This window comes from Taudactylus pleione, unplaced genomic scaffold, assembly GCF_031769625.1.
Source record: "Taudactylus pleione unplaced genomic scaffold, aTauple2 ptg000066l, whole genome shotgun sequence".
In the NCBI taxonomy this organism is placed as follows: Eukaryota; Metazoa; Chordata; class Amphibia; order Anura; family Myobatrachidae; genus Taudactylus; species Taudactylus pleione.
In genome coordinates, this window is record NW_028284468.1 from 17,662,003 (window position 1) to 17,734,091 (window position 72,089).

General features: G+C 43.8%; 1 protein-coding gene across 1 annotated transcript; it reads right to left on the bottom strand.

Moving 5' to 3' along the window:
* Nucleotides 1–45,767: 45,767 nt before the first annotated feature.
* LOC148534494 (olfactory receptor 5B12-like) lies at nt 45,768–46,679 on the bottom strand. The gene has a single exon (XM_088466887.1). The coding sequence runs from the start codon at nt 46,677–46,679 to the stop codon at nt 45,768–45,770; it is 912 nt and encodes a 303-aa protein (XP_088323013.1).
* Nucleotides 46,680–72,089: the final 25,410 nt, after the last annotated feature.

Genomic DNA, 72,089 nt, shown 5'->3' on the forward strand with positions numbered 1-72,089 from the left:
TTAACTTCTGCGCACGCTATAAGTCAGGCTGTGTCTGGTAGCTCAGTAGATAATTTATGCATGCCCCTGCAATGGCATTGAGACGCACTGACACATCTGCGTTTGCCCGACCACCCCCCATTACCACCCACAAGCGACACTTCCTGTCAATCACTCTGCTTTGGGTCTGCGTAGCCTCTGCGTACGCTTGCTCGCGTTCGTGCGCTGCAATGCATAGGCATGAGCACTGCAAATTAATTGACTGATTTTGTGCGTATACGCAACTGCGTTCCTTGCAGAATCAGGCCCTGTGTTCTTTATTAGTTAGCCGAATTTGTTAACTTACGCAAGTGTTACATATTACAATTGCAGATAGTGTTGTGTTACCCTGTCTTAATTTTCTGTTAAGTTGCAGTGTTTGTATTGGTACTGAAGAATGTGTATGGCTAAGCGTTTCTATCCCCAACAGGTGAGTTCCAGTGTTCCTGAAAAATAAAGCATTTTCTTTGTGGATGGAGAATATTAGATTTGTATACATTTGACAATATTATTCGAGTAAATGTATGCTGAGAATCTCTTCTTATAATTCTTATAAATCATTGTTTTGAATAAATTGAAACTTATATGGTAACAACGGTAACATTCTTCGTGCCTGGAACAAACCTCCTTACTTCTCTAATATGAAAAGTGATAAAGTGGAGAGTGATAGACAACCAGCCACTCAGCTCCTAACTGTCATGTTACAGGCTGTTGAAAAATGACAGTTAGGAGCTGATTAGTTGGTGGAATATCACTCTCCACTTTATCACTTTTCAGACCTTAGTACATCTGCCCCTAAGCAACTAAGAGAAAGTAAGAACTCAGGGCCTGATTCAGCAAGGATCGCAATTGCAAAGCTGCACTCAGGCAGCTTCACAATTGCAATCTTTGCAATAATGCAAATGCAGCAGGAGGTATATGACACCCCCTGCTACATTTGTGATCCCAGCAGTGCGTCAGAGGTCGCAGGCCGGGATCACCATCGTGACCATCGCGACCATCAGTGGTTGATGGTCACAATGGTGGACGACGCCGGGTGGCCGGACAGCTGAGTAAGCCATAGCTTACTCTGGCTGGCCGGCTTGCTAGCCCAGAAGACTGCATACATCCACTCAGTCTCTGGGCTGGCCACTACCAGAAAGCGGGGTGGACATGACCCATTTCCGGGAACGCGGGCAGCCCGCGTCCCCGCAGAGCCACTTAAATGCCTCTGCCTGTCAATCAGGCAGAGACACTCAAGGGCTTGTGTGCGATTGAGCAGTACCCATTCTGCACCCATGCGTGCACTGCTGAATCAAGACCTCTATCCTATCCTGGTAAGACTGGAATGTATCACACCACACTTCCACAGCACCTTTCGGAGTATCACAAATATGAAAAAGTAATGCAATAATTATATTTTTGCAGAACAAAGTAACATTATTTTATTATTACTTTTACTTTATTCATTTATTTAAAATACATAAATGCTTACTTTTTTGTTATTGGTAATCCAAGTAATTTGTCTGCAGTCTACATGCAACGCGACTTTAGCAGTGCCCCAAGGTTCCAGTGCCTTAGGCATCTGCTTAAAGCTGTCTAATGGTAGCTCTGGCCCTGAATATTCACTTCTTTCATCAGGAGTCATGAAACAGATGAGGGATGATCACGTCTGATGAAAGTGAGTCTGCACTAACATGTCAGATTTTATGGGCCCTATTTATCAACAAAAAACTGATGTTTTTACACCCTTTTCACAATATTTAAGTAACACACAAATGTACTAAAGGGCAAACAGAGGAGAAATCTGCGATTTCTCCTCCAAGCCCTTCATTTTACATTTTTTTAGTAAGCAGATCGAATTTCCAATAATAGTAATGGAAAATGTGATCTGCTGATATTTACTAAACTCAAACTGTTAAAAACTAATGGAGGGAGCCTGTGTGATAACAACAGCACCTTCACCTGGCATTATCCAGGCTCCCTCCAGTCCGCACATGCGATCAGGGTGTGTTTATTATAGGAAGAGAGCAGAGCTCTGCAGCTCCCAGCAATCCCTCCATTCCTCCATGCTCTGCCTGTGCTTACACTGTACAGCAGTGTGCTGCTGCTGCAGTATCACTGGCAGGTTAGAATGTCATGCAAGATCAAAGAGACAGCAAACGTGGACAGGAAGGATCAAAGAGACAGACATTGCTGGACTGGAGGGAGAGACCTGACCAGGGGAGTTTCTAGAGAGGAGGGGGCCCGTGTGCAGTCTCCGACACGGTCCCCCTCCTCTCTGTCCGGCGGCCGGCAGCGCACGGAGTTGTGCGCGGCCATCGGCGGAGTTATAGACTCTGGGAACTAGCGTGCGCCCAGAGTCTATAGAGTGTACGCAGGGCACCGGAAAAATGGCCGCGGTGGCCATTTTCCCTGCACTGCACATGCGCAAATGACGGGAAAATGGCTGCGGCTGCTATTTTCCAGTAGTTTTTACAGTGCCGGACACCCGGACCGACGTGGGACTCGGGAAAGGTAAGTAATACTATTGGTGCAGGGTGTGCAGTGCGGGGCCCCCCTGGACCCAGGGGTCCATGTGCCCCGCACACCCTGCACCCATTATAGATACGCCCCTGGACCTGACATAGATATGTGCATATTATTCATATCCATGCCGGGTCTCTCCCTCCTGTCCAGCGCCAAGACTGGCTCTCATATCCACAGGTCTCTCCCTCCCATACAGTGCCGCGACTTTCTCTTTGATCCTTGAAGTTGCATATGGCCGTTCCAATAACGGTGCATGCACAGTAACATGATGTCTATCGCAAATGCGATTAGACTTAACTACAAGCAGGAAGAGTGATTTATCGGGACAGGGCTTTACCGCAAGCTCTGTACCGGCATGCGAACTTTGATACATTCATGTGATAATCACATTGCGATTTCAATCACTTTAAGGGGCATATGTATCAAAGCTTGATGTGAGATAAAATTGTGAAATATATATCACCAACCAATTAGTTCCAAACTATCATTTCTTAAACACAGCCTGCAAAATGTAAGTTAGAAACTGATTGGTTGGTGATATAGTCAGGTGCATAAATATTGGGACATTGACAGAATTTTCATATTTTGGCCTCTATTCACCACCACAATGGCTTTGAATGAAACAAACAAGATGTGCTTTAACTGCAGACTTTCAGATTTAATTTGAGGGTAATTACATCCAAATCAGGTGAACGGTGTAGGAATTACATCGGTTTCTATATATGCCTCCCACTTTTTAAGGGGCCAAAAGTAATGGGACTATCAACTCAAAAGCTATTTCATGGACAGCTGTGGGCTATTCCCTCGTTATTTCATTATCAATTAAGCAGGTAAAAGGTCTGGAGTTGATTCTAGGTGTGACATTTGCATTTGGAATCAGTTGCTGTCGACTCTCAATATGAGATCCAAAGAGTTGTCACTATCAGTGAAGCAAGCCATCATTAGGCTGAAAAATCAAAACAAACCATCAGAGAGATAGCAAAAACATTAGGTGTGGCCAAATTTACTGTTTGGAACATTCTTAAAAAGAAAGAACGCACCCGAGAGCTCAGCGACACCAAAAGACTCGGAAGACCACGGAAAACAACTGTGGTGGATGACAGAAGAATTATTTCCCTGGTGAAGAAAAACCCCTTCACAACACTTGGCCAAATCAAGAACACTCTCCAGGAGGTAGGTGTATATGTGTCAAAGTCCTATGGACAGATGAGACAAAGATCAACTTGTACCAGAGTGATGGGAAGAGAAGAGTATGGAGAAGGAAAGGAACTGCTCATGATTCAAAACATACCACCTCGTCAGTGAAGCATGGTAGTGGTAGTGTCATGGCGTGGGCATGTATGGCTGCCAATGGAACTGGTTCCCTTGTATTTATTGATGATGTGACTGCTGACAAAAGCAGCAGAATGAATTCTGAAGTGTTTCGGGCAATATTATATGCTCATATTCAGTCAAATGCTTCTGAACTCATTGGACGGCGCATCACAGTACAGATGGACAATGACCGGAAGCATACTGCAAAAGCAACCAAAGAGTTTTTTAAGGCTAAAAAGTGGAATGTTATGCAATGGCCAAGTCAATCCCCCGACCTGAATCCGATTGAGCATGCATTTCACTTGATAAAGACAAAACTGAAGGGAAAATGCCCCAAGAACAAGCAGGAACTGAAGACATTTGCCTGGCAGAGCATCACCAGGGATGAAACCCAGCGTCTGGTGATGTCTATGAGTTCCAGACTTCAGACTGTAATTGCCTGCAAAGGATTTGCAACAAAGTATTAAAAAGTGAAAGTTAGATTTAGGATTGTTTAGTTTGTCCCATTACTTTTGGCCCCTTAAAAAGTGGGACGCACATATAGAAACCGGTGTAATTCCTACACCATTCACCTGATTTGGATGTAATTACCCTCAAATTAAATCTGAAAGTCTGCAGTTAAAGCACATCTTGTTTGTTTCATTTCAAAGCCATTGTGGTGGTGAATAGAGGCCAAAATATGAAAATTCTGTCAATGTCCCAATTTTTATGCACCTGACTGTATAGTGTATATCTCACAATATTATCTTACATCAAGCTTTGATACATATGCCCCTAAAAACGCAATTAAATTGAGGATTTTAATAAATAAGGCCCAAAGTTGTCTCTAATTTGATGTCTGTATAATGCTTTTACCATTTATGGAGCCTACTTTTAAAAATAAAAACAAATTACTTCACACTCATTTAGATAAGGGCACAATCTAGCCTTCCAAGTATGTCTTCATTTATGAAATACATAGAAAGCTCTAATAAACATTACCCTGATCCTCACACCCCTATCTTAGTATGCTTGTGTAACTCTCCCCTCATAATATCCCCTGGATACCTATTATTACTGCCTATTTGAAAATAATATTTTAAATTTGCCATGACTGAATTATGCAATTACCTTTTAATCTACTGGTAAAAATGTTGATTGCAGCAAATTATACTGAATGATTAAAATATATAATGCAAATAATTGGTAATATTTGGATACAGTAGCATCATTAACTGGGTGCGGGTGGTTACAGACCTCACAAGTGTCACCATCCAAGGGTGTGACACCAAAATGCCAGCTCCTCCTCAGTGACTGGAGTTAGGTGCTGCACTGTGATGTTAATTCCTGGTCACTGAGGAAGATCTGGCAGTACAGGTAGAGTCTTTGGGGGTAGCCCAGCATCTCTGGGAGTGCTGGGCCTGCCCCCCCCCCCAGTAATGAAAACTGGGGTGTACTGCAAGGCCACGCCCCTTCCCCACAAGGCCACATCCCCTTTTCGGGCACATGTGACGAAGATGTGTGCAGGGGTCTATTTGGTGCAGGTTGGTATCACCCACCCCAGTGAAACACTGTTTGGCCTTTGTATAATACGGCAATGTGTACAGCAGATCATTGAGACATTGAGATCACCAAGAATTGAATCTCCCATAAAATGTATTTAATCTTTAATTTAAATATTTAAAACATTGTAAATCAATTAAAAGAATGTCTAATAACAGTGTGTATTGTGTATATAATTACCCTATGGCAAGTTTAGAAGTGGGAATATTGAAGGTGGGGTATGGAAGTGGGAATATTCAGATGCGCCGAGAGGGGAGGGGAGTGGGTACAGATTACCCGGGCCCGGGCTACCTAAGGGGCCCAGGTCCAGTGCCGCCCCCCCCTCCCTCACAGCAGCCCAGCACACAGCGTGTGTGCTGAGCTGCAGTGGGAGACTGCTCGTGGCTGCTGAGTAGCAGCCACAGCAGTCTCGTATGCCTGTGGGGGGGACCGTTCACACTGATCGCGCCCACCCTGGCTTTGAGCAGGGCTGAGGGGGTTCAGAGTGCCCCACCCCTCCCCAACATGCCACGCTGCAAAGCTTTTTTTTCAGGAAGGGGGTGTGGCCACATCTCCCATGATTAAGCCACGCCCCCTGTTACACGGGCCTGCCGTGGCTCTTTGCGGGCCTGGGAATATTGAAGGTGGGGTATGGAAAGTTTAGAAGTGGGAATATTGAAGGTGGGGTATGGAAAGTTTAGAAGTGGGAATATTGAAGGTGGGGTATGGAAAGTTTAGAAGTGGGAATATTGAAGGTGGGGTATGGAAAGTTTAGAAGTGGGAATATTGAAGGTGGGGTATGGAAAGTTTAGAAGTGAGAATATTGAAGGTGGGGTATGGAAAGTTTAGAAGTGAGAATATTGAAGGTGGGGTATGGAAAGTTTAGAAGTGGGAATAAGGAAGGTGGGGTATGGAAAGTTTAGAAGTGGGAATATTGAAGGTGGGGTATGGAAAGTTTAGAAGTGGGAATATTGAAGGTGGGGTATGGAAAGTTTAGAAGTGGGAATATTGAAGGTGGGGTATGGAAAGTTTAGAAGTGAGAATATTGAAGGTGGGGTATGGAAAGTTTAGAAGTGAGAATATTGAAGGTGGGGTATGGAAAGTTTAGAAGTGGGAATAAGGAAGGTGGGGTATGGAAAGTTTAGAAGTGGGAATATTGAAGGTGGGGTATGGAAAGTTTAGAAGTGGGAATATTGAAGGTGGGGTATGGAAAGTTTAGAAGTGGGAATATTGAAGGTGGGGTATGGAAAGTTTAGAAGTGGGAATATTGAAGGTGGGGTATGAAAAGTTTAGAAGTGGGAATATTGAAGGTGGGGTATGGAAAGTTTAGAAGTGGGAATATTGAAGGTGGGGTATGGAAAGTTTAGAAGTGGGAATATTGAAGGTGGGGTATGGAAAGTTTAGAAGTGAGAATATTGAAGGTGGGGTATGGAAAGTTTAGAAGTGGGGGTATGAAAAATGTTATGGGAAGTTATGATCTGTACTTGTCAATTACCACAAATTTCTTTAACTAAATATATTATTACCAAAACTTTGCCATATCCATGTTATGGTTTGTTAAAAGTTACAGATATGAGTTGTATGAATAGACACTAATTTTCATAATGTATCAATCTAGAAAAGACAAAATTATCATGGATAAATGTATCCTTAAGGATATGTTCAGTATTCCGACACAGGGGATGCCGGCGCTTAGAATACCGGCGCCGGAATCCAGACACAGGGGATTGGGGGGAGGGTTAGGATTAGACACTAGGGGAAAGGTTAGAGTTAGGAACCAGGGGGAAAGGGTTGTTTAGGGTGCGGGGAGGGGTAGTTTAGGTTTAGACACTGGGGGGAGGTTAGGGTTAGGCACCGGGGGGAAGGGTTAGGTTTAGGGTACGGGGAAGGGGAGGTTAGGTTTAGGCACTAGAGGGGAGGTTAGGGTAGGCACTGGGGGGATGGGTTAGGTTTAGGGTACGGGAGGGGTAGGTTAGGTTTAGGCACTAGGGGGGAGGTTAGGGTTAGGTACCGGGGGGAAGGGTTAGGTTTAGGGTACGGGGAGGGGTAGGTTAGGTTTAGTCGCTAGGGGGGAGGTTAGGGTTAGGCACCGGGGGGAGGGTTAGGTTTAGGGTGCGGGGAAGGGGAGGTTAGATTTAGGCACCAGGGAGGGAGGGTTAGGGTAGGGAGAGGGGGAGGGTTAGGATACCTATCAACAAGTGTCGTTATCTTAACCCTGTCAGGATGCCAGTGTCGGGATTTTGACTTTCAGGATCAGGAGCGCCGGCATCCCATATCCCTCCCATATCCTTATATGGATAAAACAAACACAACAGGATATTTTAAATTTGTTTTATATTTCACTCTTATGACAGAAAAAAAATTACATTATGAATGTTTCAATAAAGAATACAAAGATGAGTATAAAAATGGTGCCCTCTAAGTAAGCTATTAATAGGAATGGCTGCTAGCCTAGGGGTCCACCAACACCCTAAAACACCAAAAGAAGTTAGAATATATTGTTGAAAGTGGCAGACACCAGTGGCGGATAGAGGAGTAACACACTCCAATCAGCAATAGAGAACCACCATTTTTTTTACTCAATGTAATGGATGTGCATTGCATAAACACAGTGTTTCAATTACAATAAAATATATAACCCATTTGGTCAAGGTAATCTGGTTGTATAAAATAAAAATAAACGTTAATAAAAATGTTATCATTTAAAAAAAGTACAAGCCTCTATTCACATTGCATGATAGCATATCTAAAAATGTTTGATAATGGTCTCTGACCTCTATATCACTGCAGTGGCTGAAAATTTCTATATGATAGAAGTTATTTTATTTTCACCTAAATTTACTAAAGGGAAATTGGAGTAGAATTCATAAAATTCTACTCCAAGCCCTAATTATCACATATTTTTTAGTAATCAGATTGCATTTCCCATAATTGTAATGGGAAATGCAATCTGCCTGGGATTTACTAAAAATACCTGGGGGAGGTAACGTTATCCAGGGTCTCCCTGGTTACTGGGCTCCTGCTCTGTTCTAAGAGGCAGAGCAGAGCCGGCCCCAGTGATCAGCTGTTTGGTCTAAACAGACCACAAGCTGATCCCTGCTAAAAAAAAGAAAAATTACCTGCATCCAGAGACTGGAGATCGGTGCTCCTGTGATGCCCTCCATGTCAACTGACCGGGTCACAGTGCAGGATGGGAGACCAGCTGACCAGAGCCACGGAGGACATCACCGGAGCACCAATCATTGGAGGTAAGTGAAACTAAGGGGGGGATTTATTAAAAATAAATTGTGAAAAAATACCGGGGGAGGCCCTGTGATAATAATGCCACCTGGAGGTGGCGTTATCCAGGGTCTCCCCCGGTTACCGGACCTCTGCTCTGCTCTAACAGGCAGAGCAGATCCGGGAGCCCGGTCCAAGAGATCAGCTGTGTGGTCTAAACAGACCACAAGCTCATCACTGCAAAAAAAATAAAATAGTAAAAAACAAACAAACTTACCTGAGTCCAGGGACCAGTGATCCGTGCTCCAGTGATGTCCTCCTTGACTCCGGTCAACTGGTTTCCCATCCTGCACAGTGACCCAGTCAGCTGCTGCATAGAACAGCTGACCGGGTCACAGTGCAGGATGGGAGACCAGCTGACCGGTGCCATGGAGGACATCACCGGAGCACCGATGACCTGACCGGAGGTAAGTGAAGTTAACGGGGGGAAGTTGCATGGGGTCCACGGGGAGGGGTGGCGGATGTGGGGGTGTAGCAGCGGCCGGTCGGTGCATGCACGGCGCCTCGTCATTGTATTTTTTCCAGTTAATACAGTGATAAGGTTGATGAGGGGATTTGCAGGGACAGAGCTTTATCGTAATTTGCCTGAATATTGCCTGAATTCGCAATGCAAATTCAGTCGGTAATATCACACTACAACCGCAACCAGATTCGAAAACCAGGCACTTTGCTCAGTTAAAACCAGTATGCACAAGTGTAATAGATCACCTCTGTAGCTCCAAGGAGAGCTTTCTAATTCAACCAGTGCATCAAAAAGGAAACCCAAGTTTAACATAAATGAGTAGACTGTGAGATGATCTTTGAGCCCTTTGTATGTTGCACGTTCTTTTGTATCTCAACTGTTGCCTTTAGAAGCTTTCTCAAAATGATTTACTAAAGCTGCATAATTTTGCCACACAGCTTGTACAGATCTTATGCTAGGAGCTACCCGATAGGTTCCAAGTATTCATCCAATAGTGTTTAATCGTAGACACAAGGCAAAGGCACATTCCTGAAGTTCAACTTGGTTTTTTGGAGAAACAAAGTATAAAGCATACAGTTTATCAAACAATGATTTCATGTCATACACTGTGTGTTTCACTCCCTTCTTCCACAGCATCTGCAACTGCTGGTTCAAGTCATGGTTACTGCAGTGCCTTGCTATGACATCTGGAAACATGCCCAACGTCAGATTTTATTTTGAGTATATTAGAGGCTGCCCCTGTAGCAAGTGAAACTAAATTCAGTAAAAAAAATCTCACGATTAAAACCATTATCATACAGTGTTTTTTAAAATCTATCAAGTATTGTATTAGCTTGGTATCAGGCAGTTGTGCTAAGTCAAAGAAGATGCTGCAAGCATCTTCACAGTTTGAAAAAAACTACTGTCATGCAGATGACTAGAGCGACTTTATTGCTTGCTGTAGTAGATTCATCAGTCATGAAACCAAGTTTAAGATCCCTGCTCAGAGCCGGCCCTAGGCATAGGCATAATAAGCAAATGCCTAGGGGTGACTGGATGCCTAGGGGCATTCCAGGGCTCTGCCACAGTTCCCCACCACCACCGGCGCTGCATGCCCCTCCTCCCTACCCTGCTGCTGGCACGATCGGAGCTCAGCTCCGATCGGGCAGCACAGAGGCCAGTTGAGTCGCCCAGGTCAGATTGAGCTTCTGTCCAGAAGCTCATTCTGGCTACAGGAGGAAACAAGATGACCACCGGAGGGCATGCTGCGCATGCCCAGCCACGTCCATTCCTCCCATGGGCCTTCGCCGAGCAGAGCCGTGACTGACACGGCTCCGCCTCCACCTCCATAGGACCAGGCGCACGGTGGTAGTGTGGACCGCACATAAGTGCAGTCCGCACTACACTGCCAAGAACAAACACACAGCATCCGGCGCCGACAGCTGTGTGTTTGTTTTAGCAGCCGTTTGAGCAGTCGGCTGCTGCGCCCACTGCCGGATCCGGGCTTCCGGCTTCCACAGTGGCTGATGGGAGAGACGTCATGACGTCTCTCCCATCATGCAGAGTGGGCCGGCACGGGAGGACGCTGGATGGAGGAGCAGACGCCAGAGAGGGGAATAAGGTAAGTGGGATTTTTTTTTTTTTCGTCTGTGTGTGTCTGTCGGGCACTGCTGGAAGGGGGGACAACTGAGGGCACTGCTGGAAGGGGGGGACCTACTACTACTAGGGACAATGCTGGAGGGGGGACTACTACTAGGGGTACTGTTAGGGGGGGACCTACTACTAGGGGCACTGCTGGAAGTGGGGGGACCAACTACTACTAGGGGCACTGCTGGAGGGGGGACTACTACTAGGGGCACTGCTGGAGGGTGGACTACTACCAGGGGCACTGCTGGATGGGGGGACTACTACTACTACTACTACTACCAGGGGCACTGCTGGAGGGGGGACTACTACTAGGGGCACTGTTAGGGAGGGACTACTACCAGGGGCACTGCTGGGGAGGGACTACTACTAGGGGCACTGCTGGGGGGGACTATATATATATATATATATATATATATACACTCATACTGTATATATACATACACACACATATATATATATATGTATATATATATATTTATAAATAATGTGTGTGTATATATGTGTGTGTATATACATATATATGTGTGTGTGTGTGTGTGTATATATATATATATATATATATATTATATCACCGGCACTCAAAAAGTCCTCTGAGCTATAATTATCCCGCTGGGGTGCTCACCCTGGGGTGAAAAACCCCTCCAATATTCTGTAGTAAATAAGCGGCACTCCCAGTCTTACAATGGAAACGAGTGTTTACTGCATCATTACATCAACGTTTCGGGGCCATCCCCCTTCATCAGGATACAGTTGTACAGTGAAAAATAAACATACTTACAAACAGTGACAGTGAATCTCCGCAGCGCGCCATCCAGGTCTCCGGTATCCGGCGTTCTACTTCCGGTTTTCGACTGTGCGTCATACCGGAAGTGAAGCTAGCCGGTTCCACGGACTGGAAACGCCCCGAAACGTTGATGTAATGATGCAGTAAACACTTGTTTCCATTGTAAGACTGGGAGTGCCGCTTATTTACTACAGAAAATATATATATATATATTTATATTAGAGATGAGCGGTTCGGATTCTGTGGAATCCGAACCGCTCCGAACATTGGGGATCCGAGTCCACCCGAACCCTGTTCGGGTGTTCACCGCCTGACTCGGATCCCCGTTCGGGGCCGAACGGCGGCCGCCTGATGTCGGATTCTCACTAGAGAATCCGACATCAGGTCTCCTCGCGTGTAGGGCAGAGCGCAGTGATAGCGCTCTGCCCTACACAGACACAGACACACAGCCGCCAGCGGCAGCTGTGTGTTTGTTACAGCAGCCAATGAGAGTCACACAGACTCTCATTGGCTGCTGCACGGAGGGAGCTGGCTGGAGCTCACACATGAGCTCCGTCTTCCGGCTCCCTCCTCAGCGTGTGACAGAGCGGACGGCGCGGGAGCGGGGATACAGGTAAGTTTTATTTTTTTTATTTTTTTACTTGTCAAAGGTCCGGGGGCGCTACTGGGGGGGGGGTCTGCACTACTGGGGGGGTCTGCTACTGGGGGGGGGCTATACTACTGGGGGGGCCATACTACAGAGGGGCCTGCTACTGGGGGGGCTATACTACTGGGGGGGGGGTCTGCACTACTGGGGGGGGGTCTGCTACTGGGGGAGGCAATACTACTGGGGGGGCCATACTACAGAGGGGCCTGCTACTGGGGGGGGCTATACTACTGGGGGGGGGTCTGCTACTGGGGGGGCCATACTACTGGGGGGGCCTACTACAGGGGGGGCCATACTACAGGGGGGGCCCATACTACAGGGGGGGCTACTGCTGGAGCAGCCTACTACTGGGGGGGCCTGCTACTGGGGCAGCCTACTACTGGGGGAGCCATACTACTGGGGGGGCATACTACTGGGTGGCATGCTAATGGGGGGCATACTACTGGGGAGCATTCAACTGGGGGCACTGCATAGTGGACCGTACTACTAAGGGGACTGCATAGGGGGCACCACTGCTGGGGGACATTGTGTAAGGGACACCGCTACTGTGGGCATTGTGTAAAAGGGTCACTACTGTGGGCATTGTGTAAAAGGGGCACTACTGTGTGTCGTAACATAAATAAGAGACACTACTTTATGGTGTAATGTGAATCAGGCCCTATGTGCGGTGTAATGCTAATAAGATTGTGCACTGTGACTCCTAGGGCCGTAGCCCACTTTGTAAACAAGTACTGTGACTCTGCTGGCCGTACCCCACTGGGTGGGTGCACTACTTTTCATTTCTGCCACTGCTGTGTGGCAATGTGTCATAGATGTGCTTTATACTGTGGTGTCTGTGTCGTTGTGCCGCTGCTTTGTCGCTTAGTAACCAGTCAGCTCACTGCAACCTTTGGCCAATAATGTTGAAAACAATATTATAAGCTGTGATATGGTCTAAATTGACTGGAAATTAATGTTATTGAGGTTAATAATACTCTAGGAAGAAAAAAAAGACCAATTTATGTGATTTTAGCTTTTTTTGTCAATTTTTGTAAAAAAATCCAAATCCAAATCCAAATCCAAATCCAAAGCCAGTCACCGCAGTTTGGCAAATCCAAATCCAAATCCAAAGCCGGACGACGAATTAGAACCAAATCCAAATCCAAATCCGGCAAAAATGGTCCGGCGCACATCCCTAATTTATATATACACACACACGTATACATACATTCAGCCCGAAATTCTGGATACATTTACTGGTAATCTCGAGGGTGCCCTCCTAGCATAATAAACAAATTCCTATACCGAGCTGAACAGCCCCTCAGGAAAAAAACATGCGGCACTCCTCAGTAGTTGTAACAAAGTGATATTTTGTCACAAATCACATAGGTTCTGTTGATGTCTCAAGACCCATTGGTTTTTTCATCAGGACAAGACAGATGGGTCTTAAAACGTTGACAGCACCTACTGAGGAGGGCCATCTGTTTTTTTCCTGAGGGGCTGTTCAGCTCGGTATAAGAAGTTGTTAGGGGGCACCAGTCAAAATTTTGCCTAGGGCACCAAATGGGCTATGGCCGGCTCTGTCCCTGCTGATACTAAATCAACTAACTTGTATCTCATACATTTTGCAATGTGGTCTGTAATATCAGCACATGAATGATCAGATTGTAAGATACATCCAACATCTAAACCATTTCGTTTTTGTAAACTTAGAACTGGCAAATCAGTGAAAGGCCTGTTCTGTTTTGCCAGCATGTAAACTGTGCAAAATACATATTTTCTTGATATACTGACTCTTGACGTGCTGTAGCTTTTTTAAATGTTTTTTTTTTTTATCTGCTGCACATACAGTATATCTAAGCACATTTTATGAACAGTGCTGGTTTTGTGGTCATATCTTTTTTCTCATGGACTGCCCCATGATGTTAAAGTGCTAATAAACCTACAGAACCTACAGTACATCCAATTCCAATTTTTATCCACTATTAACCACTCTTATTCTATTATTTTTACTATAACCACTATTGTTTCTTCCAATAAGTTGGAAAGATTTCACTGTGAATGACAGAGACACTGATATTTACAGAAACTGCCACCATTTTACTCAAATCTCCCAGCCTTGATGGGGATGGTTCTAGATCTGCTCTCCCTGTTTTTTCACTAAATTTAACATCCATGGGGGGAGCTGCAACTTTGTTGGAGTCTTGTATTAATTTTGGACGTTTAATAATAAATTGATCCATATTTTTTGTATGGGCGTCTGACTATTGGGATAAATTTATTGCAGTATGAGATGACTTTACAGGTAGCTAAAGGAAAAGAATAAATAATTAAGAATCTCTTGCTCTGCTCTACCCCTCATAAGCTATTACCACCTCATCTTCTCAAATTCCATCTCATCTTATCCATTCATACCTTTACAGAAGGGTTTCTGCAAGAGAGTGGAAAAAAGAAAAAACACTTTCTTGGGGGCATTCTTCTAAATTTTATTTTCAGATATTTAAAACCTAATTTTATTAGGAATACATTAAAAAGGTCAATAATGCAGAGTAGATATTAGGGGACGATCGACGACGATATCGTTGTTCGATCTCCCGGGTGTGCTGGACAATCGATATCGATCATCCAGCACACCACCAATGCACCAACGACTATATCGATCTGCGATAATGGGTCCCTATAATAACCTGGTCGATAACGACTATCGATATCGTTATCATTCATATCGTCCATTTTAATCGTACCGTGTGTACGCGCCTTATGAGTATGTCTCCTAATTGAACAGGGTATATCCTCTTTAGTATAAATTTAAATATGTAAACACTAATGCAGCATTTTCACATTAGACAAAATATTTATTTTGCAGAACATTTGTCCTAAATTGCTTATGGGCCTATTCAGGTTGGTTCACACGGCTGCGTTTGCACCACTATATGCAGCTAAACCCGGTGCTTCTGGGTGCTGCAACAGAATTGAATTAAATGTCAGGTGTCCATTACTTTAGACGCCACCCAGAAGAATTGAATTCCCCCCATAGGCTTTTGGATGAAGAAAAAACACACACACATAGGCATCGCATGAAAAAAAAAAAACACACACACATGGGCACCGATAGGAAAATGTGGTAGGGAACACAGAGGTGGTAGGGTACACAGGGATGGTTTGCGACAGAGGTGGGTAGACACACAGGGGTGGTGGGGTACACAGGAAAAATAACTGTGGTACCTGGTATTACTCACCAGTTGCTGCTGATACAGAGCTGAGGAGGAGGATGTCTGCTGTAAGATGGCGTTGGCCTGGCTCTGACTGAGGGTTGTAAAGGTGAAGTGGAGAGGGATTCGGAGGCGTGATGAGGAGTGGAGATGAGGAGGGGAGCAGGGAGAAGTACGGGTGCCAGTGGCAGCAAATGCGGTACTAGGGAGGGGGGGAGCCCCAGCAACGAAAAAGGCCCCAGCAGCAGGAATGAGCACCAGGGCTCAGCAGCCAGCTGCACACAGTCACCACGGAGAACAGTATGAGGGGCTCTCCTGTCAGGGTAGCGCAGACCTTCCAGCGGGACGGACGGCAGTAAGAAGTCCCATAAATTAGGATTTAGTGTGAGGAATTATGGTTAGGGTTTAGAGTAAGGGTTAGGAAGAAGGGTTAGCGCTAGGAGTAGTGTTAGAGTTAGGATTTAGTGTTAGTGTTAGAGATTATGGTTAGTGTTAGGGATTAGAGATTAGGGATACGGTTAGTGTTAGGGGTTGTGTTAGAGTTAGGATTTGGTATTAGTGTTAGAGAATATGCTTAGTGTTAGGGTTAGTATTAGGGTTAGGGTTAGTGTTAAATTTAGGGATAGTGTTAGAGTTAGGATTTAGTGTTAGTGTTAGGGATTATGGTTAGGGATTAGAGTTAGGGTTAGGGATATAGTTAGTGTTAGGGGTAGTGCTAGAGTTAGGATTTAGTGTTAGGGATTATGGTTAGGGATTAGAGTTAGGGTTAGGGATAGGGTTAGTGTTAGTGTTAGGGGTAGTGCTAGAGTTAGGATTAAGTGTTACTGTTAGGGATTAGAGTTAAGATCAGGGATAGGGTTAGTGTTAGTATTAGGGGTAGTGTTAGAGTTAAGATGACCACACACTAGACCAATTTACATCCAACTAGCCAACTTGTTGATTGGTTGGAATGAAAATCTGGCAACGTATTGGAGTAAATGATGATCAGCAATTTGCTCCTAAATGTCAGAAAACAGATGAAAATGGTCGGTCAGACAAGTTTGTTAAATGCTTGATCTAAACTATTTGTTCAAACAACAGTTTTGGTTCATTTTCCAGCGTTTGGGAGCAAATTGCTGATTGCATTCCTTACCAGATTTTCATTCCAACCAATCAACTAGTTGGCTGGTTGGACAGATAATCTTTAGATGTGTGGCCAGTTTTAGGATTCGGTGTTAGTGTTAGGGATTATGGTTAGGGTTAGGGATTAGGGATAGAGTTAGGGTTAGTGTTAGGGATTAGTGTTAGAGTTAGGATTAACTGTTAGTGTTAGGTATTATGGTTAGGGATTAGAGTTAGGGATTAGAGATAGGTTTAGTGTTAGTATTATGAGTACTGTTAGAGATAGGATTTAGTGTTAGTGTTAGAGATTATGTTTAGTGTTAGGGATTACAGTTAGGGATTAGGATTTAGTGTTAGTGTTAGGGATTATGGTTATTGTTAGGGTTAGTGCTAGGGGTAGGGATTAGGGATAGGATTTTAGGGGTAGTGTTAGGATTTTGTATTAGTGTTATAGATTATGGTTAGTGTTAATATTAGGGGTAGGGTTAGAGTTAGGATTTAGTGTTAGGGTTAGGGATTATGGTTAGGGATTAGAGTTCTAGGGGTAGGGATTAGGGATAAGATTAGTTTTAGGGGTAGTGTTAGGATTTTGTATTAGTGTTCGAGATTATGATTAGGGTTAGTGTTAATATTAGGGGTAGCGTTAGAGTTAGGATTTAGTGTTAGGATTAGAGTGAGGGTTAGGGATTAGTGTTAGTGTTAGGGGTAGTGCTAGAGTTAGGATTTAGTGTTACTGTTAGGGATTAGAGTTAGGGTTAAGGATAGGGTTAGTTTTAGTTTTAGGGGTAGGGTTAGATTTAGAATTTAGTGTTAGTGTTAGGGTTTAGAGTTAGGGTTAGGGATTAGGGTTAGTGTTAGTGTTAGGGGTAGTGCTAGAGTTAGGATTTAGTGTTACTGTTAGGGATTAGAGAAAGGGTTAGTGTTAGGGATAGGGTTGGTGTTAGTTTTAGGGGTAGGGTTAGATTTAGGATTTAGTGTTAAATGTTTGATCTAAACTATTTGTTCAAACAACAGTTTTGGTTCATTTTCCAGCGTTTGGGAGCAAATTGTTGATTGCATTCCGTACCAGATTTTCATTCCAACCAATCAACTAGTTGGCTGGTTGGACAGATAATCTTTAGATGTGTGGCCAGTTTTAGGATTCGGTGTTAGTGTTAGGGATTATGGTTAGCGATTAGAGTTAGGGATTAGGGATAGAGTTAGGGTTAGTGTTAGGAATTAGTATTAGAGTTAGGATTAAATGTTAGTGTTAGGTATTATGGCTAGGGATTAGAGTTAGGGATTAGAGATAGGTTAGAGTTAGTATTATTGGTACTGTTAGAGTTAGGATTTAGTGTTAGTGTTAGAGGTTATGGTTAGTGTTAGGGATTAGGGATAGGGTTAGTGTTAGGGGTTGTGTTAGAGTTAGGATGTAGTGTTAGTGTTAGGGATAGGGTTAGGATTAGAGAATAGTGTTAGTATTTAGTGATAGGGATTATGGTTTGGGTTAGGGATTAGAGTTAGGGTTAGGGATTAGGTATAGGGTTAGTGTTTGGGGTAGTGTTAGAGTTTGGATGTTAGTATTTAGTGTTAGGGATTATGGCTCAAATTAGTATTAGGGTTAGGGTTAGAGTTTAGGGTTAGGGTTAATATTAGGGGCAGTGTTAGAGTTAGGATTTAGTGTTAGTGTTAGGGATTATGGTTAGGGATTACAGTTAGGGTTTGAGATTAGGGTTAGTGTTGGGATTAGTAGTAGTGTTAGGGTTTAGGGATTAGGGTTAGTGTTAGGGGTAGTGTTAGAGTTAGTAATTAGTGCTAGTGTAAGGGATTATGGTTAGTATTAGGGGTAGGGATTAGGGATAGGATTAGTGTTAGGGGTAGTGTTAGAGTTAGTATTTAGTGTTAGGGATTATGGTTAGGGATTAGGGTTAGTGTTAGGGGTAGCGCTAGAGTTAGGATTTTGTGTTACTGTTAGGTATTAGAGTAGGGTTAGTGTTAGGGATATGGTTAGTGTTAGTATTAGGGGTAGTGTTAGAGTTAAGATATAATGTTGGTGTTAGGGATTATGGTTACAGATTAGAATTAGGGTTAGGGATTATGGATAGGATTAGTGTTAGGGATTAGGATGTTAGTATTTAGTGTTAGGGATTATGGTTTGGGTTAGTATTAGGGTTAGGGATAGGGTTAGTGTCAGGGGTAGTGTTAGAGTTAGGATTAAATGTTAGGGATTATGGTTAATGTTACGGTTAGTATTAGGGTTAGAGTTAGTGTTAGAGTTAGGATTTAGTGTTAGTTTTAGGGATTATGGTTAGGTTAAGGATTAGGGTTAGTGTTAGGGGTAGTGCTTGAGAAGGAATTTAGTATTACTGTTAGGGATTAGAGTTAGGATTTGTTGCAGGGATAGTGTTAGTATTAGTTAGAGTTAGGATTTATTGTTAGTGATTATGGTTAGGGTTAGGGTGTGGAGTTAGGTATTAGGGATAGAGTTAGGGTTAGTGTTAGGGAATAGTGTTAAAGTTAGGATTAAGTGTTAGTGTTAGGTATTATGGTTAGGGATTAGAGATAGGGTTAGTGTTAGTATTATGGGTACTGTTAGAGTATTAGGGATAGAGTTAGGGTTAGTATTAGGGGTAGTGCTAGAGTTAGGATTTTGTGTTACTGTTAGGTATTAGAGTAGGGTTAGTGCTAGGGATATGGTTAGTGTTAGTATTAGGGGTACTGTTAGAGATAGGATTTACAGTTAGTGTTAGGGTTTATGGTTATGGATTAGGATTAGGGTTAGGGTTTATGGATAGCGCTAGGGTTAGTGCTACGGATTAGTGTTAGCGTTAGAGATTATGGTTAGGGATTAGGGATAGAGTTAGGGTTAGTATTAGTGTTAGGTATTATGGTTAGGGATTAGATTTAGGGATTAGAAATAGAGTTAGTGTTAGTATTATGTTATATTTAGGATTTAGTGTTAGTGTTAGGGATTATGGTTATGGATTACAATTAGGGTTAGGGATTATGGATATGGTTAGGGTTAGTGTTAGGGATTAGTTTTAGTATTTAGTTATAGGGATTATGGTTTGGGTTAGGGATTAGAGTTAGGGTTAGGGATTAGGGATAGGGTTAGTGTTAGGGGTAGTGGTAGAGGTAGGATGTTAGTAGTTAGTGTTAGGGATTATGGTTAGTGTTGGGGTTAGTATTAGGGTTTGGATAGGGTTAGTGTTAGGGATTTAGTGTTAGCGTTAGGGATTATTTAGTATTAGGGGTAGGGATTAGGGATTGGATTAGTGTTAGGGGTAGTGTTAGAGTTATGATTTAGCGTAGGGATTATTGTTAGGGTTTAGTGTTAGGGATTAGTGTTAGGGATTATGGATAGGGTTAGTGTTAGTATTAGGGATAGTGTTAGAGTTAGGATTTAGTGTTAGAGATTACAGTTAGGGTTATCAATTATGGATAGGATTAGTATTAGGGGTAGTGTTAGAGTTAGGATTTAGTGTTAGGGATTATGGTTAATGTTAGGGTTAGTATTAGGGTTAGGGATTAGGGATAGTGTTAGTATTAGGGGTAGTGTTAGAGTTAGGATTTAGTGTGAGTGTTAGGGATTAGAGTAAGGGTCAGGGATTAGGGATAGGCTCAGTGTTAGTATTATGGGTAGTATTAGAGTTAGGATTTATTGTTATTGTTTGTGATTATGGTTAGGGATTAGAGTTATGGTTAGGGATTAGGGATAGGGTTAGTGTTAGTGTTAGGTGTAGTGTTAGAGATTACAGTTAGGGTTATCAATTATGGATAGGATTAGTATTAGGGGTAGTGTTAGAGTTAGGATTTAGTGTTAGGGATTATGGTTAATGTTAGGGTTAGTATTAGGGTTAGGGATTAGGGATAGTGTTAGTATTAGGGGTAGTGTTAGAGTTAGGATTTAGTGTGAGTGTTAGGGATTAGAGTAAGGGTCAGGGATTAGGGATAGGCTCAGTGTTAGTATTATGGGTAGTATTAGAGTTAGGATTTATTGTTATTGTTTGTGATTATGGTTAGGGATTAGAGTTATGGTTAGGGATTAGGGATAGGGTTAGTGTTAGTGTTAGGTGTAGTGTTAGAGTTAGGATTCAGTGTTATAGTAGTGTTAGGCATTATGGTTAGAGTTAAGGATTAAAATTAAGATTAGGGATTAGGGATAGTGTTAGTGTTAGTATTATGGGTACTGTTATATTTAGGATTTAGTGTTAGTGTTAGGGATTATGGTTATGGATTACAATTAGGGTTAGGGATTATGGATATGGTTAGGGTTAGTGTTAGGGATTAGTTTTAGTATTTAGTTATAGGATTATGGTTTGGGTTAGGGATTAGAGTTAGGGTTAGGGATTAGGGATAGGGTTAGTGTTAGGGGTAGTGTTAGAGGTAGGATGTTAGTAGTTAGTATTAGGAATTATGATTAGTGTTGGGGTTAGTATTAGGGTTTGGCTAGGGTTAGTGTTAGGGATAGTGTTAGCATTAGGATTTAGTGTTAGCGTTAGGGATTATTTAGTATTAGGGGTAGGGATTAGGGATTGGATTAGTGTTAGGGGTAGTGTTAGAGTTAGGATTTAGGGTAGGGATTATTGTTAGGGATTAGTGTTAGGGATTATGGATAGGGTTAGTGTTAGTATTAGGGATATAGTGTTAGAGTTAGGATTTAGTGTTAGAGATTACAGTTAGGGTTATCGATTATGGATAGGATTAGTATTAGGGGTAGTGTTAGAGTTAGGATTTAGTGTTAGGGATTATGGTTAATGTTAGGGTTAGTATTAGGGTTAGGGATTAGGGATAGTGTTAGTATTAGGGGTAGTGTTAGAGTTAGGATTTAGTGTGAGTGTTAGGGATTATGGTTAGGGATTAGAGTTAGGGTTAGTGATACCTTACAAATAGATTGTCGACCTAATGACCATTTCAACATTACATCAGTGTCGACATGCTGAAAATTGAACTGCTGATTATTGACATGATGAACATGTTGACATTATCACCATGTCGAGAATCTCATGTTGACATGATGACATTATGAATGTTGACATGGCCACTGTCGACATAATATACCCAACAGATTGATGTGCAGACACTTATGTAATTATTTGCGGAAAGGAGAATCCATAGTATACTGTGCGCGATTTCCCTTTCACATATCTGATTTTATTGGATGTTCTGTGTCTGTACACTGAGGGGCTGAATCAGAGGTGACTGCAAGTCAGCCTCAGTAACACTTGCACAGCATGCATACTGTAGATATGTACTGTATGTGTATATTCCCCAATAGGTACAGTAGACTTGCACTGTGCCTATGAATGAGTTTATCCAAATAGTAGACATCATTATCAGCATGCACCTGCACCAGCCCTTACCAGATATCAGGCAGCTCCCTGCATACATACAGCTCTGCGTCTTACGTGTGCATTGCAATTTGGGTGCCACTCAGAATTAGCCCCTGTATGTAGTTGTTACTGCAGAATTTGCAAGTAACTCTGAGTGACAGATGTACTGTTTATTGAACAGTGCCTGGTGGTGGAGATATTGTCACTGCGTAGTAGCACTATCCATAATGCTAGGTCAGTATTAGCAGCAGAGAATGAGGTAAATACACCTAGTGGCAGATTGGCAGGTGACGAGGAAGTTTTAATTTGTGTTATTATTTATGCTATTTTTATTGCAATATTATATAAATTGAAGGGATAAATGTATGTAATGTATGTCACTTTGTGTTTTCAGTGTTTTCACTGCTCTGTGATCCAGCAAAGGTCCACAGGACACCTGAACAGCACAGAAACCTATATGTTATCGCATGAAGTATATGGGATTTAGGGGCATGACCAAATGGCATGCCGGAGATTCACATATTGGTATAACAATTATCTATATGCATATTACAACTGTTCATTTACAATTCATAAGTCAATTAAAAATTGTTAGGAACCTTATTATTTCCCTGACTGTCCTTTATTGGTATTACTGGTATACCCCGCCCAAGCTTGTTGAGGGGCCCAGTGGGGGCCCAGGTCAGCTGCCGAGGGGAACAAAAGTCCCTCTTTCCATCGCGCAGCACTGTGCATAGTATGGTCAGCTGCTGAGGGAGACAAATGTCCCCCTTGGTCAGCTGCAGAGAGGAACAAATGTTCCCCCCCCAGTACCCAGGACTGTTGAAGCGCTCAACGGGAAGCAGTCGGGAAGTCGATGGACGTAATCCCGACCATCTGCTTCCAGACTGTCTAATCCCAGTAAGGGTTAAATGACGGGCGTCAAAATCCCGACGCCTGTCATTCTACCTACGCCGGGAGCCCGACACCCGGCTTACCGATCGAAGGTAAGATGGGCGCCGGGCACGGACAGCCACGCGGGGGGGAGGGGGGTTAGGTTTAGGCGGTAAATCATACTGAATCCCTCTCAACGACTATGATTGGCAACATTATTTCCCTGACTGTCCGTCACATCCTGGCCTCTGCATAATTTATTTAGTACCTCAGAATTTATCACACGTGTTTTACAGTATTATTCTGGATTTATTTCAAATACTTTTTCAAATGTGTTTACTGGAACATTTCAGGAGTGCCAGACATGTGCATACAATAGTGATTTGAGTACTGTTGTATTATTCCACAGCAGCAGACAAATGATCCTTAGAAAGAGCTGAGTTATTTCTTGTCTGCACTTATTTTATCTGCCACAAACAATTCCTATGTTACACTGCCCCATGTGTGGAGAAAAAGTACAGTTTAATTGTATTTAAAAAGGTTTGTGCTAAACATTTTGTCAAAATTCCTAAATACCCGGGTGCAGAAAGAGCATTGGCACTCCCCCTATTTTGTAAATAGGGAGATAACAACCCAAAAAAGGGCCATGGCCTCATGGGGAAGGACCAGGGAAGTGATAGGAGAGGAAAGAGAGATGCTGGGGATAAAAGAAGAGGAAGCTACAAGTAAGAAGGATAATAAACAGAAAATGGACAGGCCCAAACAGCGCCCCCTGATCTGTGGCGCCCTGTGCGATGACACAGGTCGCACCACCCTAGTTACCGCCCTGCCCGGGTGTCTGGGTATTCCTGGTCAAGGTTATTATAGCACGGACATGGTTCCGGGTTGATCCTCCTCGTTTTCACAGCTGGGTCTCCTTAGTTAATGATACTGTTAACCCATTAAACATTTCTGTATACAGCTAGAGGAACTTTGTCCAAATTTCACAAATTATGGACCACATGGACACATCTCACTATGGTCGAAGGGGTAGTGCCTTCACCCCGCCTGACACTGGTTGATTTGGGGGGGCTGCCGGCACTTGCTACTGAGTACTACGTTACTTGCTACTGTTTTTATATTTTGTTTAATACTATGTTCTGCACATATATATATATATATATATATATATATATATATACTGCATAACCGCATGGTAATGTGATTCTTTTTATTGTTCATTCTGTGACAGTTTGAACAATTCTCTCTGTACTGCTGTTTTTTGTTTTCTATAGTTTGTTTTTGTTTAATTGAAAATCAATAAAATACACTTTAAAAAAATCGTAAATACCCTCTAATCATAATGTATTGTTTTCCAGGCTTTCAGAAATATGCACACTTGCTGGATATTTGTAAAATTTAGGGTCTTGCAAACCAAAACACTATAAAAATATATAAGGGGCTGAATAATAAAAAATAATGTTTATGGCATGTTTAGGCATCTAAACCCTGCAGTCTGTGCAGCCGATCATCTCTGCAGTGTCCCAATGCTCCCACCCCCGTTCCCTCTGTGCAAAGTAATGATGACACGTATGTGTCGTCATTATGTCAGTTGCTCGTGGGCAGGGCCTTTAAGAGCTGGCACGGAGGAAGGGGGTGTGGTCTAATTGCAGGAAGCGTGGCCATGCCCTCTTAGAAAAAAAAAGAAAGCATGCTCGGGAGGGGGGCATTTTGAGCCCCTCAGCCCTGCGCAAATCCGTGTGATTGTTCCACCCCACAAGCAGAGGAGACTGCTGCTGCAAGCCGTCTATCACTGCAGCACAGCACTCAGCAGAGTGTGCTGGGCTACCGACAGGAAAGAGGAGGGGGCGTCGTCGGTCCCCTCCAACGAGCTCGGGCCCGAGTCCAACGCCGCCCAGCCTCTTTCCTGGCCCACACTGGCGCATTCACAAGTGTCCACCAATTTATATACTGTATATAAGTCTTACACAGAATCATAATCTCCAAAAGCAAATCCAATAAAATCTCCACTTGGGATTTGTATTGTAGCTTAATTGTTTCAAGTAAATAATCTTCTGGTAATGGTTTTATCTCAAAAAGAGTAATAATAGAAACACATAGGCCCTCATTCAGATACGCTCGCAAGTGCTCGCAAGCGAGTCGATGGTGGAGCACTGCGCACGCTCCGTCTGCACGCTGCGCATGCGCAAGCCCCGGAGCGAGAGAGAGATTCTCTCGCTCCGGGGCTCACTACAAATGGGGCGGCTGTCGATGTTGTTGTAGGCAGGGAGGGGGGGTGGCTACACAAACGGAGGCGTTCCCGAAGGAACGCCTGCCGTTTGGGGGCGGCCCTACTGACATCACCAGTCAGTAGTGAGCTTCCAGCTCTATTAGAGCCGAAAGCTCACTGAGGCTTGCGGCAGATGAGACCCTACCACAAGGGTCTCGTCGCAAGCCGCGATGGTCGCAACCGTCGCGACCATCACCTGGCCGCTCGCTAAAGCTGTGGGTGGTCACCTACAGCTTAGTGAGCAGCCAGGAGGCCGGCTTAAAAAAAAAAGAGGCCGCGCTCATTCAGAGCGAGCGCTCGATTTTTCCGAACAGCTCTGAATGAGGTCCATAGTGTAATATTGTCTTCTTTCAGATAACAAATTTATGAATACATTACACTCACATTCTAAAGCTAAAAATTAGCATATATCACACATCCAAGGTGAATGACATAGGGCCAATGGTCTTTTCAACAATCATCCTTCCATGATGATAAACTGGAGTAGACGTCCACAGATCCCGGAAACCTGTTCCTCCACTCCTGATTAGGTAATTGCTAGCACTAAGGAAATCCTTAACTTAATGCATTTCAGACTTTACAGTCCTTCTTCATGCTCCTGACGAAGGACTGTAAAGTCTGAAACACATTAAGCTGAGGATTTCGTTGGGGCATTGGTGCTAGCAATTACCTAACCAGGATGTGAAAAAAATATATATATTATATTAAGCAGGGCCGCAACTAGGGGGGGGCTAGAGGTGCACGTGCACCGGGAGGGGATTGCGGGGGGGGGTGAAAAAGCAGACTCTGCCATCTGAAAATGGCCGCTGCCGAAGAGGAGACTAATGCTAGAAGTCCTTACTGGACCTCTAGTGTCTGTCTCTTTCTTGGCGGCGGCCATTTTTGGATGGCCGTTTTCAGCAGATTCCATGCGGACTAGCCGTCCGCATGGACTCTGCTGAAAACGGCCCTCAAAAAATGGCCGCCGCCAAGGAAGAGACAGATGCTAGAGGTCCTACTGGACCTCTAGTGTCTGTTAGCAGAGCGCAATGCACACAACATTCCCGGAAGTGCCGGGAACGCTGGCGCTGCAGGGAGAGGATGCTGAGAGCTGCATCTTCTCCCTTTAAACCCCCCTGGCAATGAGCATAAACCCCCCTGGCTGAGCATAAACCCCCATGGCAACAAGCATGGAGCCCCATGGCAACGAGCATGGAACCCCATGGCAATGAGCATGGAACCCCATGGCAACGAGCATGGAACCCCTGACAACAAGCATGAAACCCCTTAGCAATGAGCATAAATCCCCTGACAACAAGCATGAAACCCCATGGCAACGAGCAGGTAATTTTGAAGTAATAAGAAGCATTACTGTGGGGCATAAAATGGTGTCGGGCAAATATGTAAGTGGCACTTTGGTAATAGGCACTACAGTGTGTGGCATAATGTGTAATGGGCATTATGGTGTATGGAATAATGTAAGTCACTATACCAGGGACGTCTGAGTAATGCACTGCCTTATGGAGGAGCAAGGACAAAATCCAGTTACGGGAAGGGAGGGGGCGCAAAATTGCTGCCTTGCACCGGGTGACAGATATCCTAGTTTCGGCCCTGTATTAAGGCTGAATTTAAAAAAATAGCATTCTCCCATAGAGAATTCCGGAGAGGGGGGCATGGTGTTTAAGGAGCTACAACTCAAAAGCTATTTGAGGTACCCAGCTGATATTTGGCAAGGATGGGTAGAATTGTCGCTCAGTGCTGCATGCCAAATTTCAGGGTAAAAACATAAAAAATTAGGATTTAGGAACTATCTAAAGTTCCAACTGTCAGTTTTTTCTGACACTCTCAGTTAGGACCACTTTTCTGCAGTAGTCTACGGGGGATTTTTGGGAAGGCATAACTTAGGGTAGAGGGCAAATTTGAGGTTTGTTTTATTAGGTAGCTCTTGGTCCACGGTAGGTGCTTTTGGGGCTCAGGTAATTGAGAAGTTACAGTTTTTAAATTATTAGCCCCAAAATGCCCCATTATAGAGATAGGGAATGTCAACTTGCTGAGCAATGTCAGTTGGTGGCCTCGTGCAGGTGGTATACAGTGGCTTCACTTGGGTGCACAAACATGGCTGCCTTTTAGCCTGCATCACGTTTTTATTTGGTGAACTGGATGGGGAATTACATACATTTTTGTGATACAGTGGGGCAGGGGTGTGTTTTGGGATTGGTGTGGGCACATTATCACAATAATAAGGCTGTCGGACGCCGCCATCTTTCCGCACCCGCCCTGACTGTAGTTTCAGTTTCTGTCTGTCTAACACCTGGAGATCAGTCTCTGCCTGAGCTTTGGTGTCGCAGCTGCTGCCAGGATATCCAGGCATTTCCCCCTGCCCTCTGCCCGGAGACATGATCCGAACCGGTCTCCTCATCTTTCTGACCCGGTGTGTCCTCGGACCCGCCCTGACCATAGTTTACATTTACGTCCCACAGAGAGCTGTCAGTCACAGCTGGCACACAGCACACACAGCCAACCTGTATTTCATACCTGAGGACTCAGTCAGCAGGGGGCTTCATCTCACAGCCAGTCTGTGATAATAGTATCTACATAGAATGCCATGTTTCCCTTCCCGGTTCTGCAGGCTGCTCTGTACTGGCCTCATGGTCTCCAGGAAGTGCGGGAGGGTCCCCTGGCTGGTGTACTGTACGGTACACAAAGGGGTCCAGCTGTGTGAAATATCTGATAGATGGCAACATAAATGTGTACCAGGGAGGGAGTGCTCACTGCCACTCACACACAGCCGGCCAGCAACATGCTCCCTGTGGGCAGAGACAGGCGGCTCAGCACAGTGGCATCACTCCGGAACATTGGCATCACCAGGGCCGTAGAGAGCCCGGCCGAGCCCAGGTAAAGGAGTGGGCGTGGCCTAATCGCGGAAGGCGTAGCCATGCCCCCTTGACAAAAAAGTAATTAAGTAGTGGCGCTGTGCGCTGGGGAGGGGGGCGCTGATCGCTCCCCCCCACTGCCATAGGAGACTGCCTCGGCTGCTGCAGCTCACTGCTGTGCTGCTGTGAGGGAGGAGGGGGGGAGCGATGCCGAACTGGGCCCCAACGGGTCCCTCTAGCAAGCCCGGGCCCGGGTAAACTGTACCCGCTCCCCACCCCTCTCGGAGCTCATGGGCATCAGACGCAGCAAGAGTTTCGGTGTGAAGGATAGAAGTTGTAAGATGTGCAGCCGTCTCTTCTTGCCAATACCCTGTCTGTTTTCTGCTACCCCCTGCTGCTGTGTCTCATCGGTACACCCCACTGCTCCTAAAGCCCTGGAGGTGTAGTTTCAGTCATTTCCCCCTGCCCTCCACCGCCATCCGCCCAGAGACATGATCCGGACTGGTCTCCACTTACTGACACAGTCTGTACTCCTGTGCAGGTTTGAGCCTGTGTGACAGTGCCAGGGGCTGCGACTGCTCTGCTGCTGAGCCTTCTACTATTATATATGTATATGAACGACCTGCAGCTATCTGATCAATTCTAAAAATTTATTTCATCCCCATTCAGGACCACGTTATGACATCAGGGTCCCAGTGACGTGCACCAGCACCCATGTTGTATACATGATCAAGTGCCCCTGTGGGTTGTGCTACGTTGGGAAGACCTTTAGACCCTTCAGGGACAGAATGGCACTGCACCGCTCCACCACTAGGGGGCCACTCAGTGGCAAGAACATTGATCAACCGATTGCCAAACATTTTGTAGAAGCCAAACACAACCTTGCCGCATTGCGGTACATCATTATTGATCAGGTACGGGAAGATTTGAGTGGAGGTACTCGGGACAAGAGACTTTTACAAAGGGAGAGGCTGTTCTTGTGTTACGTTTTTTGGATCTGTATCAGCAATACTCTATCTAACAATCAGTAGCATTATTTATACATTTTTTCCCTACTTTTTTTATTCAGTCTTCAACGCCACTGGTATCTAATTGAATGATATATGTACTTATTTTCAGCATACTGGACCTGACTTGTTCCCCATTAGTTGATTTATATGCAGTGGACCAGCCTTATTGTTTGAGACATTTCTGGCCCCAATTGATAGCCATGGCAGAGTCCGCATTTAACATTAAAACGCACTTGTGTCATTTGACGTTGTGACAGTGTTGTGATACACACGACGGAGTTCAGCATACCCACTGACGCGCTCCTGACTGGCGAAACCAGAGGTGAGGCGAAACCGGAAGTGCGGCGGATCTGAACGCCGGACCGGATGACGAGCACATGGTGAGACCTATTATGTGTGCACTATTTAGGTAAGAGATGTTTTATATGTTTGTTTTGCATGTATTTATGTTCTTTGACAAAGGAGTAAAATCCGAAACGTTGGAGTAATGCTTTGATGAATTAAGGGCCTGATTCAGAGCCGTTCGCTATTTGCGGTCGTTCGTTCAAAAACAAGGGGTGGCTATTCAAATGATCCATTCGCAAATTGCAGTCTGTTCACACCTCTAAGTCTGAACGAGCGAGCAAAACATACGCTCGTTTATTTGTTAAAAACGCCCCCTGGCCGCTCGCACCATACGTCATGTCCGCTATTTATTAGATTAATCGAGTACATCGACCAGCGTATGAACTGCTCGCTATTCTTGTGGTTGGTTTTTGCTACCACAATTTTGCGAACAGTTCTGGCTTAAAAAAAACCCAGTGACGTGGTCAATGACGCTGCTGTTTTAAATATGCACACCCATAAAACGCCCGTTTTGACCTTTAAGCACGCCTGCGTTCTGATTTCCACTCCCCGTTTTCAAGCACCTTCCCCTGTTACCACCCACATACGCCTCATCCTGTCACTCAAATTATCAGGCATTCGCTATTTTGCGAGCACATGAATTTTGGCCGCACTGACTGGTTCGCGCATGCGTATAACGATCCGTACGCATGCGCAGATGTGCGAAAATCGCTCGGAACGAGCGTACTGCCGCTAGCGAGTGGCTCTGAATGAGGGCCTAAGTTATTTCTAAGTCTGGATGAGTACCCTGCTATGGAGTATATATATATATATATATATATATATATCTTTTAGCCTACACCAGTACATACATTATATATACTCCATGTACATCTAATATATATACTGTATACTTAATAAAAACGGGATGCTGGCTAAAAGGTAGCCATGTTTGTTCACCCAAGTGGAGCCACAGTACACCCCTTGCAGAAGGCCACCTACTGAGCATGCACAGCAAGTTGAACTTCCCTATCTTTAAAAAGGGGCATATTTTGGCCAATTGTTAAAAAACTGTAACTTTCTCAATTACCTGAACCACAATGGCCCTACACTGGAACAAGAGCTACCTAACAAAACAAACCTCAATTCTCCCTGTCAGTTCTCCTCAAACACCATGCTCCATCTCAGGAATTCCCTATGGGAGAATTCCATTTATTTGATTCAGCCTACCTAATAAAACAAACCCCAAGTCTAAATTTGCCCCCTACCCCGAGTTATGCCTTCCCAAAAATCCGATATAGACTACTGCAGAAAAGTGGTCCTAACTGAGAGTGTCAGAAAAAACTGACAGTTGGAACTTTACATTGTTCTCAAATCCTCAATTTTTTTGTTTTTGCCCTGAATGCAGCACAAAGAGACAGTTCTACCCATCCTTGCCAAATTTCAGCTGGGTAACTCCAATACCTCCAGTAGCTTCTTATTAGGGCAACAAGATTAGATGGGCAATAAGCTAAGCGAGGGATATGTGTCTCACTACAAAATTTGGAGACCGCTCCAAAATTTTGCATGTGGCTCACAAATTTCTACTGAGCAATTAGAATTCCCCAAGTTCTTTGTATCTCTTATGATCACAGGGGGTAAATTTACTAAGTGATGGCTTTTATGAACCACTGTTTCTTAGTGGCTTGTAGAAGCCACTGCTCAGTAAATGTACCCCATTCATTTGATTGTCCCCAGTGTAAAGAAAGTATTTTTGTAAATAGTTGTAATTGAAGGTATGTAACAATTTTCAGAAAAATTACTATTTTTAATGGATGAAGGTGTTATAACCTAGGGATCATAGTAACATGGTTATTTTAAATTTTGGTAGTATATTTATTGATATATTTTGATGCTATGTTTAAGTCAGGTTTTAGTCTAATACTTTATCTTTAACTGTAAATATCTCAGTTTCTTCTAAATGTAATATAACATCTTCAACCACTTGTCTCTTCAGTTACACACATATGTACTACAACAATCAATAAATACATACAAAAATACATGCATAAAAGAATTCCAGAGTACTTCTCATACATAAGATTTCTAGCTTTGTTGCGTGTTTGTTTCTACTGTGTTTTTTTTATAATAGAGTGTTACATTTTTAAAACCTAATTCATTGAAAGGCTCTATACATTTATTGTATTTATAAATGGCCTATTTTAATCTTTACATATTTAATTCAAGGTCGAATCTCCAATCACATTCAGAGGAACAAACACGACCAAATCTGAAAAGTTTAAAATGGAATATTCATAAATAACTGTAATCTGCGCTTTTCATTCAATTCGACATTAAAAATATAAAGCTCTGTTAAAGAAACTTAGTAAAACTAACACAAACTTAGAAACATTCCGCTGAATTGGAATGGAGTAAAGTCTTTAGCACTTTGCTGCACTGGTTCCCTGGAGATAACCAACAGTGATAAAATAAAATGTATATAAATATATTTGCAGATAAACTGATTAGTAAGCTTTAATGTGGCACTGTTTTGAAAAATGATATCCAGAATAAAAGTAATTATGTTATATCTGCGTTAACTATATATCTCTTTGTTCACTAACCCTATTTTCATTAAAGATAATGCGAGCATGTCAGCTTTTCTATTATCTAGTACATGCAGAAGAGACTCCCTTTGTTACTCCACCCTTCGCTTATCACCCCATAACTGTACCCTGCTGAAGGAGATTGCCATGCTATCTAATTACAAAAATATCAACCCACTTCTTACAAAAAAACATACACCTTATTACAGCTAGTATCACAAAGACAGTTGAAATTAAATATGAAATGTGAAATCTGTTTAGCACTAATAAAAGTGACAAATAGATTTCACGCTTAGGTATGGATATAGGGCCTGATTCAGCTTCAGATGGAATTGCAAAGCTGCACTCAAGCAGCTCTGCAAATCCATCCTTGCAATTATGGTAATGCAGCAGGAGGCATCACACAGCAGATGGAGGTCCTGGCCTATGGTAATGCAGCAGTAGGCATCACACCTCCTGCTGCATTACTTATCCGAGCCGCGTTGTGCAACGCAGCATCGGATAATCTGCGGGAACATCAGCCGGCTAAGTGACCTATGGGGACACGCAAGCTGGTAGCTGCAGATGAGAGAAAGAGACCGGGAAATCTCCATCAGCAGACGGAGGTCCTGGCCTCTTCTCTCCCCCCCAACGGCGACGACACACCTCCCTTCCACCCACAAATGACAGCACACTGTCAATCACTGACAGTCTGCTGCTGCTCTGCGTGCAATCACGCAGGACCCATACTGCACATGTGCAGTACGGTTCATGTGTCTGCGCAGATTCCCGACCATCTAGAGTGCACTTCTGAATCAGGCCCATAGTTCGATAAGCTAGGATATATTAATATTTCCTCATGACAATTCCTCCAATGTGGAGTTCAGTTGTATTCATAAAAACATATTTTACTAATTAATATTTAAAAAAATATTTTGAATTCTAGAACTAAAGTAATACAAAGCAGAACATTATAAACTTGCAGTGTGTGATTTCATGTGAATACATTTTCTTTAAGAGTTTGAGTACAATAGAGGGTCTAATTCATAATATTCAATATCAATATTTGAATTCTAATGTCCCTTTAATATCTGTATTTTACTTCTAATTTCCTAAAAAGCATAACCTCCCCAGGAATCTTTCACTTGTAATATTTTTTTTCCTCTAAAAACAGTCAATGAATAAAAATGACGATGTATCAACAATTCTCTCTATATCATATGATAATATGTAACTAGCAATAAATGATTAAGAAAAGAATTATAGGAAACAGGGATAGGAGAGATGTCTGGTTATATTATGTCAGTTATTATTATATTCATGTGTGAACCAAAAGGACTAATTTCACTGGGGCACCAAATAATTTTAAACTTGTATATATGCTGATCAATTAAAATGAGTCTTTCCATATTGTAAATAAATTCTATTTAGTTTAAAAAAAAATCTTCTATGTAATAATAGGTTGTCTCCAATGTGGCACTATCACTAATCTCGTGTAGTTTTGGTCTAATGACCAGTTCATCCACTCTAACAGACTTAGGACCTCATTCAGACCTGGCCGCAAGCGCTGAGCGCTCGCAACCGGGTCGATGTTTTGGTCCTGCGCACGCGCAGCGGCCACACTGCGCGTGCGCAAGCTCCGGAGCGAGAGAGAAACTCTCTCGCTCTGGAGCTCACTACAAAAGGGCCGGCTGTCGATGTTGATCGACAGCTTGCCCCGTTTTGTAGGCGTGGCGGGGGGGTGGTTTCACAAATGGAGGCATTCCTTAAGGAACGCCTGCCATTTTGTGTGCGGCCGCACTGACATCAGCAGTGATGTCAGTGGGGAGTTTCCTGCTCGATCAGAGCAGGAAGCTCCCTGGGGCTTGCGGTTGCCAAGACCCAACCTTAGGGTCTCATCGCAAGCCCCAATGGTAGCGATGGTCTTTACCATCGCGACCATCAACCTGGTCGGTCGCTAAGCTGTGGGTGGTAACCCACAACTTAGCTAGCGACCAGGAGGCCCGCACTAGAAAAAGCAAGCGGCCGCCCTCATTCAGAGCGAGCGGTTGCTTCTTGCGACCGCCTCTGAATGAGGGCCTTATTCCCTTACTCAATATAATAATAGGGGTAAATCCACAAAGGATAACATTTAAAACATCAATCACCTGATCCGTACTAACACACGGGGGGGGCGTGTATAGCGGGTCTCCCTCCACTGATCAATGGACCCCTCTACATACTACCCGGTGCCAGCAAGCGGTTCCATCTCTCCTCCGCTGTATCACCTTCTTTCTCAATTACATTTGGGAAGATGGCGCATGCGCACAAGATAGTACAGGTTCTGGCCCAGTACCAGAGTTTTTGCTTTCACTACTCGCTGCCATCTTTCAGAAGATGTCACTGAGAAGAGCACCCAGTTTTGGAGGGGGGCCCACTTGCTGGCATGGTGTGTGTCATGTTGACATGCCCGATTTTTCAGTGACCACGCCCCTTGTAACCACACCCATTTTTCGATGCACATAGGGGGAGGGGGGCTGCTCCATTTTCAAAATGGGCGCCAAATAACCTAGTTACGCCACTGCCCAGAACAGAGTGCATCCAATCCATACAGATTTGCACAATCTTGTCATTATGTTTAGGACAACATTAGACAATATTTGGAAACATTTTGGCACTAATTCCTGTCTGACCATGCATTATCCAAATGGGGTGGGATGGGGGTGCTCTAATGTATTAATATAGGTCAAACACAGCAAGCACATGTTTTTGCTTTTGCAAACACATGCATGCGAAGGAAAAGATGCATAAAGTAAACACCTGAGAAAGCTGTATTTTTTGGTTGCCTGGGGCAGGTGCAAATAACAGATAATGATGACAGACGCCAGCACTAGCAAACTTGTGACTGGCTGTTTGGGAATGTTTTGCTTGCAATGATTGGTGTTTTCTTCATTGCTTGGGCATATATTATGCTTTGGGAGCATGTGCCAGAGAGTTGTTGCTGCTGTATTATACCCCTTTCACAACGAGCCTCTAGCTCAGGATTTTAGGAGGACAACCTGGGTAGTGTGTTGGTGTGTCCACTCCTCGGTTAGATCCACGTCGGCTGCAGTGTGAAAGGAGGGACCCGGGTTAAATGTAAAAGCTTCTGATTGGCTGTGGATGCAGAGGCCACCTCAAGGGAGTGACATGTATGGCAGACACGGGTGCAGCTAAAGGGGACAACCCAGGAATAGCAGTAGGAAAGGGATCTGAGCTGCAAGGACACATTGACCCGGTCCAGATCTGCGATATTTTGGTCTGAAAGTGATATTAGAGAGGTGTTTGTACTTTGTTTTATGTCAAATAGCGAATACGTTTGTTGTACATAAAAAAAATTGTTCAAACATGGGCGTGAGTGGAACATAAGACTCTATGACATGGATCTGGGGAAACCAGACGCATATGCTGTTGTTGCTGATCAGAAAGCATCTCAAGCTCTGCATATGGGTGGAAATACAGGATTCTGTATGCACTTTTTTTAAGCGGAACTTTCACCTGTTTTGCAAAAACTCTGCTTCTGTCCCAATGTCAGTCATTTAGGGCCTGATTCAGCAGTGCACGCACTGGCCGCAGGACCTGCATGTATTTCTGCAAATGTCGCAACGGGTCCTAAGCCTAGTGAGACCACTGGCAGTGGCGCTGTTCCGTACTAAGACGCACCATCATAGCACCATCATATCACCATCGTAGCACCATCGTAGCACCATCGATCATAACATTGAAGAGAGCACCAGCCCTATGGCAAGTGCAATTTCACCTTCCCAACATGGCCTTCTTTGTCAGTGCCAGGAGCACCCACTGATAGGCAGTCACTCTGCGAGCAATTTCACCCTGAGAGAGCGGAATCCTTCGGCACACAAGCTCAGAGCGATAACCATCAGCACACAACCTCAGAGCGATAACCATCGGCACACAACCTCAGAGCTGTAACCATCGGCATACAACCTCAGAGCAGTAACCATCGGCACACAAGCTCAGAGCGGTAACCATCGGGACACAAGCTCAGAGCAGTAACCATCGGGACACAAGCTCAGAGCGGTAACCATCGGCACACAAGCTCAGAGCAGTAACCATCGGCACAGAAGCTCAGAGTGGTAACGATCGACACACAACCTCAGAGCAGTAACCATCAGCACACAAGCTCAGAGCGGCAACCATCGGGACACAACCTCAGAGCGGTAACCATGGGGACACAAGCTCAGAGTGACTCAAGACACGTGTCCAGACTGAAAACATTGGTCACTTGTATGCAACATTGCCACTACGTGTGCCTCTGATTCAAGCCCTCAGTGTTTTCTTGGGGCACCCTAACCATTGGTTCCATAGAGAACTGCCTAGGTTCACCTAATGGTATATATAATACTTCTCTCCTCTGAAGTGATAGGAATTAAACCTGCACTGACTGTATAAGGTCCTGTATATTCCTGTAGATCCCTGATCATTAAATAAATATTTTTCCTCTTTTATTTTCCATCGTGTGTGGACTGTGGGAGACTCTTGATAAAAAAAACCCTATTCAAGAAAATATTAAAGAGCTGCAACAACCCCATAACCCACCCTACCTGCACCCTGCAGTGATTCAGCTGAAGAAGTGTATTTATTACAAATCATGTTCCAACATTGAAATAAACAGAGATGATCTACATTTAACTAAAAAAGTAGTCCTGATTGATCTGTTTCATATCTAAACTTCAGGGCTACCAGACCTATAAATTCTAAAGTCAACAGAATATCCTTCCACATGGAATGGTTGGTCTGTATGGGATCCCGACAGTCAAAATACAGACAGCGGCATCCTGATACCTATAGGTAAGAACTCCTACCCTAACCCTTCCCCCCACAGCCTAACCCTAACCCTCCCCTAGTGCCTAACCACTACCCTAACCCCATGCCTAATACTTACCATCGTGACGCCGTTGGTCGGGATTGTGGAGCTGGCACTGCTGTCGGGATTCTGGCACTGGGATTGTAACTGTCGGCATCCCTACTGCTGGGATCCCAACTACATCCCGGAATTGCTGATGAGATTCAATCTATGGAGTGGTGGAGCCAGATGTGTCAAATAAGTTTCTTTTTTTTGTCAGGCTGTACATGACTACTGGCTACGGTTATGGAGTGCAGGCAAGATAAATCAGTGTGGCCCCTGAGACATTTTATAATTAGGATTTTTACTGAGGCAGGAGGGACGAGATGATATTCTTTAGGCTCTCTCTATGCATAGCACTGGGGAGAAATTTGGACTTCAAAGTTGTTTGAGCCAGGTTTCCATAAAAGACCAAGTGGTCTCTTCATGATGTTAATTATCGGGGTCCGAACAGACCCCAATAATTAACATTCTAACTCGCTGCGGGCACCAAAGCTATTCATCATTGCTCCAGCGCGGAGACAACTGATCCGAAAATCAGCTGTCCCCGCGAGCTGCTTCCCTGCTCCTTTCAGAGCAGTGACACTAGTGTGCACGCATGACCTACAGGTTACGCATGCACACAAGAATACCGACATCTGGTGGAAGGAGCAGGACAGGAGTCGCAACCCGGGATTCCTTCCCACAATCAAACTCCAAAAATATTGCATTTTCGGAGCTTGATGAATTCTGTCCCCATAGTAGTGTATGGGGACAGCGGGCCATTCCGACAGAGGAAGGTAAGCAGGAGATATCTGTGATACTAGTGTATGGGGACAATGGGCCATTCCGCCAGAGGAAGGTAAGCAGGAGATATCTATGATACTAGTGTATGGGGACAGCAGGCCATTCCACCAGAGGAAAGTAAGCAGGAGATATCTGTGATACTAGTGTATGGGGACAGCGGGCCATTCCACCAGAGGAAGGTAAGTAGGGGATATCTAATCTGTGATACTAGTGTATGGGGACAGCGGGCCTTTCAGCGAGAGGAAGGTAAGCAGGAGATATCTGTGACACTAGTGTATTGGGACAGCGGGCCATTCCACCAGAGGAAGGTAAGCAGGAGATATCTGTGATACTAGTGTATGGGGACAGCGGGCCATTCCAACAGAGGAAGGTAAGCAGGAGATATTTGTGATACTAGTGTATGGGGACAGCGGGTCATTCTGCCGGAGGAAGGTAAGCAGGAGATATCTGTGATACTAGTGTATGGGGACAGCGGGCCATTCCACCAGAGGAAGGTAAGCAGGAGATATCTGTGATACTAGTGTATGGGGACAGCGGGCCATTCCGCAGGGGAAGGTAAGCAGGAGATATCTGTGATACTAGTGTATGGGGACAGCGGGCCATTCCGCAGGGGAAGGTAAGCAGGAGATATCTGTGATACTAGTGTATGGGGACAGCGGGCCATTCCGCAGGGGAAGGTAAGCAGGAGATATCTGTGATATCTCCTGCTTTACCTTCTTAATAAATGGCCCGATAACTTAATGTCTACATTTGCAGGTAAAACTGTTCATTTTGTAGAAATTAGGTGATGAGGAATAGGCCCCCAAGGGGGAGATGTACTGTCTTGGAGAGAGATAAAGTACCAACCAATCAGCTTCTGTCATTGTACATGGGGTGTGTTCTAATGTACTAATTCTCCATTTTAGCGCTCTCCAAGGCTCAGTACATCTACCCACAAGTAATCCTCTCACTCTATGATTTTCAGGAAGCCCCAATAACCTGACATTATTCCTTTGCAGTCAGTTTTCTAGAATGTCCACCTTGTTCCACAGTTTGGATATCTGTATATAGGATGTATCTAATACAATGTCAAATTATTCTTTCAGTTTCATCTGTTGGGTCTGACCTGACTGTAAAAACAGGGCACTTATTGGGGATATTTTTTTGGGACATCAGTGGTCCCCCCAAAAAATCCACAATAAGTGCCGACGTCACAGGGCTAGATGGATAGCCCCAGTGGATCCATTAGCGCCCAAATCCTTTTCAGGGCTAATAGGATACCGCCCTATGTGGACATAAAATATAACATTTGTATTTGAATCTTGTTCAAATTTTGTTTTACATCCTGCCTGTGACTTTATATGTTAATGTCACTGTCTGGCCATGTATTATATTGTGTATGATTTGTGTACTGATTTTTGACAATTTCTCACTATCTCTGTGAAGTCACAGCTCCTGGCATATCCTTGGTGCATTTGCTTATGTTGTCTGCAAGAGCAGAGAAGGAGGATTTGCTAAGCTTGCTGAGTTCACCACATCTTACGTTTATTATTAGCTCAGCAAACCTAGCAAAATGCACTTTTTTCATTTTGTGTTTGCAAGTTATATGCTGATTGCATCCACCTCAACATAAGCTCTAATGTTCTTAATAGGATATATCGCCAGAAATAGGTTAATTCAGTAACAATACAGAGAGTAAATCATTATTTGACACACATTTCACATATTTTATCGCAAGGCCTTAACCTACATGACCTATTTATGAGACCTGGCCTTCAGGAGATCCCGGATGGGGTCCAAGTTCATAATGTACCTCTCAATATTGGTAGATTTGAAAATGGGTTTTGGGCATGACTACTGCACGCTATGGGGGTATATTCAATTGGGGGAGAGAAAAGCAAAAATCCCACACCTGCGAGGTTTTCCTGCAGGGGCGGGATTTTTGCTATTCAATTAGGTGCATGTGTTTTTCTTTTTTTGTGCTCCGGGAGCTTTTTATTCTCGTACCTCCAGAGCAAGTGTGATTTTTTTCCTAAAATCGTTCATTTTAGGCAAAATCAGCAGGACTTGCTCTGGGACCCCAGAGGGGAGGCCACCGGGAGCCGCGGAGACCACCGGAGACCCCTGGGCAGATAATTGCAGAATTTATTTTTACGCGGCGCAGGGGTTTCCAGCTCTGAGATTGGATACCATTGGTATCGGGAGCGCCCATACCTACGGTAATCCAAAATTGGGCGCGAGGGGCACAAGGTTTTTTACCTCGCTAAACCTTGCGCCCAATTGAATATGCCCCTATGTGTCTCATTGGGATACAGTGAAAATGCTGATGGGCGGGAAGCCATCTGACTAAATCCCAGCGTCTAAATACTGATGCGAGACTAAAGACAGGCGTCGAAACACCGAAGCCCATCTATATCCCGAACGAAGGTAAGCCGGGCAGTGTTAGCGCTTATCCGTGGGGGCTTAGGGTTAGGCACCGCCCCGAGAGGGTTAGGTTTAGTGTGCGGGGTGCAGGGGTTAGGTTTAGGCACCCCCGGGGGGGAGGTTAGAGGTAGGCACCACACCGGGAGGGTTAGGTTTAGGGTGCAGGGAGGGGGGGTTAGGTTTAGGCACCACTGGGAGGAGGCTACGATTAGGCACCACTAAGGGAGGGTTGGAGGGGGGGGGGGAGGGGAGGGTTAGGGTACTTACCAGCCCCAGTCGGATCTTCAGCATTGGGGCTTGTGGCGTCGGGATTTAGTCACACAGTTTCTCAGTCATCTGCATTTCATACCCAACCCGTGTCATCATAGAGAGCAAGGTTATCCCCCACCTGATAGACAAGCTTAGCATGAAAATGCAATTTTATTGTTGCATATTGTGCTGTTCATGGGAAGGGGGAACCATGGCTTTCAATATGGACTATCCCAATGATATCGGCACATTTGGAAGGTATGCAGGTGCCAAGTGTATGTCATACTCGTCTACTCTCCCGGGACTGCCGGGAGCCTCCCGAAAATCGGGGGCCACTCCCAGCACCCCACAGGAGTAGACAAGTCCCATGGAATGGCCGCCGGCCCCCTGTACCCCCACGCAAAAGTCCCATCCCTGCCTCCTAAACATGGTGATGTCACACCTAGGAGATACTAAGTATGCTGTGGGCAGCTCTACAAGCTGCAAGGTGCCTGACAAGAGTGTCTGTGGCAGTGCTACTGGCTACAGGGTGCAGTTCCAGGCACTTGCAGGTGCCGTGTGACGGCAAAGGTGCCAACCCCAGGTCATTACTCAATGAGCTACAGCACCACTCACACACCCCTAGTTACAACACTGAGGGCAAACATGCCAATTTCCCTCCTATTAAAGTGTGCTGCTCTTTCAGGTGTCTGTGACCTTCTTCGTGGAGAGTAGACAAGTATAATCAAAAACATATATAGAAAACATAGGCTAATTCAATAAATAATAGATATTAGCAGTCGAGTGTAGTATGAATAATTAAAGTTATATCTGATTGGTGGCTATGAGTTACTGCACATGTTCTACATCAGCCAATATCAGTCCTCGAGAGCTACTAACAGGTCACGTTTTCCAGACCACCTAGCAGGTGCACAGGTATATTCATTACTCACTAACACATTTGAAAAGATCCACAGGTGGAGCTAATTATTTCACTTGTGATTCTGTGAGAAGTTCTGGAAAATATGCACTGTTGGTAGCTCTCAAGGACCAGGGTTGGCTACCCCTGTTCTACATTAACTATTCTATTTATTAAGCCTTATAGCTCTATCTAGTAACTTTTGAATTTCATTGGCATCTATTGCCATCTAGTGGCAAGTTGGTGGTAAGGAACGCTGGTGATAAAGATTTTAGCAGAATATATGTTGCCCCCTGGAGATTTAGCAATTTATTACACTTGCTGGCCAGAGGCTGGAATTAACATTAAAGAAATAAAAACATGTTGTGGGGCAGAGAATATCATGACAGGTGCTGAATATTTCAACACTGGGGGAAACATTCCCATTTATGGCCAGCAGTTTACAGAGCATATTGTCAGTGGCGTAGTAGTTATGGGATTTACAGTCATGCCCCCATCCCTTTTCTGTGTGTGTGTGCTTTGATGTTACTATTGCTTCTATTGCCCAGTATTATGTTGCATCCAGTGCTTAGTACAGTATGAACAACTTTAATGAGCAAATACCAGGAAGATAATTAGTTTTAGAAACAAGGGATGCATCCTGATATAATTATTATACTGCAATACCCAGCAGTTTACACTTTTCAGGTGCAGCATAAAATGTGCTTAGAACATTATGCTTCTAAATCGCAAGTGCAAAATAAAAAAGGTGTAATTAATAGCTAACAAAGTCACATTAACCATGTCAAAGGACATTAGTTCAAGTCAAAAATGCAACATTAACCTTTTTAATTAAGTTGAAATTCATAAAAACATCTGTCACACATTTAAAAAATGTAATGGAAATTTGCTTTATTCCTGAAGATCGATTGCTAATATGTTTATGTGTCTGATGTTCAACCAAGGATACAATATATGTGTACTCGCCTATTCTGTACTTTGGGCTTAATTCAGAGATGGACGCTATACTGATGTTTACTCAGTTGAGGGTTCATTGGTAATCTGCGCATGCGCCTGAGTCAGGTTTCATTACCTGCGTCGCTCACAGTGATGATTTAGTTGCAAAGTGATTGACAGGCAGGGACCGTTTGTAGGCGACAACGAGAAGGTGGGTGGGAATTCAAATGCAGGTATGTCACCACCATTTTTGAGGCATGTTCCTTGCCTGCAGTGGCATCACCAGGTGTGGTGACACCCGCTACGGCACTATGAACCCACTTCTACATGCGCGATAGGGTGTGTGTCCACAAGACCACGCCCCCTGTTCTGTACAGTTTCGGGGGTGTGAGCATGTGTGGCACACACCCCTATGTGACGCCAATGTCTGCCTGCAACTGTGATCCCGTACGCAATAAAAATGTATCCGGTGTCTCAGTTCCATCTGTCATTGTTCTCGACCATAGGGATACCCAGAAGTCCGATAATCGACAAATTTGTGACCGAGCTGCATCTTTATATGCAGCCACTTGTGAAGATGCCGGTGGGCGTCTCAATAAAAAACCCGGTGGCGGCGACATTTGTACAGCCAATGCACATTCACATCTGAGGCGGCATTAGTGTACATCTCAATATCAGACTCTTTGGTCATGCCTAAATGCACCTATTAATCCCTGTTCCCGACCCCATTAGCACAAGGGGTAGTAAGTGCAAAATCAGTCAGCATGGCCACGGATGACAGTGCAATCTGTGTGTAATAAAACTACAACTCTACCTGAGCTCCTTTATGTAGCCATAGGGCCATAAAGACACAAATGCCATAAGCCTACATTGTACTTCTCACACAACATTTTTTTTTATGAAACCTTCATGAAATTTATCTCTGCATGACTGTGATTAATGATTATGGTTAACATGGTGCACTTTGTGTAGCAGTTATAAGCCTTTAGATACTAGAGATGAACAAAGATACATTGAAGTGTGAGGTTCAAGTGATAAGTTCTGAGGCACCAACTCGCAAGGGTCTAGCAGATCCAGCGAATCACTATTTCTGCTGTGCTCAGAAGAGGTGAGGACCCTGCTCTGGTCTCAGAAGTGCAGAGCTGGGAGGGTGACTTTATATTGCCAGGTTCTCTCTCCTCCAGGTCCTGGAGCAGCTTCATACCCTGCAGCGTTGGTAGTTCCTCAATGACCAAGAACCTTTATTCTCTACTGTAATAGTGCTATGCTGTAATTTTGGGGGATATATCATATTCAGTATAATACTTCTTCAGTGGAGGCTTCAGAGTTGGGGCTGCAGCACAGTCCAAAATTCAAATAGGGGAGGCACACCAACTGTCCTTCCAAAGGCTGCTACACTTCGCAGGCCGGGACTCAATGGCAGTTGGTGTGGCTCCCCTATTTGAATTTTGGACTGTGCTGCAGCCCCACTGCTAATGACGAAGCTACCGCAGTTGCAGGTGCTACAGTGGCTCTGAGAGGATAGTGGGCCCACTGCAAGGCTTCACTTTGAATGTACAGACCCACAGTACATGCTTAGAAAAGCAGAGAAGAAGATTTACTCAGCATCTCCCTCCTAAATTTGCTATGGGGTCAGGTGATGTAGTGTTCCATTCCTGTACTGTGTTCTAGTAATTCAAAATACAGACACCAAGGTATATTCATTGTGAATAAGGTAAGATAAGCTGACAAAATGTGACGAAATTGACATTGGTCACATACCAAAGGCGCTGCAAATAGTTGAATGCGTGGAGTGAAGCCAATTATTTATAGAATTGTTCTGTGGTCACATATTCTATGGCACCCCAATTTCCCATAAATAAGTCAAATTGTGTCAGCTTATTCCCCAGGTGCTCATTAACTGATATGCTTGGATGTGGTTCTGTCTCTTTTAGTTAGGGAGCCAGTACCTGATTTCATGGACGAAGAATAAAGTGTATTTATATCCTTTGTGATAGCTGGAGCCCATTGAGGCAGAGCAATGCTCATATTTTTTGAGAGTCAGTGTAGGGACTGATCAGAAGGGGAGACCGTGACGTGGTTGGTCAGCTTGACAAATTAATTTAAATGAATTACAGTTTGGACTATAAGTAGGTGAGTTTGTATGATATTTTTATTTAAATGGTGTGGTGACATACCCCAAACCAAAGGCATCGCATAGTTGAGTGCCGTGGATTGAAGCCAATCGTTTGTAATATACAAGGGTTGTTCAAAAAGTAATGTCTAAATGCTCACAACCCAAATTTTATTATAGATACAGATTTGAACATTTGCAGTAAAATACTTTGTAGTCTTAGTAACAGAATGACTGTACTCAAAAAATTCACCATCTGCCCTCAAACATTTTTTCCACCTCTCAACCCAAGCTGTGAATCCACTTTGGAAAAATTCCAGTGGTTGGTGTTTGACCCAAAGTTTCAAATAAATGTTGCATATTATTTCAGAGTTATGAGCATTTAGGCATTACTTTTTGAACAACCCTCATATATTCCATAGACAAAAAACCTTACGGTTTCACATGTCCCATTAAAGCTTCTTAGACATGATCTGAAATTTCACAAAACCTACTGAATTTGTGTCACTCAAACTAAAAAAAGCAATGAAATTCCGATCATTAATGGAATACAGATATGGTATGCCAGCACACCCTGTGGTTAACTGCAGATTCAGCACTATCACAGAGTGAGATTGCTGTCACTCACAAAATGGTGGAGCTGCTAATTCACAGAATTGTGTGTTCATTGGCATAAACTGCAAAAAAACAACAACAACCAGCACTGGGCTTTGGAGACCCAGCACTGGTTGTGCTAAATACAGAGGGAAAATGACATAGGGGTCCCCTGTATGAAGTACAACCAGCACCAGGTTTTCAGAACCAGCCCTGATTGCCAAAATATGGGGGACAAATGATCTAGGGGTCCCCCGTATTAAGCACAACCAGCACTGGGCTCTGAACCGGTCCTGGTTCTGGAAATACAGGGGAAAAAAATGCATAGGGTCCCCCTGTATTTACCAGAGCCATTATTGGACTTTTTCTAATGGAGGGCGAATGCCACAGCCAGGGGAGCCCTTTCACCGGGCCACCCAGCCAAAGCATCAACCCTGACTGCTTGTCAGTCCAGACCAGGGACCCCTGGGGAGCTGGGGAACCCCCTCAATAAAGGGGTACCCCTCTGCAGGACACCCCAAGCCTGTGCTGTCACCCGCACCACTGCCGGTAATGGCTGCTATCGTCCTCAGGTCCCGGCCGCAGCTAACGCCCACTAGCCCCCCCCTCCCCTGGGTCCTGGCCGCAGCTAACGGCCGCTTCCTTCCCCCAAGCCCACCGCCGCTACCAGCCGCACTGGCCAGCCATCTTGGTGCAGCCAAGTGAAGCCACAGTGAGTACACCTGCTGGAGGCTCCTACTGAGGCTGAGTAACAAGTTGAAACTTCCTATCTCTACAATGGTGGATTTGTGAGGTAATAGTTTAAAAACTGTAACTTTCTCAATTACTTAAACCCCAAAAGCCCCTACCCTGGAACAATAGCTACCTAATAAAACAAACCCCAAGTCTAAATTTGCCCCTACCCTGAGTTATGCCTTCCCAAAACTCCTCCATAGAGAACAGCAGAAAAGTGGTCCCAGATCCTCATTTTTTTATGTTTTTGTCCTGAAATATGGCATGCAGCACCGAGCAACAATTTCACCAGCCCATGCCAAATTTCAGCTCAGTACCTTCAATAGCTTTTGAGGTGTAGCCCCTTAAACACCATGCCCCCTCCTCAGGAGTTCCGTTATTTTAGATTCAGTCTTATAATATATACATATATATATATATATTTATTGCACTTTTCTACCCATTAGGTCTACTGCATAGGCCTAATGCTATTAAAAAATATGATCATGTAACATTAATATTTATTTAGTTTATTAATTAATGAAAACATCTTTTAAAAGCCCTTTTTAGATCATTGTTTCTTAAGCTATAAACTAGTGGATTTAACATAGGCACAATAATGGTATAGACCACAGAGACATGCCGTCCTAGAGAAAACTGTCCCGTGTCCGGGTGGAAGTAATTAACAGCACTTGTACTGTAAAATATCAGAACTACTGTTAAATGAGAAGAGCAGGTAGAGAAAGCTCGTTGCCGTCCCTCATTAGTCTTGATTCTTAGCACAGTAATAATGATTCTGATGTATGGAAGAAATGTAATGAGGAAGGCGGACAGTCCCAAAGCTCCTCCAAAGATAAATATAAGCAGGATATTGATAAAGTTATTAGTACATGAGAGCTGAAGCAATTGGCGCAAGTCACAAAAGAAGCTCTGTATGGTATTTGGTCCACAGAAGGACAACTTCAGTGTAGAAAGTGTATAGAGCAAAGAATATAGGATACCGACCACCCATACTAAGAGGGCCACCTGAATGCAGACATTCCAGTGCATGATGTTATTGTAACGCAAAGGGAGACAAATGGCAGCATATCTGTCATAAGACATTGCAGCCAAAAGGAAAGTCTCAGTGCTTATAAAAGTGAGAAAGAAAAATAGCTGGCAAATGCAGCTTGTCATGGATATAGTCTTCTTCTCTCTAAAATAATCAAACAGTAAACGAGGAATAGTGGCATTTGAAGAAGCTATGTCTAACAAGGCAAGGTTACCAAGAAAGAAATACATTGGAGAATGGAGACGACAGTCAGAGATGATCATAGACAGTACCATGAGGTTCCCAGTAAGTGTCATGATATAGAGGATACAACACAAGAAAACAAAGAGGCTCTGGATCCTAGGAAGCTCTGACAACCCTAACAGCAGAAACTCAGACAATGCCGTGGTGTTTTCCATTTAGTTATTTACAAGAGAAAAACTTCCAGCCATATGAATGGAGATTCACAATTGTCTCTAGTAAAGAAAATTAGAAATGTTTATAAGAACTGTATTGTTGTGCACATGTGAATATATTGGCTAATTCCAAATTCTCACAAGAAAATCTATTATATAAAACTGAGGGGTGATTAAAAAAAATCATGTAATCACGTTAGCACGGGTGTAAAGTTCACAGCTAATTTGCACGGCACATGCTGTGGGGGCAGATTCACTCCACACAGGTTCCCTCTGCAGCAACGAGACAGACCACCTGGAGAAGAGGACCAGGCAGGGCCATTTTAATGTATGGGCACACTGGGCAGCTGCCCAGAGACCACGATTTTTGGGGTCTTTGAGCATGGACAGGCTGGACCGGGGGGCATCTACATGGAAAGTGTAGCCGCTCGCTCTGTGAATGGGGCAGCTGGTTGAGAGGAAGGCAGAGAGAGATGCTCCCTGGCTTCCCTAATTATCAATTAAACACAATCAGAGCAGCCAGACAGCATTCTCTACTTGCCTCTCAGCCTGCAGTCAAAGAGCCAAATTAAGGAGGGGGTGCATGTCCCCATGGGCCTCCCTTTTTCAGGGGGGCCTAAATACTTTAATCACAGCTGCAGTACAGAGCAGGAAGTGCACTGCGAGCTGGAGAAGAGGAAGGTGGAGTCAGCAATCCTCACTTTACATCATGTTTTTTTATATTTAAACATTGATTTTGTTGAAAGTAATAATTAATCTGAAGGTTTAATTTTATTGAACGTTTACATTTTTTTCCCGTTAATGAGTGGGTAGGGGCCTCAGTGCATTGCTTTACCCAGGGTCTACAATTAAGATGGCCCTGGGATCGGGAATAGGGGTAAATGTAATGGAACAGGACATGGAAGGGGCGGAGGCAGCTTAGTTGACCTGGCATACGCTGTCTTTTTACTAGTTGACTGCCTAAAGTTATCAGAAATGGCGTGTCTATTTATTTGTCAGTGTTAACAAAGATTTTCTAGTACCATTAATTATAGTACCACTTTGGAAGAAAAATACAAAAATAAATAAACATAATACAAAATATTATTTTAACATAAAAAATTTTTTTTTTTTAATTAAAACATTTTTTACTGTAAGTGTTCTTTGCTATCACCATTCCCATGCTAGACAGGCATAGCACCCGTTTTTGCCAGAGAACCTGGCTTTCTCCCTATAAAAAAGATGCCTATATATGATTTACTGTATATGCACATATTTTCTAATAAATGTACAAATATACACAAATATAAGGTGTTTTTATTTTCAGCATATTAGCACATAAATGTCACCTGTTGCATTTATGTCACCCAAGAAGGCTTCACTTTTATCATGAAATTAAAAGGATTTAACTTGCTGAAATTATTGAAAAGTCCCCAGGGTAATCAATTACAACTGGTTCACATAACTAGCTTACAAAATAATATATATAAAAAAGTCATACAATGTGATACCCCTGGTATCTTTACCATAGCACCACAACAGCGAGCACCATATAACAAAGTATAACACTCAGGGCCGGTTTTGCCATGGGCAACTTCTCCACAGGTCCGCTTCACTATGTTTTTTACTGCTTGATAAATAAACCTCTGTATAAGCAACACTGCAGTCAAGCAGGCAGCCCAGGCTCAGCCAGCCCGGCACCGGCACCAGCACACAAGAGTGAGGAACGGAGGGAGACTGTGCCGCTGTGTGAGAGTCCAGGTTAGGGATAGAGTTTTATTCATATAACGGCCATATATAAGAAAGGAATATGTGTAATTATATATATATATATATATAAATATACATATATATATATATATAATGTGGTCTAGGACACCTACTGTAATAACTATGCATAAATTACAGTAGGTGTTGCTGGACCAAGGTGCACACACATCATATATATATATATATATATATATATAAATACAGTAAATTCAGTGCGCAAATCAATCAATTAATCAATGCATAAACACATGTAATGCTGTGAAAAGTTTTTTAGAATCCAATAAATAAATGGTCTTTTGGAACAAAGTAAATCTGTGTCACAGACGCCAGATATAGCACAGGCCACAGGTACCACACAGGCCGGCGTCTTCCCCACGTTAAAATTCGGATCCAAGCGCAGTCGATGACGAAACGCGTTGGGGCATGGTTTGGCGTTGCTTTCCATTACTGGTCGAATAGCCGACAGAGTCCCTGGAGATGTTCGGGTGATATTCAAGCTTCTTAATTTTTATTACTTACGGTGGTATCTGACCGCTGATTGTGGTACGCATATTCATTGAACGAGTTTTATGTCCGCTGTCTGCAATAAAATCTATGTGGCACCTCTTCTTTCTTGCTCTCAATTCCAGATAATACATATATTATATATATATATATGTATCATGCTCCAGCGACGCCTACTGTAATTTATGCATAGTTATTTTATATGTATATAGTCTTAAATAGACCAACACTCAGGAAGATTAGATAATGTGCTTAGGTGCCCTTCACATATGTGTATATAGTCTCCAGTATTGGCAGCACTGACAGGACTCATATTATGAAAGAATCACGCTCCCACGTGCATAGGATAAACCAACATTTACATTTTTTTAAAAAAATTTCGGCAGCGCATGGGAGCTTGTTTTAATATATAAGATGAGAGTCTTGTGAGTGCCGCCAATACTGGAAGGACACTGTGGGAGGTGGAAGGAGGGTCACTGGGAACTGGTTGGAGGGACAATATATATGCGTGATCTAGTGATACCTACTGTAATTAATGTGCATATATTACAGTATATATATATATATATATATATATATATATAATGTGTGTACCGTGCTCCAGCAACAATATATATATGTATTCTTGTACTAACGAAAATGTGTCTACATTGAAACGTTGACCATGGATAGACTGTTGTCATGTGTCTGATTGAATCCTATGAGTACTGCTCCTATACAGCAGGTAAAGGATACTCAATTGGTTTCAGAGAAAGAAAATAAAGGTGCTAGAATGGCCCAGCCAATCATCTGACTTGAATCCAATTGAAAATCTATGGGAAGAACTAAAGATCAGAGTTCATAGAAGAGGCCCACGGAACCTTGAAGATTTGAAGACTGTTTGTATGGTAGATTGGGCCTATATCACACCTGAGCAATGCATGTGACTAGTTTCATACAGGAGGCATCTTGAAGATGTCATTACCAACAAAGGCTTTTGTACGAAGTATTAAATACATTTCAGTAAGCGTGTTCAATACTTTTTCCCTGTGTCCTTTCACATTATTACACATAACTTAATTTATGGACATCTATGGTATGATTTCTTTGCATGTGTGGATTCAATGGGTTGTTGCTGACATTTGGTGAAAATTTCATTACAATAGCCCCATTACAAATATATTTACTGAGAAAACTGTGGATGTGTTCAATACTTGTTTTACCCGCTCTATCTATCTATCTATCTATCTATCTATCTATCTATCTATCATCCTGTAATAAACATGTACATGTAGTATTGTTTGAGGGATGGGGGCTCCAAACCAGTATCTTGCCTAGGGAGGTCTAAATCCTGCTCTGATAACACCCATCACTTCAGTGTTCAGTCCTGCATGGTTTGCTCCACATTCACCCTAACCCTACCTACATTCATCCATAGCATTCTTCATCTTCCTCGCTTCCTTACTCCCACCCCCAATACCCACAAACATTTTTTGTGCCTCACAACCTTTCCTTCCTCCACCCACTAATCAGTCTATCCCATCAATTCATCTCTACTGATTGGTACAAAGCCAAATACAAAAAGCACACACAGAGCACCCTGATTTGTTAAAAGTGCTCTACACAATCTCCTCATAGTTCCCGCATCTCCATAGTAATGGAGGTGCGCTACTGCACATGCATGACCTCAGACCCAATGCGCCTAGTTCAATTGCGTGCCTTTGTCCTTTGGACAGTAAGGATGTGCCCCTGAGTGTCTCCAGAGGTAGACTGTACACACATAACCCTGGCCACAGGTTCATAACTAAGGGTGTGTGAACTATGCCATCACACAAGGCGCAGGGCCCTGTGGGTTGCACCATAGCTTCCCCACACCATCTTCATGTGACTTACAGGGTGCCTGGAATGGCACTCTGCAGCCAGTAGTGCTAGTAGAGCTGCCCAGAGCATCCTTAGGATGCTATGGGCAGTGCTCTCTCTCCCAGAGTTGGAGGCACTGTCCCCTAGGTGTGACGTCATGATGTCACGGATTTACAGTGCTGGCTGGTCACACTGTCTATTCCACAGCCATCTGCTAACAGTTGGCCCCAGTCAGGGTCCATGGCAAACCTGAGTAACCCATTATACTCTGAACCACACCAGTGGTGTCACAAGGGAGGTGCCAAACCCTCCGAGGGGTGACACCAAAGTGCCGACTCCTCCTTAGTGACAGGAGCCGAGTGCTGCACTGTAGCATTACGTGCAGCACTCGGCTCCTGACACAGTGAGGGAGCCAGCATTGCAAACAGACTGGTCCCCGGGGTAGTCCACATCTCCCAGACCCCCAGAGTGAATAAAACGGGGGGTTTGGGCCGCAAGGCCATGCCCCATACCTGTGAGGCAAGGCCCCCTTTTTATCAGCGCATGGCTTTGCACTACAAGCCTGACCACCCCTACCCACATGGGTCTCACACACTTCTAAAAACCCACAATTAAATTACATTACATTTTTTTTTAAAAACAATCATGGGAATTCCGTCAAATTATTTCCATTTGATGGTGACAAACATTGGATCGCCACCATCAAATGGTAAAAACACTACCATCAGAACAAAAACATTGATGGTTAGTATCCATTAGATTCCGATGTCCATCCCTATACTGAAGCTACAGGTGGACTCCGACAATCACTCCTCCACTACAAAGTTCTCCCTCTCGAGTGTGATGTTCCAGCTCAGCCACACGCCTTCAATGAACAGGAGGCAGCTCCCATGGAAGTCAGAGATGTTTTCGGACAGGGGCACCATGGCGAGAAAGCTCAACTGGAAGCCCAGGAAATACAGGGTACATTATGCAAAGAGGACATTGCTCATCGCCATGATAAGCAGCAGGGGAGGGGGTGCATGGAGGCTGCGGAAATATGCACATGTGCCTCAGCCTCAGGGATGGGATGTAGTTTATATCCCGGCTGTCATGATGCCGGCGCTCAGAATGCCGGTGCCAGAATTCCGACAGTAGTCAGAACCCCAGTGCAAGCAACCTGACTGCTGGCATCCTGATGGTAAGTATTGGAGTTAGGGGTTAGGGTTAGGCACTAGGTGGAGGGTTAGGGTTAGGCTGCAGGGGGATTGGTTAGGGTTAGGCTGCATGGGGGAGGCTTAGGGTTAGGCTGTGGGGGGTTAGGTTTAGGCTGTAGGGAGGGAGGATTATGTTTAGGGGTAGGGTCAGGGTACTTACCGACAGGTGTCGGTATCCTAACCTTGTTGGGTTGCCGGCATTGGGGTTCTGACCACCAGAATCGTGAGCACCAGTATTCTGTACCCAACCACTGGGGAAATGCTGCTGATAATGCTTGCAGCAGCTGCAATACAAATCTCTCATTCATGATCCTCCTGCCCTTCCCAGTGGCCGGGCCCCAGCCATCTGCATGGGGTTGTGGTGACACTGGTGAGATGCAGGGGGCACAAGTGAAATACAGGGGGCTGTGCTGAAATGCAGGGGACTGTGGTAACATGGCGTATGCTGTTATGAGATGCAGGGGGCTTTGACAAGATGAAATTGCTCCTGTGTGAAGCCGGGGTGGGTCACTAGTTAAAAATATATAAAAGACAAGTCAACAGGAAACTAGTCAGTCTGTGACACTTATCCATATGGTGTTACTATCCAGGACCATATACTAAAGGCTACATTGGATCCAAACAGCAAAATGGTGACTGGTGGGATTTGTGCTATGGAAAATTTCTGCCCTTGTGTCCGTAGATTCCTAATTTATAGTGGTGAAATACTTATTCCATCTTACACACAGTCTGATGACTTCCTAGTCTGGAGAAGTAAGAAGTAAGGGTTAGTATATGCTGACATCAATGTACAATCCTCAGTAACATGGAACATATATATTATAACATCAGTAGACTCTGAAAAAAGATGGGTTGGGTATGAAATCCTGGCTGTCGGGATGCCACTGGTCAGAATACCGACAGTGGCATCCCGACATCCATAAATAACAATGGTAAGTGTTTTCCTAACCCTTTAACCCGCACCCTAAACCTAACACTCCCTCCTCAGTGCCTAACCCTAACCTCCCCTCTACTGCCTAAACCTAAACTCCCCGTCCCCGCACCCTAATCCTAACCCTCCCTCCCCGATGCCTAACCCTCCCCCTAGTGCCTAACCCTAACCCCACACCATAACCCTAACCTCTCCCTAACACCCCAATACTTACCTTTGGGATGCCGGCGGTCTGGATACTGGTACCGGGATCCCGACCTGTCGTGATTTTGGCACCAATATTTAGAATGTCGACATCCTGCACGCTGGGAATGCCGACTACATCCCAAAAAGACAATGGGCCAAATGTAATAGGGTAAGAGCTTAGAAAATGTGAGAGTGTAGCAGTAAACTCTCAGACTATTACATTGGTCGAGTTGTATCTTCAAAATGGGAAAACACCTGGATGAGAGTTTAAATCATGAGAGTTTTTGAGTCTGAAAAACATGCGAGTATTTATGTTCTCAGACTCGATTACATTGGCCGAGTTTAAAAAGTTTGAGAAAACTGTCACATTTTCTAAACTGTCACCCTATTACATTTGGCCCAATATGTTGGTTAGAGGTTGGTCTGATAACCACAACAGTAACAATATAATATAATAAAAATTATAATTCTATGAATTCTGGAAAAAGCAGAAACATAGCTCAGAAATGAATTCATTAAATGTCAGTGATAAAATAAAAGTACAAATACAGTATATTAAAAGTTGAATGATGTTAAAACCCATTCTTTCTGTTACCTCAGTGAGAACTCAGCAAATACAGAACATAAACTCCTTTCCTGCCATATGGCGTGTAAGTAAAAGAGAAAGGAAACATGGAAAGCATGATGGTTTGATACGTAAGAAATTCTGATGGTGATATCTATTTCACAAATAATGACCTGGTCAACCTAAGGCTGGGTACACACGTAAAGATTTTCTGTTCAACCATCCAACTAGTTGATTGGTTGGAATTAAAATCTGGTAACGTATGAAAGCAAATGACAATAAGAAATTTGCTCCCAAACGCCGGAAAATGGACAAAAACTGTTGTTTGAACAAATTGTTTAGATCAAACATTTAACAAACTTGTCTGAACGTCCATTTTCATCTGTTTTCTGGCATTTAGGAGCAAATTGGTGATCATCGGTTACTCCCATACGTTACCAGATTTTCATTCCAACCAATCAACTAGTTGGATGGTTGGACAGAAAATCTTTACGTGTGTATGCAGCATTGCTTTAAGTTCTTTTACAAAAAAGGCAAAGGAAAATGCATACATATTTACGCAACTACATAGCAAAATAATGTGGTCATTTGTCAGCTATATTTAACCCATTGAAAATCATGATTTGAGAAAAAAGTACCTACAGAAGGGATCAGGTTTCCTGTGCACCAGGTTGGTGTATTTAGCATTGCTGCTCACAATTCCTGGTAAAATTATAACCTCCCCACACTCAGTAATAAAGAAATACTGTAGTACAGCTTGTTTTCTCACCATGTTCATTGAAACCGATCCAATCAAATCATATTTTAATACCATGTAGTGATCATTTTATTACAATATAGTGGGATGATCTCAGGGCCTGATTCAGAGCCGGACGCTATTTGCACTTGCTCGTTCAGAAAAATGGGCGGATATTTTAATAGATCGCTCGCTCTTTGCGGTCTGTTGACGCCTCTATGTCTGAGCGAGCGAACGAAATATGCGCTCGCTATTTTGTAAAGACGCCCCCTGGCCATTCGCATCATACGTCATCTCCTCTATTTATTAGATTAATCGAGTACATTGAAAGGCGTCTGAACTGCTCGCAGTGCTTATGGTTGGATTTTCCTACCGCAATCATGCGAACAGTTCAGGCTAAGAGACAACCAAGTGACGTGGTCGATGACGCTGCTTTGTTAATTATGCACACCCTTAAAACGCCCGTTTTGACCGTTTGGCACGCCTGCGTTCGGATCTCCACTCGCCGTTTCCCTGTTACCACCCACAAACGCCTCATCCTGTCACTCAAATTAGCAGGCACTCGCTATTTTGCGAACACACGATTTCCGACTGCACTGACTGGTTGGCGCATGCGCATTACGACCCATACGCATGCGCAGATGTGCGAACATCGCTCGGAGCGAACGAGCGGCCGCTTACGAGCGGCTCTGAATCAGGCCCTCTGTTCCTTTTTGTTCAGTTGTACATTGCAAATGTATTGTAAATAATAGAATGTAGTCACTTGCTTATATATTAGTCTGTCATTATTATATTGTAGTTTCTGTGTTGTGCTTATTATTGTTCAAATAGTTCAAAAACATAAAATAACAGTCACTGACAAAAACATGTATATTTGCCATATTTCTATGATAATAAGTATGTATAATGGTTGTCTTTAAGACCAGAAATACCTTACAATTAATCAAATAAAAAATACTGTAGTGTAGGATACAATGACAACAGTAAACAAGTATCTTATTGTGTAACTATGTAGAGAACCCTGAAATGCAGTTTACATACTGTATGGAAAGAATATACCTAAATGTGTCTCTCCCAATATTCGTTGCAGTAGACAATGCATAGTGACAGTTACTTCTTAAATACACAGCAGTGACTCTCCAAGGCATAAGTAAATGTTTCTTTTACTATCACATAGACAATTCCCCAGACTCTTGTATGGGCTTGTTTTGTTTAAAAGCATGACAATATTAACTATTTCAGCAACACCTAGAGGCAATCTATTACCACTCTCCCAGGCTAAATTTACTCTAAATGCATAATTATGCCATCTCCCATGGTAGAACATATGTAATGATCTGGATGCGGTCAGAAACCCGCCAGCTGGGATTCCGGCGTTCAGAATGCCGATGCTGGAATCCCGACACTTATCAGAATCCTGAAGGTAAGTACTGGGGTTAGGGGGAGGGTTAGCGTTAGGGTTTTGCACTAGGGGGAGGGTTAGGGTTAGATGCCAGTCGTATCTTATATTTATGTTGGATTAAACGCTTATACTCTACTAATGATATCAAGCAACATTTGTAAGATAATGTACAAAAAATATTTATTAAACAAAAACAAAGTTCACCATTTAATCATTCACAGCATGACTGTGGCCTGCTAACGCAACTGGAAGGTGCACAGAGAAAATACAACTTTACCAAGGTAATGAATGCAGCGAACCTGGAATATAGGAACCACTGTGATTGTTTCAGTGTACAGAAACTGCACTGCTATAGGAAGGTGACTGCACACAATGGCTGATTAGTGGTGCTCTACAGTCATCTTCTAACTGCAATTACCTGGATGCTAGATTGTGATCCAACTGATTTCATTCAGATTTGTTTTGGGTATTAAGGTCATTTGGAATTATAAGGAGCCCTGCATTAGGCACTACTGCCACTTGTTAGCAGCAGTTATTGGTTTCTCCAGTAGAGGGCTTACTTCCCTGATGCCAGTGTTAGGATATGGGGGCTTGATTCAGAGCCGGACGCTCTGACCAGTGCGCTCACTCTGAATCAGGCCCCTCCTACCTCAACTTGGAGTGGCCTCTTGGATGCTCGCATAGCTGTGGGTTACCACCCACAGCATATGCGAGTGTCCATGATGATGGTCGCGATGGTCAAGACCATCGCGACCATCGGGCTTGCGACGAGACCCTGCGGTAGGTTCTCACTGCCGCAAGCCCTGGAGTGATTTTGGCTCTATCAGAGCCAAAATCACTCCCACTGACATCACTACTGATGTCAGTGGGGCCAGACCCAGACGGTAGGCGTTCCCATGGGAAAGCCTCCGTCTGGAAGCCACGCCCCTGGCACGCCCACCAAAGGGGGCGTGCTGTCAGTCACCATCGACAGCACGCCCCCTTTGGTGTGAGACCCCGAGCGACGGCTACCCCGTCCCTCGCCAGGTCTCACGCTTGCGCACGACGGAGCTCATTCCATCGTGCGCATGCGCATTAGGGCACCATCGACCCGCTTGTGAGCGTCCTGCGCTTGCGAGCGGGTCTGAATTAGGCCCTGAGTTTGTTGTGGACCCGGGTAGTAACAGGAGCAGACACCTGAACAGACAAACTGAAAAGTGTTTTTTTTAATGGGTGAACTTGAAGACATGGACACTGATAATATAAAGTCCTGAATATAGATGGGGAGCTGATGACTGGAAACTGAAGTGGAGTAAGAGTGGGTAATGTCCAGGTAGTGACAGAAATAATAAAAAGTCTTTGTATTCCGAATGGTTACTGCATTACGTGCAGCACTCGGCTCCTGACACAGTGAGGGAGCCGGCATTGCAAACAGACTGGTCCCCGGGGTAGTCCACATCTCCCAGACCCCCAGAGTGACTAAAATGGGGGGTTTGGGCCGCAAGGCCACACCCCATACCTGTGAGGCAAGGCCCCCTTTTTATCGACACACGGCTTTGCACTACAAGCCTGACCACCCCTACTCGCATGGGTCTCACACACTTCTAAAAACCCACAATTAAATTACATTACATTTTTTTTTAAAAACAATCATGGGAATTCCGTCAAATTATTTCCATTCGATGGTGACAAACATTGGATCGCCACCATCAAATGGTAAAAACACTACCATCAGAACAAAAACATTGATGGTTAGTATCCATCAGATTCCGATGTCCATCCCTACACTGAAGCTACAGGTGGACTCCGACAATCACTCCTCCACTACAAAGTTCTCCCTCTCGAGTGTGATGTTCCAGCTCAGCCACACGCCTTCAATGAACAGGAGGCAGCTCCCATGGAAGTCAGAGATGTTTTCGGACAGGGGCACCATGGCGAGAAAGCTCAACTGGAAGCCCAGGAAATACAGGGTACATTGTGCAAAGAGGACATTGCTCATCGCCATGATAAGCAGCAGGGGAGGGGGTGCATCGAGGCTGTGGAAATATGCACATGTGCCTCAGCCTCAGGGATGGGATGTAGTTTATATCCCGGCTGTCATGATGCCGGCGCTCAGAATGCCGGTGCCAGAATTCCGACAGTAGTCAGAACCCCAGTGCAAGCAACCTGACTGCTGGCATCCTGATGGTAAGTATTGGAGTTAGGGGTTAGGGTTAGGCACTAGGTGGAGGGTTAGGGTTAGGCTGCAGGGGGATGGGTTAGGGTTAGGCTGCATGGGGGAGGCTTAGGGTTAGGCTGTGGGGGGTTAGGTTTAGGCTGTGGGGAGGGAGGATTAGGTTTAGGGGTAGGGTCAGGGTACTTACCGACAGGTGTCGGTATCCTAACCTTGTTGGGTTGCCGGCATTGGGGTTCTGACCACCGGAATCATGAGCACCAGTATTCTGTACCCAACCACTGGGGAAATGCTGCTGATAATGCTTGCAGCAGCTGCAATACAAATCTCTCATTCATGATCCTCCTGCCCTTCCCAGTGGCCGGGCCCCAGTCATCTGCATGGGGTTGTGGTGACACTGGTGAGATGCAGGGGGCACAAGTGAAATACAGGGGGCTGTGCTGAAATGCAGGGGACTGTGGTAACATGGCGTATGTTGTTATGAGATGCAGGGGGCTTTGACAAGATGAAATTGCTCCTGTGTGAAGCCAGGGTGGGTCACTAGTTAAAAATATATAAAAGACAAGTCAACAGGAAACTAGTCAGTCTGTGACACTTATCCATATGGTGTTACTATCCAGGACCATATACTAAAGGCTACATTGGATCCAAACAGCAGAATGGTGACTGGTGGGATTTGTGCTATGGAAAATTTCTGCCCTTGTGTCCGTAGATTCCTAATTTATAGTGGTGAAATACTTATTCCATCTTACACACAGTCTGATGACTTCCTAGTCTGGAGAAGTAAGAAGTAAGGGTTAGTATATGCTGACATCAATGTACAATCCTCAGTAACATGGAACATATATATTATAACATCAGTAGACTCTGAAAAAAGATGGATTTGGTATGAAATCCTGGCTGTCGGGATGCCACTGGTCAGAATACCGACAGTGGCTTCCCGACACCCATAAAGAACAATGGTGTTTTCCTAACCCTTTAACCCGCACCCTAAACCTAACACCCCCTCCTCAGTGCCTAACCCTAACCTCCCCTCTACTGCCTAAACCTAACCTCCCCCTCCCCGCACCCTAATCCTAACCCTCCCTCCCCGGTGCCTAACCCTCCCCCTAGTGCCTAATCCTAACCCCACACCATAACCCTAACCTCTCCCTAACACCCCAATACTTACCTTTGGGATGCCGGTGGTCTGGATACTGGTACCGGGATCCCGACCTGTCGTGATTTTGGCACCAATATTTAGAATGTCGGCATCCTGCACGCTGGGAATGCCGACTACATCCCAAAAAGACGATGGGTCAAATGTAATAGGGTAAGAGCTTAGAAAAAGTGAGAGTGTAGCAGTAAACTCTCAGACTATTACATTGGTCGAGTTATATCTTCAAAATGGGAAAACACCTGGATGAGAGTTTAAATCATGAGAGTTTTTGAGTCTGAAAAACATGCGAGTATTTATGTTCTCAGACTCGATTACATTGGCCGAGTTTAAAAAGTTTGAGAAAACTGTCACATTTTCTAAACTGTCACCCTATTACATTTGGCCCAATATGTTGGTTAGAGGTTGGTCTGATAACCACAACAGTAACAATATAATATAATAAAAATTATAATTCTATGAATTCTGGAAAAAGCAGAAACATAGCTCAGAAATGAATTCATTAAATGTCAGTGATAAAATAAAAGTACAAATACAGTATATTAAAAGTTGAATGATGTTAAAACCCATTCTTTCTGTTACCTCAGTGAGAACTCAGCAAATACAGAACATAAACTCCTTTCCTGCCATGTGGCGTGTAAGTAAAAGAGAAAGGAAACATGGAAAGCATGATGGTTTGATACGTATGAATTTCTGATGGTGATATCTATTTCACAAATAATGACCTGGTCAACCTAAGGCTGGGTACACACGTAAAGATTTTCTGTTCAACCATCCAACTAGTTGATTGGTTGGAATTAAAATCTGGTAAGGTATGAAAGCAAATGACAATAAGAAATTTGCTCCCAAACGCCGGAAAATGGACAAAAACTGTTGTTTGAACAAATTGTTTAGATCAAACATTTAACAAACTTGTCTGAACGTCCATTTTCATCTGTTTTCTGGCATTTAGGAGCAAATTGCTGATCATCAGTTACTCCCATACGTTACCAGATTTTCATTCCAACCAATCAACTAGTTGGATGGTTGGACAGAAAATCTTTACTTGTGTATGCAGCATTGCTTTAAGTTCTTTTACAAAAAAGGCAAAGGACTTTAAGGACTTTAAGTTCATGTTCAATAAATGGTCTAGAAGATAGATTAAATACTGTACTACATTCTCTTGCCCCTTCCACCCCTTTTGCCTCTTCCACTGGTGATATTTCCTGGTGCTTTTTCTGGGCGTGGGTTTTCACCCCTAAAGGGGGTTTCTGTGTGGTACCAGATGCTCCCCTTACACATTCCGACTCACTGACTGAGGAGTCAGAACCAGCTGATATGTCAGTATCAAAAGTATTACGCTTCTCCCTCCACCTGCGTCTGGGGTGAGTTTTAGCAGTAGTGTTGGTAGCCCAACTATAGACTTTGTGCTCAATCTAATCTCTAGTCTGTAGTTTATTATGTTTAAATTTGATCAAGTCTCCCTGTGTTTGCAATCTCTCAATCCAATTTGTGGATTGATCACTAAAGAGTTGCGTCAAGTGGGTTAATTAAAAAGTGGCAATGCTATCCTTGGTAGCCTTCAAATTCCTGTCAAACCCCTATATTACCAAGAGGATCAAATCAAAGCTGCACTTATCTAAAACTGCAACCAACTTTCTGCAGAAATTCTGATTAAACTTGCCAATAGTGGGTGTGTTTTTGATTCTAAACCCCCTGGGGATTTTCTTCTCTCAGTAATAATCCGAGAGGGTCACCCCGTGCAAGAAGTGATCTATTTCCATTTTGCGCAGTTTCTGGAGTTGGAAAAAAAGCTGCTCATTAGTAGACCTGGTTATGTGATAAAATTACACACTGATAGGTATGTTCCATGCTGGCCATGGATAAGCCGGATAATTGGCTGAGACAGAATCGGTTTAAAATTAAATCTGCACTATGCCAATTTGCGAATTGCAATGAGACACCAGTTTGCAACTGGCCCCCCAGCGCCATTTTAGAGAATCTCGCCCATTATAAGTAAATATGGCGATGCTATTATTTACTGTTGTGCGATTCCCACGAAATAGAAATATGTTAAAAGTCCTCATCATATAAATACAGACAGTCACTAAAACATATAAAATGATCAACCCTGCAAAACACGTACCATGGTGTACTCCACAAACACGTAGTCGCACAATGCTAACTAGCGTCTTTTCTCAATACCCCAATACTTACAGACTGCACACTTACATAAAAAGGTTCCCTAGCATTAAAGTGTAATATTCAAGGTTTATTCAGCATTAGTAATGTTGTGAAATAAATGTTATTTGATATCTAAGGTTTAGTACATGGTAAGCAGACCGTGTTTGTTGTTGTTCTGATCCACTGTGTCTTTGCAGATTTCCAGTATCATCGGTGAGGAGATCGCAACATGTGTCTGCAAACGATGGACCATAGAGAGTTAAACATTAAAATGTACTCTGTAATGTAGCCAGCTAAGATTTATTATGCAGTGGGAAAAAGGACACAAAGGGCTGTTGGAGGCTGGATTGTGTCCATACGAACTGACCTATGAACTATACTGTAACAGAAGAACCAGGAAGAAGAACCAATGGAATCATGCCAAACTGTTCTATTGTATTACCTATCTCTGCTAGAGTATATATGCATGATCTCTGAAACTGGATGCTAGTCTTCTTGCTTTGCTGTTGACGGAGGTTTCTACTTTGATGCCGGGATCTGGGTCCAGAGCGCATGTGTATGCAATGACTGTACCGTGGGTCTGTATGATTTATTTGCGCTAATTGTATTTAGATCACAGCGTGTAACTATCTGTTTTTATGTTGAATAGTAACTTTTTGTGCTTTGGAACCACAATCAAAGTCTGAAAGCAATTATTTCTTGTGCGACTCATAACACTAAACAGCAACAATTATTTTAGAGTGTATAGGTAGGTAGGAATCAATAGGTAGGAATCGATAGGTAGGAATCGATAGTTGGGGGCTCGCAGTGTGAAATCATGCTACCAGTCATACGGTAACACTCGGTCAGTGATCTGTCAGCAAAAGGGTGGAGGAGCCATAGCAGGAGAACGCATTGTGCCTTCGAAAATCTGCTACCACTGTGTTGCTGAGAGTCCGCTACCCGTTATTATGTGGCTCAAGGAGCGCTGATTAGAATCCAGGGACAAGGGAGGTAAAAGTTTGTTTTCCTTCGTTGATAGAATTTTATGTTAAAAAGGGGAAGTTGCACAATAGCGTAAGGGTAATAATACATTTGGTGTAGTAGTCGCATTATTGTGTATGCAACTAGTCGCACAATAGCGTATACGTATTTCCTGTATTGCTGCCACGTGTTTCAAACAAAGCCGTTGAGATTGCATTGTGATATTGATATATAGCATTGTTGTAAAATATCTTGATCAGTGTTGCCATAAGCTGGGAAATATTTCTGCACAGGAAAAGGGTGTGTAACAGTGAACATTTGTTGGTAGGGGTAACATGTTCCCTAGTTAAGGGTATCGTAGGACCCATAAGTGCTAGGCGCCTGGTGTCGGCCTAGTGGCTTGGTAGTAGATACCGCAGTCTATACACATAAGCAGGTGTAGTTGTTGTCTTTGTTGTAGTTTCGGCTCTCAGTGTGATTGCAGCATCCAGTGGTCAGTTAGGGTTATTGAGCATTGTAATTGAACAGCACAGTTGTGGCAAATTGTGATTGTAAACTGAGTAGAGGGTGGACGAAATCACTGAAGTAGGTGTCATTGGAATGCCTAAATGCTAGCAGTTGAAAGGTAGTCAAAAAGGGATTAGGTGCGTAGAAGCAGCCTGGTTATTCTTCCATAGGTGTGTGGGTGCATCCTGTTAATATCGTCCACAGGTAAGTGGAAGAAGCCTTGACGTTCTTTCACCAGTCTAAATCTCTATTGAAAAGCTTAGGGTTATTTTCCCAGGATGGGAGCCAAGCAAACGGTAGAGATGTTAGATGATGTGCTGCTGTTGGAAGCGCCGATTGGGTCAGCACGGCATATTATGCATACTAGGTACGGTGCTTATGCAACTAGGTACTGTGATGTATGGTTTAAAATGACGATGAAGAGTGTTAGACCATTTCCCAGAATTTTCAGCTTTGATAAGGAGGTATTGAACAATGTCTGAGATAGCATCTGTATGGTGCACTCTCAAATTAAAAAGATAAAATATAATGAGTGTTTAAAGTTGTGGCAGCATGAGGGGGATGCGTGGTTTAAAGGTGTGCACGCGACGCAAACTAGCGTCACGAGCACAATACAGGAGAGTGCACACGTGGCACTAAACTGTGGTGCATGTGCGCCTTAGAATAGCGTGCACACACGGCAAGGTAGCATTGCGGAATGTATTGCCAGTGGTTCACGCACGCCACCACCACCCTATGCAGATGGAGGTGTAGTTACAGTCGATGCAAAAACTAGAGATGAGCGGTTCGGATTCTGTGGAATCCGAACCGCTCCGAACATTGGGGATCCGAGTCCACCCGAACCCTGTTCGGGTGTTCACCGCCTGGCTCGGATTCCCATTCGGGGCCGAACGGCGGCCGCCTGATGTCGGATTCTCACTAGAGAATCCGACATCAGGTCTCCTCGCGTGTTGGGCAGACCGCTGTGATAGTGGTCTGCCCTACACAGAACAAACACACAGCCGCCAGCGGCAGCTGTGTGTTTGTTACAGCAGCCAATGAGAGTCACACAGACTCTCATTGGCTGCTGCACGCAGGGAGCCGGCTAGAGCTCACTCAGGAGCTCCGTCTTCTGGCTCCCTCCTCAGCGCGTGGCAGCAGAGTTTTTTTTTTTTACGTGTGTAAGGGCCGGGGGCGCTACTGGGGGGTCTGCTACTGGGGGGGTCTGCTATTGGGGGTGCGGGGGGCCATACTACTGGGGGGGCCTGCTACTGGGGGGCCATACTACTGGGGGGGGCCTGCTACTGGGGGGGTCTGCTACTGGGGGGCCACACTACTGGGGGGGCCTACTACTGGGGGGGCTGCTACTGGGGCAGCCTACTACTAGGGAGACCTGCTACTGGGGAAGCCTACTACTGGGGGCCATACTACTGGGGGGGCCATACCTCTGGGGGGGCCTGCTACTGGGGGGGCCTGCTACTGGGGCAGCCTACTACTGGGGGGGCCATACTACTGAGGGGGCATACTACTGGGGGGGGCATACTACTGGGAGGGCCATACTACTGGGGGGGCCTGCTACTGGGGCAGCCTGCTACTGGGGCAGCCTACTACTGGGGGGGCCTGCCACTGGGGCAGCCTACTACTGGGGGGGCCTGCTACTGGGGGCCATACTACTGGGGGGGCATACTACTGGGGGGCCATACTACTGGGAGGGCCATACTACTGGGGGGGCCTGCTACTGGGGTGGCCTGCTACTGGGGCAGCCTACTACTGGGGGGGCCTGCTACTAGGGCAGCCTACTACTGGGGGGGCCTGCTACTGGGGCAGCCTACTACTGGGGGGGCCTGCTACTGGGGCAGCCTACTACTGGGGGGGCCTACTACTGGGGGGCTGCTAGTGGGGGGCATACTACTGGGGGCCTGCTTATGGGGGCATACTAATGGAAGGGCATACTACTGGGGGCCTGCTAATGGGGGGCATACTACTGGGGGGGCCTGCTAATGGGGGGCATACTACTGGGGGGGCATTCTACTGGGGGCATACTACTACTGGGGGCACTGCATAGGGGACCCTACTACTAAGGGGACTGCATAGGGGGCACCACTGCTGGGGGCATTGTGTAAGGGACACCACTACTGTGGGCATTGTGTAAAAGGGGCACTACTGTGGGCATTGTGTAAAAGGGGCACTACTGTGTGTCATAACATAAATAAGAGACACTACTTTATGGTGTAATGTGAATCAGGCCCTAGGTGCGGTGTAATGTGAATAAGATTGTGCACTGTGACTCCTTGGGCCGTAGCACACTATGTAAACAAGTACTGTGACTCTGCTGGCTGTACCCCACTGGGGGGGTGCACTACTTTTAATTTCTGCCACTGCTATGTGGCAATGTGTCATAGATGTGCTTTATACTGTGGTGTCTGTGTCGTTGTGCGGCTGCTTTGTCGCTTAGTAACCAGTCAGCTCACTGCAACCTTTGGCCAATAATGTTGAAAACAATATTATAAGCTGTGAGGTGGTCTAAATTGACTGGAAATTAATGTTATTGAGGTTAATAATATTCTAGGAAGAAAAAAAAGACCAATTTATGTGATTTTAGCTTTTTTTGTCAATTTTTGTAAAAAAATCCAAATCCAAATCCAAAGCCAGTCACCGCAGTTTGGCAAATCCAAATCCAAATCCAAAGCCGGACGACGAATTAGAACCAAATCCAAATCCGGCAAAAATGGTCCGGCGCACATCCCTAGTAAAAACCCATAAAAATTTAACAAGTAACTTGTACCCTCTCTTGAGTAATCACAAAGAAAATGTTTATGATGCGGATGATGAACCTGTTGTTATGTCTGCCATTTCTCATGCTGTACACGTTAGATACTCCATCACAACAAGCACGAGTGGTGGCCCCATCTTTATCAGTGATAGTACAGGAAGTGTTAACATCCACTGCACCCATAGAGGAAGTTGTTAACCCTATACGTAGCAGTAGTAGACTAAGGGCCTGATTCAGACTCGGACACAAGTGGCCGTACGCTCGTCCGCCGTACGAGCGGAAATATTTAAATCCAAGCGTTCGTCCGTATGTTCGCTCGTAGCTAATTTTCCGCCCTATAGTCTCCCAACCCCTCCTCTAGCTTGCGACCATTCAAAATAGCGACCGTTCGTCTCGTCTTTGGTTGCTTTGGTCCCTCGCACAAGTCAATTCCGGAAGTGGGCCTGTCAGATTTCGATTACCTGCTCATTCATTCTGCAAACATACTTTAATCGTTTCATGGCAATCAATATATTAATTACCTTAATTGCTCTACACATGTTTTCAATCCTTTTTTTTTTCATTGTCAATAAACTTTATTCTTGTCAGTGTGTGTCATTTTTACAGCAGAATACGTACAGTTTCACCAATGTTTTTTTTTTTACAAATTACATGTTTTTAGGATTGATACTATTGTTTTCCTTTGTTTTTAATAGGCATATTTTAGTACTTTAATTTGTTTATTTAAATTAGCTTATGCATGTCACTGCATCAAGCCTATCATAATTCACATTATATTTGTGAGGGTGTAGGTCACATGACTCATACAATAACCAATACAATGCGTTCTGTTATTTTTCAAAGTACATTAGCCAATCAAATTTTTTCAGGGTCCTTTATTAAAACTGTTTTTTGTGGAAAAAATCATTGCCATCATGAGAGCCGCAGCATTTACACGAAGCGAACTCCTGGTCCTCACAGATGTGATGGACCGGAGAATCACTACTCATCCGGCCCCCATCACAAACCTACGCAAGCGGCTCGCCTATGCGGAGGTGCGGCGGCTGCGTAATATGGGCTTCCGCCGCAATATCGGGCAGCTTGAAAGGCGGTGGTCGGATCTCCACCGCAGGTGGAGCCTTTTGGCGAATTTGCATCAGCAAATAGCTGAAAGTAAGTTTTTTTTTTTAACCTAAAAAATGCAAACATACCTGCGTGTGCATGTTTTCCATCTAGCCCTGTTTGTTTATTTTGGACAGACCTGCGCATGCATGTTTTCCATCTAGCCCTGTTTGTTTATTTTGGACAGACCTGCGTGTGCATGTTTTCCTTCTAGCCCTGTTTGTTTATTTTGGACAGACCTGCGTGTGCATGTTTTCCATCTAGCCCTGTTTGTTTATTTTGGACAGACCTGCGTGTGCATGCTTGCCATATTTTTTTTTTTTTTGGTAAATTTTTGGTGGTGTAAATTTTTATCTAAACCCCCCCCCCAAAAAAAAACTAAAACATTTTCATCCATCATTTAGGGGCTGAGCGCAGACTCCGACGTCTAATGAGACGAAGATGTCGGACTCGTCCCCTATCCCACACTCCCACCCAAACCTTCTCTCCCCAACCTTCCCCAAATTCCCCCTCCAGCCCAGACCGGCCAGTCCATGAGGTCCCTCCCTCTCCGAATATTCCCATCCCTCCAAATTCACCCTCCCCTCCACCCCCCTCTCTTTTCATCACCCTCCCCTCCACCCACCCCTCGCTTTTCCTCCCCCTCCACTCCTAGTGAAATCTCCCCTCCTCCATTGGACCAGCATTGGCCCACCGCAGAGGAGGACGATGTCGGGGCTCCTGGACCAGGCATCAATCTGACCGGTATGTTTCCCTTTTAAACTATGCTTTTTTTTTTAATTTTTTGGTTTTTGGGTGATGTTGTCCTTTTGCCTGTGCATTTCCAATTTGTTAAGTATTTCGAATGTTTTGGAGATATCTCTTTGAAAAACAATGTCTAGGATGCTTTCCCCTTACACATATCACACATGTCCAAACACTCATACTTGTGTCTTTCTAGTTTACGGTAACAACAAATGTAGTTTTTGGGTGTACTTCCCCCTTTTTTTGGTTGTCTTTTTATGTGTAATTTTTCTAGTTTGTATTTATACAATCTTTGTGTTTTCCATTTCTTTTTTTTTCTTCAAAACTTTTTTTGTTTTTTTTTAAGTATAGTCTGAATTTTAAGCTGTTTGGTAACATATAAATTAAGGTGTAAGTTTAGTAATCCACACTTTTTTTTAAACTCACAGAGGACCAGAGGCGTTTGCAAGCAATGCAGGAAGGCTTGCACACATTGGGGGGCCATGTCGTCGGGATGCTTGTGGTCCTGGATCACATGTTGGCGGTCCTGCGGCACTAAATTTATTGTTTGTTCCCCCCTCAAAAAGTTGTTTAAAATAAAATATATTTTGATTTATTAGAGTCTCATTCCTTGTCTGTAAATATTAGATTGTTTAACCTTACATAAGTAGACTATTGGAGCATGAGTTTTTAAGTAATGTAAATTAGATTCTAAAAAGCTCAAGTAAGTATGTAAGCTGGCACATTAAACACCTAACAATACCAATATTTTTGGAGAATTACCAGGTTTTGTTGTTTTTTTTGGGGGTGGGTAATGTAAATATTAAAGCAGACCTGCTTAGGCCTAGATTATAAAACATACTGATTCACCATAATCCCTTTGGGGTTTGTTTTTAGCCACAAAGCATGTTAAACTACTTAACAATTTAACACATTACAGGATTAGCCATTATGAAAGTTTGCATTTTTTGGCCCAGGTTACACGTGCTTTTAATGTACCAAGGAAAAGTCTTTTTAACGTCAAGCAAAAATTTCATACACACAAATAATATACAGAAAGTGAATTGTGACAAAACAATTCACACAGTGAAAACACACGCCAAAAAACAAACAACACCCACAAAAAAAACAAAAAACACTCAAGAACTGTTGGAAGAAGGAGCAGGCCAACATGAATCCACAAATGAGGCAAAGAAATAATTGATCCCGAAGTTATATCCAATGTGGTCACATGAAGAGAATTTTGGGGATCAGGTAGTAGGCATCGTTTTTTCGGGTAATTTTAGGGAATAAAAGACAAAAAATAAAAAAAAAGTATTAAAATTGCCCATTAAAATCTAACATGTCTACATTGTGTCGATTAACCAAATGTTTGACAATAATTACCTAAAATATCTGGCCACCACATCATCGCGTATGGCCCCCCCACATACTGACCTCCGACCAACCTCGGGGGGGCAATCCTCAGGCAAGACATCCTCTGGCTGCATTGGGACACCACTCCTTATGGCGATGTTGTGAAATATCCCACACAGGAGCACAATTTTCGAAACCATATCCGGCAAATACATGAGCTTACCACCAGAGCGGTGGAGGCATCTGAATCGGCCTTTTAAAAGGCCGATATAGCGCTCCACCACTTGCCTGGTGGCTGTAAGTGCAGATTTATACTCACTTTGTGGCCCTGGTGTGGGAGCCAAATAAGGAGTGAGCAGCCAGGGCGTGCAAGGGTAACCACTGTCTCCTGTGAAAAAACAAAAACAAACATCAGGACCATTGTGTAACAAGCTTTGCATTGGTTGCCACGGAAGGTGTCAACTGACCCAGAAGCCACGCATCACCAGCTTGTAGGTTGTCTAATTTGTGCCAAATCCCTGATTGCCGGATGACGAAGGAATCATGTGCACTCCCGGGGAATTTGGCATTCAGGGACAGGATCTGGAGGGAGGCATCACATACCACCATTACATTCAGTGAATGAAAGTGTTTGTGGTTCCTAAAAATAGCCTCCAGCCTTGCTGGAGGCTGAAGTGGTATGTGAGTGCCATCCACAACCCCTATGATGTGTGGGAAGCCAGCTATTTGGTAAAAATTGGCCTTTGCCACACTAAGGGAACCCATATCCACTGGCATTTGAATAAAATGATGGAGGTGTTTAAAAATGGCCGCCATCAATGCCCTCAGGATCCTTGAAAAGGAGGATTGGGAGATTCCGGCAACTATTCCCACTGTGGTTTGAAAGGATCCTGAGGCACAGAAATGTAACACATTAATTGCGTAAGTGGTGGTATTGCTGTAGGACTGACAATTTGCCGTTCAAGATCACTCTCTATTAATGAGAGAGTGTCTAGGATGATTTGTGGAGGAAGACGGTATCGTCTTAAGACCTCATCATCTTGCATTCCAAAAAGGGTGACACATGTTCTATATATCTGGGGCCTTGCACGCCTACGAGGCCTACGCCTGGGACGAAGTTGAGGTTGGTCGGGTTCTGGAAACATGGCCAAGATAATACGACCAACATCAACCTGAAATGGTAAGCCAGGTAGTTATTGTTTGAGACAAATGTGAACCAAAAAAACTACTTATCTTTTCCAATAAATCCCAAGATGCTTACAGGCCGGGGTATTGTCATGAGTTGAAAAACCTACATTTCAAAATTTTTAAATATATTTAGTTTTTTTAGCACAAAAACTTGTATTCTAAACACATTTTTTTTTCAAAAAAAATATAGAAGGGAGCACACATTAGTTAGGAAATGCACGCTACAATTAGTGGTAAAACATGACTTTACATTTTTTACACAAAAAAAACATTATTGCGCTAAATAGTTCGCATTTTTTACTGGTTAATAAGGAAACATTATTGCGCTAAATAATTTGCATTTTTTACTGGTTAATAAGGAAACATTAGTGCGCTAAATAGTTCGCATTTTTTACTGGTTAATAAGGAAACATTAGTGCGCTAAATAGTTAGCATTTTTTACTGGTTAATAAGGAAACATTAGTGCGCTAAATAGTTTGCATTTTTTACTGGTTAATAAGGAAACATTAGTGCGCTAAATAGTTAGCATTTTTTACTGGTTAATAAGGAAACATTAGTGCGCTAAATAGTTTGCATTTTTTACTGGTTAATAAGGAAACATTAGTGCGCTAAATAGTTCGCATTTTTTACTGGTTAATAAGGAAACATTAGTGCGCTAAATAGCATTTTTTACTGGTTAATAAGTAAACAGTGCTCTAAATAGTTTGCATTTTTTACTGGTTAATAAGGAAACATTAGTGCGCTAAATAGTTCGCATTTTTTACTGGTTAATAAGGAAACATTAGTGCGCTAAATAGTTCGCATTTTTTACTGGTTAATAAGGAAACATTAGTGCGCTAAATAGTTAGCATTTTTTACTGGTTAATAAGGAAACATTAGTGCGCTAAATAGTTCGCATTTTTTACTGGTTGATAAGGAAACATTAGTGCGCTAAATAGTTCGCATTTTTAATTAAATACAACTCTAACTATATTTCGCTAAAGAGTATGTTATATTTCTTGTTAAGACATGATTGTTTAAATTCAAAATAAAAAATTACTCTGCAAAACATATGCGAAGACCAGCACATCGAAATTGTAACTTCATGAACCAAAAAAAACTTACCAAAATAAGTCACAGTCCAAAAATGTCAATGGGGCAATGCCTAAAAAACTTAAAAAAATAAATAAAAAATAAGTACTAACATTTGGTTATTAGATCCATTATTTTTTTAAGGAGGTTTTTAAAAAGACTTACTCAAAAAAGAACCAAAAAAGAAAATAACCAATTCCAAAAAAGCGAACAGAAACTAAAAAAGTCAGAAAACCAAAACCAATAACCAACTCCAAAAAACCGCCTCAAACCACAAACCACGCCAACAATCCACTTCTCCAAGCTAAACGTCCAACATTCATCACCCGCCACCTCGACTCGAGTCGCACCAACCCATAAATAGTCTTTATTTTCCTGCTCATATTAAGGACGGATAATAGGATCGCACAATCAATGATGCGGACGAATAATACTGACGCATGTATAAATATGTCACTGAAATTCACAAACGGTCTGCTGTAGTGAAACTTTACTCTCTAAAATGGCTACAGAGCAGCAAAACACTGGCCAAGAGGCGCCCGGTAAGTATTTGTCTCTTTTGTATTAAAGGATTATTTATACCAATAATTTTGGGAACGTTTGACATAAAAATTAAAAAAATGTTTTTTACAAAAGGAGTGGTGGATGCCATGTCAGAGGCTGCTGGGCCTAGTCGGCCTAAGAAACAAACGGAAAAAAAAAGGCAGCCACAATTCACAAGAAAGGAGATGGAGGTTTTGGTCCAAATGTGCCATGACAACCTGCCACAGGCAGAAAGGAATATGGGTGCAAGCCAGAAGTGGAAAATGTGGGATGACATAGCCAGTGCTGTCAATAGGGTGGGTGAGTTTGACCGTGCAACCCAGGATGTCAAACGCCGGTGCGTGAAAACTAAATTTTAATAAAAAGTGGTTACAGGGCCAAATACTGCAGGAATAATGCCAACTTTTTCACCAACAGATGGAGCGATTTCAAGTATCGGCTGAAGCAAAAACTGGCTGATAGGGCTAGGCATGCAAGGGGGACAGGTGGGGGTCCCACCCCTGTGTCATTGGAGCTTAATGACTTGGAAGAGCTGGCCCAGGGGTGTGTGCAGGATGAGGAGGTGTTTGGCGTGTCCAACATGGATACGGACATGCCAGACTTTGCGGCTCCTCATGTTGTCCCAGGTAA

Bases quoted from the DNA above. Each gene is read 5' to 3' on its own strand.
- LOC148534494 (XM_088466887.1), bottom strand. From the start codon at position 46,679: ATGGAAAACACCACGGCATTGTCTGAGTTTCTGCTGTTAGGGTTGTCA.